Below are 72,089 nucleotides of genomic sequence, written 5' to 3'. Positions count from 1 at the left end.
ATCACATGCCATAATTACAGAAAACTGTGTGAAAAACATACATTTATTGTTGCTACTTACCTGGATTGGCAGTTTTATTTGGATTATAGTCAGTATGAGAGATAGACAAAAAACAAATTGATAAGCTATTTATGCATAACACTCACTTTAACTAGTCTGCATATCTTACTTTCACTGAAAATGTCCAATAATGAATTTATTACATTGCTATCAAATTCTTTCAAAATTTTTTAATGTGCTATTGACTTGGCCTTTTCCTGATGAAGCAAGTTTGACAGAATCATACTAACATCATTCAGTCTTATACATCCATGAGTCACATCAATAAAGCCCATTTCTCATAACATCTGGCACAGTTTATATTTTTACTTTAGACTGGCCTGCAATGTATGTTGAATAAAAAAAAATAACAAATCTGTCTGACACATGGTTTCACATTCAAGAAACCCGTCTGTTTTCTTGGAACTGTTTCATTACAGTTCCTATAAATAGAAAATAAGGACATTTGATGGGAGGTCTAACAGTGGATAAACGTGCAGCAGCCAATAGTCACATTACATGAGCCTTGATATGATATCCTTATTGTGTGTCTTGCTGGCTCCTTATGTCTTTGATCTGGACTTGGATATTTTTTAATTATCAATGAGCGAATACTCAGATACCCATTGACAGCTTTAATTGTCACACTTTCTTGTATCCTGTATGGTATACGATCTATCAGGACCGCTCCGGGGGCCTAGTGGTTAGAGCATCCATCTATGATGAGGGAGACTTATAAAAATGGTACTAACAGCTGCCTCGCTTGGCACTCAGCATTAAGAGGTTAGTGTTAGGACTGGTCGGTCTGGTGTCAGGATAATGTGACTGGGTGAGACGTCATGCTACATGTCTGCAGCATGATGCCCCAGTGCTAAACATCACTTCAAACTGCCACACTGCAGACATCATAGTGATATGTCTGAAAAATTGTTAAAGCTATGTTAAAATCCAAATCAAACACACAAATAAACACACATAAAGTCTATTAAGGTTACACTTTTTTGTATCAGTATGGTATAAAATCTATTATGGTCACAACTTTCTTCTTTCCAGTATGGAATGGATGCAGTTGAGGTTGCACTTTCTTATATTGTTTGGACACTAATGTCTTAAACTAATTAACAGAAAAGAGCAAAGACCAGAAAGTATTGTAAGATTCAACAAATAATTTGTTTCTCTAGAATACAAAGTGAAAATTTTAAAAAAACCTTACAGTATTTTGAATTAAATCCCAAATAGTCATGAAAGTTTTATCACAAGTCCAAAATGTATGAAGTTCCATTTGAATTCCAGTGTATTCCAAATAAGTTCCAATATTGGATGTGTTGATGTGCCTGTATTCTCAGATGTGGTAATGCAGATGGCCTGGAGTGTGATGATGTACTAACATTCTTTTGATGCATCACAATAATATAGTCCAAAAATGTACTTGTAAGAATTCACTATAATTCCAGCTTAATGTTTCTGTCCAAGAATATTACTGATGAGCACTTTGTATTTCCAGTGAATAATAATCTGAATAAATATTTCCACCCAAATAAAATAATGAAAACAGCAATAAGACTGAGTCTGCTTCATGGGTTTAAAGTAAGAATGGGTAATATTTCAAGTAAATAGCATTATATAAAAGCTGAGACGCAATAGTACAGGGTCAAAAGTTCATTTCTAGAACATTCTAAGTTGTCAACAATATAGGTCTATTACTAAACTTATAATTAAAAATAAACATGGCAAACATCAGGTATACCAGGATTTTCCATGCAAAAACTCCTAGACTCAGATTGTGATAAACATTTATACAATCCATTTATGTTGATGCTAATATTGAATCTATACTCACAGAGAAATGTTAGCTATGTATTATATTTTTCTAAAAATTTCTCTAGTCAGGGAGGTCAGTTACAAAATACAAATGTATATGAAATATAATCAACAATAAAAGCAACGAATAATAAAAAATTAAATATACATAACAATATATGATGTTGTATGGATTCTATGAAGGTCACAACTTTTCATATGTTATCCAATATGGTATGGATTCCATTAAAGTCACAACTTTTTCTTGTTATCATCACACTTTTGGCTTACCTCAATATAAAACCAAGTGAGCTTATGATATAGCCTAGCTGTTATATCCAGTATGGTACAGATTTTATTAAGGTCACAACTCTTTTATATCCAATATGGTATATAATCTATTAAGGTTACAATTCCTTATGTTCATTATGGTATGGATTTTATTAAGGACACGCTTTCTTATATCCAGTATAATATGAATTCTGTTCAGGTTACACTACCTGGTATCCAGTATGATATAGATTCTATTAAGGTCACGACTAGTTATTGTGACACTTTTGGCTCACCTGGGTTTAAGACCAAAAATGAGCTTATGGTATGGCCATGCAGTTATATCCAGTATGGTATGGATTTTAATAAAGTTTACACTTTTGACTCACCTGGCCATAAGACCATGTGAGGATATGGTATGACCCTGCATCTTGTATTGACCATCATCCATCATTAATCATCCATCTGTTAACCTTTCCATTTTCACACTTCGGAGGCCATATTTCTGATCAGATTGGAATATGGTCCTGTATGATCAAGATCTTGAGCAGTTAAGTTCTGTAATAAGTTCTGTCTTTGCATATTAATGAAGTGATCTTGCATTGGATTGGCTAAGCTTGTCACCCCACAAGAGACTGTATTTCTGATATGATTTTGATTGATTAAACTTGTCACCATTCTGGAGGCTGTATTTCTGATATGATTTTGATTGGCTATGCTTGTCACCACTCAGGAGACTGTATTTCTAATATAATTTTGATTGTCCAAGCTTGTCACCAATTTGGAGACAGTATTTCTGATATGATTTGGATTGGCTAAGCTTGTCACCACTCAGGAGACTGTATTTCTAATATAATTTTGATTGCCCAAGCTTGTCACCAATTTGGAGACAGTAATTCTGATATGATTTTGATTGGTTAAGCTTGTCACCAATCTGGAGACTGATTGGCTAAGCTTGCCAAACTTGGAGGTATATGATAGCAAGACTGCATAATTTAAATAATGAGCAGGTTCCATACATATGAATGACATGATCATTGGATTCGCTGAGCTTTTTACCACTCTAAAGACATATTGTTACTTGCTTTGAATCTGTCATTGTAGAGTCAGACTACATCATGGTTTTCTTTTGTTTCCTTGTCTGCATAAACAATCATGTCTGCCCTTCAGATCAGGATTAAGACAATGAATTGACTCAACAATGACTGATTCAAGGGATATTATGCTGGAAAAGTTCATATTTATTGTAAAAGTTTATAATCTCCTTATCAGCCTTTATGGCAATGCTGCATACTTACTCAATTAACCATTCCACACTAGAATTTATTTTAAACATTTGTTTATATGAGAACAAGAAACCCAAAATTTAGCTCACAATCCCCAAATAAGCTGTGATATTTACTAATATCATCAAAATATGGCTCAAGTTTAGATATCCAAGTCAAGAAAAATCAGAAGGTTCTGTGTTTGTTTTATTTTATGGACTCTTCAAAGGTTTGGGATATTGTGTGCTTGCTCTAAGGTTTGACTTTGCTTGCACTAGGGTTTCTTGCTTAATATGTTGTGGGACTTTGTGTGCTTGAGTTAGGGTTTCTTGCTTAATAGGTTTGAAGAATTCAGAACCAGTTGTGTTTTATTATAACAGGGAAGAGGACCCCGAAGACTCTGTGCCACATGGACACATCACATCACTCGTAAGTTACACCCCATAGCAAACCTAGAATAAATATATATATTTTATTCATAATACAGGAGGTTCAGATGTATTTGATGTGTGAAGTTTTGTTGCCAGTGCACACAAAAAGGCACCAATCAAGATAAATTAACTGACTTTTGCAATACACCCAGTAGATTAATTAATGACTTAATGATGTGCTTTGCTGTCATCATAAATGTATAATTTGCCTCCTTTTTTATTAAATGTCAGATATGGAAGAAATCTTTGAAAATGTAAATTTTTCATACTTTTATTGAAATATTTTAAAAACTAAACCTTATGTTTCACACTAAAATGTACTCCAGCTGAATTCCTAAAATTCGGTTAAAATTATAGAGTTAGATTATCTACAATTGCTGACTGTATTACCTCCCTTGACTAAACTGATGCACATTGTTATGTGTAGAACAAGCTGACCTGACATTAACATAGAAGCTTATAGATTGCTTCATAAGTTTAAATATTAATGATGAATTGTGTGCAGTATACAATTAAATTTTTTTGACCAAACAGAAACAAGTTGTTTTTCAGCAACCTTAATCTCTAAATGAAATATTTCAGAATGAGGATCTACATATTTGAATGTGTCAGTCTTGGAAGTATTTTGAAGAGTTTTCTGTGTAGGCCAAGCTGCTTGTTCAGTCTTTTGTATTTTAATTTTTTTACAATCATAATACAATGGATCAGATAATCAAAACGTTGAACAAGGATTTATATGTATCATTTGGTTAGTACGAGATAACAAGCATATCAACAAGACAGAGCTGGAAAGAGAAAAGAATATTTTAAAAAAGACTCCATTTAATAGAGTTCAGAAATTTAAACTGCATATGTGTATCTATATGAAACCTTTGCCCTTAGATTTATGACAGAGAAGTGTCAAGTAGAATACCTTGAAATACAATTTTAGGATAATTAATTGAAGTAACATGTAAATTGGGCAGGATTGCCTGTATACCCTTTCGGTTTATTTTTTAGAGAGTTTCGACTGCAAGTATAATTCTGATGTTTTTATTTTAAAACTTTTAAATATGAAAGAGTTTAAACAGAATTTTTTTATATTTCTTTCAAATAATTATTTTCTTCTTTTCTTGATCTGTCATTGAGCATATTGATTCTAAGTGTGTCAGTAGTTATTTCAGTTTCATAACTTAAAACAGATACCTCTATTTTTGACCTTGAAGATAAATGTAGTTTGAAAATGCAGGAAATAACTAGGCAGTGAAAAAGTAATCTTTATCTACTTAAATATGTTAATGCTTAAAAGCATATTTTATTATTACCACACATCAAATGTATGTTGGATATTGTTATAATGTCCGTCTGTCCATTGATCTAGCTTTTTATCCATAACTGTATATCCTTTTAAACCACTTGGTGGAAATTTACAGAACCTGTTCATGTATGCAACATTTTCAAGAAATGTTGGTTTGACTTTCTCCACTGGGAAGATGAGTGATCAGAAGATCAACAACATTGTAACCATGGTGACATTTTAGGAATGTCTTTTGGAAAAAAGCGAGGTTTTGACAAAAATGTGTTTAAATGTTTAAGACTAAACCACAAATTCACATTTTACCTGATTCTCCTTCATCCACAAATTCACAAATGTACCTGACCTCGCTCCATCTACAATGCAATTTGACATATTTACCTGAAATTCCTCCACAACACAAATTGACAGATTTGCCTGACACTTCTCCATTCACAAATTGATAGACTTACCTGACTTTTCTTCATCCAGATTGACAGATTTACTTGACTGTTCTCAATCTAACACACAACTTGACAGATTTACCAGACTTGACTCAATCAAACACAAAAATTGACATATTTACATGACTCGTCTCAGTGCACAACATAAATGACAGTTGTACCTAACTCTTTTCCATTTTCAAAACAAATTGACAGAATGACTGACTCTTGTCCATACCCAATGCAAACTGACAGAATGACTGACTCTTGTCCATACCCAATGCAAACTAACAGATTGACTGACTCTTGTCCATACCCAATGCAAACTGACAGATTGACTGACTCTTGTCCATACCCAATGCAAACTGACAGATTTAGCTGATTCTTTTCCATACACAACACAAATAGTTAATAGATTTACCTGACCCTTCTCCATACACAACATAAATAATTAATAGATTTACCTGACCCTTCTCCATACACAACACAAATAATTAATAGATTTACCTGACCCTTCTTCATACACAACACAAATAATAGATTTACCTGACCCCTGTCCATACAGAAGACAGATTAACAGATTTACCTGACCCTTCTCCATCCAAAAACACAAATTATTAGATTTACCTGATTCTTCTCAATCCACAAGCACGTTGACAGAATTATCTGACTTTTCTCCATTAGCAGCAAAATATCAAATTTACCTGACCTTTCTCTGTCCACAGTACAGATTAACATATTTAACTGAACTTTTTCCATACACAAAACAAATTGATAGATTTACCTTACTTTTCTAAATAAACAACGAAAACTGACAGACGTACACAATATAATATTGAAATTATGAATTAGTTCCTGAGATGATTCATAGTTTTTCAAAGTATGATTTTAAATTTTTGGTCTTTAGTAAAATAGCTAATTGAATTTCTGCCTCTTTAAGATTGCATACTTTCATATCCAAAACAAATGTGTATTTCTTGATTGGTTGTTTGGTGTATTTTAGAGCTGAAACAGTTACCACTTTTACTTATTCCAATATCCATTGAATTTGTTCCGATAGATTTAAAATATTCATTAATAAGGCTTTAAATCTGTCTTTTTCTTCGTTTGTATTGAAAACACAAGTCATTGGAGTCAACTGAAATCACATGTTAGTTTTGAATAACCTTTTTGATGCTTTTTTTATGATTCTGAGTAAAAGTTCAATGAGTGCAACTGTAATTTCGCCTAGTTGTTTTTAAAATTCATTATGACCAAAATTGTTCTTATACTGGAATCCTGCCGGTTCTCATTAGCAACCAGTTCTTTGCATGCTTGTCAAAACTCAAATTGTTAAAATTATGTAAATTATCTGTTGTGTTAACCATCTGTCAATTTCATCATAAGTTTGAAAAGCATTAATCACCTTTAACTTGCATATGCATTTATTTTTTTTAAAAACTTTTGTTTAGATTACTTTGTAGGGGATAGCACATTCTTTGTTGGCCAAACTCAGTGCATGTGCATTACGATACAGTAGGGGGAAAATTATACTGACCATTGTTGCATGGACATATATTGTGGTCTGCTAATAATCATACAGATGCATTTAAGAGTTCAATGAGTGATAAATTATGCACATCAGTTGTATTTATTCCAAGGGTAATGTTAATGTAGTTATTATTTGCAGGAAAATTTGTACAGCCAAATTAATGAAAGTTGTGATGTCATTTCTTGATCTTTGGCACATATTTGCGGTAAAACTACTTTTGCATTAGTTTCTTGTAAAGACAACAGTAAACTTAATGGTTGTTAAGGTATTGAGAATATAATGATGACTAATTTTGAAAAGGGAAATGTTTGTTTCATTGACAAGAACTGAGAGGATGCCAGTAGTGCTTGAGACAGAAATATATAAGGGCAATAACTCTTGCTTACTTGGTCTGTTAACTCTTGCACACTTGGTCTGTTAAATACGGGCACGTTATAAACTAAATACATATTGGAAGTGATTTGTTTTTCACAATAAAAATTGCCTTTGAGGAGTAGCCAATTGAATTCAATTCCATTTGGTTTCTGATTGATACTTAAAGCCTTGTCAACTTTTATGTGGCCAATATTCTATACCATGTTGTTGCTGTGTTTCTTATTATCTTTTCAAGAGTGCGTCAATGGCAGTGAATAGAAATCATGATGTTGCAAGCAATGTGAACATTTCTCAATTTTAACATTATGGTTAGGGTGAGTGAGAATTTCAATTGATTTATTACGTTTAAAGTTGTTCCCTTGCAAACTTGTTCAGCATTGCATGGTTTAATTTCACCTTGTTTGTTTCTTTTGCAAAATGCAGCAAATTTGCAAGGTAAAAACTGAATATTTGAATACTAATTATCTGTTTGAATATTCACCAAAGAGAATTTGAATGTTCAGTTAATCATTTCAGCTCTAATGTATTTATTATTTTGTTCAGGCTGTGAAACGGTCCTACAGACGTCTGGGGATGGCACAGAAGCTAATGGATCAAGCATCAAGAGCCATGTGTGAAAACTTTGATGCCAAATATGTCTCCCTCCATGTTCGAAAGAGCAACAGAGCTGCACTTCATCTCTACACAAATACACTAAAATTTCAGTATGTAGAAGGTTTTTTTTCCTACATTGGCAGTCTTAACTCTACTGATACAATTGTCACATTAATACCACACCATCGGGGATATGATTAAATGTTAGAAAATCTTGTCTAAATTTTGGCTTTTTTAATCTGTAGATTTTAATTAGAATGGTTCAGATCAGTTTTAAAAGACATATTTACAGCTCTTATAGTCGAGAGAAAAACTGTGACAAATCACATCCATGTTGGACAGCAAGGATGTTCCAGTTGTACTACATATTCTATGGCATGTTCTTGGTCTTGCCATCTACAGGGACAACCTCAGCAATTGAAAGTTAGTCTCAACGCAGGCTGCCACATTTGGACCTTGATGTGAGATGTTTTTATTCAAAATTTGGTAGGTCCAGAATCAAAGCATCTTGGTTCAGATAAAATACAATTTTTTTTTATTGATCTTTGTTTTTGATTTATTTACAACACATTAAATGTGGCTTATTAGTTTGCCTCTTTGAAATATGTATGCATACTGCTAGAATTGGGTTGTGACTTGTGATTTATGCATTCTGTATGCATACTGTTAGACTTGGATTATGATTTGTGATTTTTGCATACTGTATGTATACCATTAGAATTGGACTGTGATTTTTGCATACTGTTAGAATTGGATTGTGATTTTTGCATACTGTATGCATACCATTAGAATTGGACTGTGATTTCTGGGCTTTAATGCTATTCTGAGCCTGACAATATGCCATACATGGCAGCCAATATATTTGGTAAAGGAGGAGTCTGGGAAGAACCACTGACCATGGGGAAGCTGTTGGCAAGCTTTGTCACATACTGACCTTGGTCGAGTCAAGACTCGAATGCACTTGAACATGCAAGTGATCTGTAAAGATAAGCATTCATTAATTTCTCAGGCATTGTCTCTGCTAGAAAAGTGGAATTGATGATGGCATGCATCTGTGTTTGTAACAAAGGAAACTTACTGATCTGTGTATAGTATTTTACTGGCTTTTTTTTTTCTTCAATTAGCTCACAACTACACAAGTTTTTGGCATGCTATATGCATATCATGATACCCAGAATCATGAAACTTGGTGAGGTGATGTAGCTTAATATGTCCTGGCTTTTATGTCTCTATAATAATAACAATAATAGATTCTGATGCAGATTTTAAGAATAATGAAAAAAATTATCTTTGGTTTTTATCACTCATTATATTTCTTAGACTTTGAGATCATGTTCTTTCTCTTTACTGCTTTATGTCTTTTATATCCAGTCACAGAGACAGTCATCGGGATCACTTTAGTATGAATGTATTATTGTGCTTGATACATGGGTTGATCAGAAAGTTCAGGAACAAATGCAATATCTTCCAAAAAGAAGTAACTAAATGTCTAAATATAAATTCACCTCTGTTTAATTAAAAACTCACACTTTAGCATGTAATGTCATTTTTAAGTTGATGACATAACATGCTTAGTGACGTTTTTTTAATACATTATCTTTGTAGATCCAGTGGCAAATGGCAGATAAGTCCATTTTAGTGATTATACATTTTTATGCAAAATTAAGAGACTCTTTTACTTAGATAAGAGCTGACTTGGATAATGTTTACAGACCTAAAGTACCTGCTGTTATCAGTAGATGGATGAAATGTTTGGATGAAATGTTTTAGTAGAAAGACTGCTAATGATGGTATAAAATAATGTATGCCAGGGACATCTCATTCAAAAGAAATAGTCAATTCTTAATGCATAACAAGGACATCTCATTCAGAAGAAATAGTCAATTCTTAATGCATAACAAGGACATCTCATTCAGAAGAAATAGTCAATTCTTAATGCATAACAAGGACATCTCATTCAAAAGAAATAGTCAGTTCTTAATGCATAACAAGGACATCTCATTCAAAAGAAATAGTCAATTCTTAATGCATAACAAGGACATCTCATTCAGAAGAAATAGTCAGTTCTTAATGCATAACAAGGACATCTCATTCAGAAGAAATAGTCAGTTCTTAATGCATAACAAGGACATCTCATTCAGAAGAAATAGTCAGTTCTTAATGCATAACAAGGACATCTCATTCAAAAGAAATAGTCAATTCTTAATGCATAACAAGGACATCTCATTCAGAAGAAATAGTCAGTTCTTAATGCATAACAAGGACATCTCATTCAGAAGAAATAGTCAATTCTTAATGCATAACAAGGACATCTCATTCAAAAGAAATAGTCAGTTCTTAATGCATAACAAGGACATCTCATTCAAAAGAAATAGTTAATTCTGTGGAAGTTGTGTGAAGGAAGACATTTATGTAACTGTCAAGGAGATAGCAGACAATTTTGATATTTTATACAAAGCTCAAAGGAATTTCTGACCAATGAGTTAAAAATATACAGAGTTTGTGCCTAGTTTGGAGGATAAAGAACAAGTGGGTTTAAGGGTAAAGATCTTCATGTTACATGAGATCATTGTGTCTCATGAAATTTGGATGAACCTGAGAGTAAGAGACAGACCAGTGTATGGAAGCACACAAATTCACCACCTTCTATAAAAACGTGTCTTTCCAAATCTGAAGGTTATGCACAATATATTCTTCAACACTCAAGGAATAAGTTTGAACCACATTGTACCAAAGACTGTTGCAATTAATAGACAATACCATGCCATAGTACCAAAGAACATGGTGAATGGACAATAGTATGTCACAGTAATCAGATATAATATATGTGAGACTATCTGCAAAAAATGTCCAGACCTACTGAGGGGTAGCATTATTTTCACAAAAGGTGTCCAGACTTACTCAGGGGTGGGATTATTTTCACAAAAGGTGTCCAGACTTACTCGGGGGTGGGATTATTTTCATAAAAGGTTTCCAGACTTACTCAGGGGTGGCATTATTTTCACAAAAGGTGTCCAGACTTACTCAGGGGTGGCTTTATTTTCATAAAAGGTGTCCAGACTTACTCAGGGGTGGCATTATTTTCATAATAAGTGTCCAGACCTAACTCAGGGGTGGCATTATTTTCACAGAATGTGTCCAGACCTACTGAGGGGCGGCATTATTTTCACTAACATAATGCAGCCACACATTCATGCAGATTTGTGATGCAGACCTTGCAAAGACCTGGTGGGTGTTGAAACCCTAAGTCACTCACCATACAGCTTAGATTTAGCTCCTTGTTATTCATGACTTTATCCAGAATGGAAAGATTTGATATGGGGAAACCATTATGAAAGCAGAGAAGAACTAAAAGATGCAATCATCATGTTTCTACTAAGCTGTCACAAGATAACCTGCTGGAAACGGGTCACAAGATGGGAAAAGTTGAATGGATGTAACTTTTCCTTTACTGTGTTTATTGATCAACCCTTGTAAATTACCATTTAAAATGGTTGGTGGAGACTACCAGATGTGTCATAGAAGTGAGCTTTGCAGCCATTGATTATATTCTGGTTATAAGTATTTTTTTATTAGAGACATGGGACTTTCACTATTAATTTTTGGGATGCTGCACATGGTTCTTATGGAATAGCTTTTCAAAGGTATCACCCCACATGACCCTACCCCCTTTTTATATTTTTATTTAAATTTCCTGTTAATCAAAGATATCAGACCTCAGACGTGCTACTTTGGATATTTTCTTACATAGAAAAAATTGGAACAAAGAAATTCTTTGAATTTACATCTGTTCGTAGTGAAAAACAGGAATAAAATGTAAGAAAGAAATATTTTAAAATGAACTGAATATGCAACATTTTAATTTTCAGGATAAGCGAGATTGAGCCCAAATATTATGCAGATGGAGAAGATGCCTATGCAATGAGAAGGGATTTATCAGAATTTAAAGAAGTGGTAAATTTCTTCATGTTTAGAAAATGCCAAAATTATTTGAACACCAGACATATATGCTGCTTTTGAGCAGTCATTAAAAACAGTTGTCATTAGAGTATTAAAAAAAAGGTACAGGAAGTCACATAATAATTTGTAACACAGACTGTTCTAATAAGAGTTGATTTAAAGCTTGTCACAGATTGTTCAAACTAGATTGATTTAAATTGTAACACAGACTATTTTGATTGGATTGATTTAAATTTCAACATGGACTGTTCTGATTAGATTGATTTAAATTGTAACACAGACTGTTCTGCTTAGATTGATTTAAATTGTAACACAGACTGTTCTGATTGGATTGATTTAAATTGCAACATGGACTGTTCTGCTTAGATTGATTTAAATTGTAACAGACTATTCTAATTAGATTGATTTTAATTATAACACAGACTGTTCTGCTTAGATTGATTTAAATTGTAACACAGACTATTCTGATTGGATTGATTTAAATTGTAACACATGATTGATTTCAGTTGTAACACAGACTATTCTAGTTGCATTTATTTAAATTGTAACTCAAACTATTCTGATTGGATTCATTTAAATTGTAACATGGAGTATTCTAATTAGATTTATTATAATTATAACACATACTGTTCTAATTAGATTGATTTAAATTATTACACTGACTATTCTAATTAGATTGATTTAAATTGTAATGCAGACTGTTCTGATTAGTTTTATTTAAATTGTAACATGGACTATTCTAATTAGATTTAAATTGTAACATGAACTGTTCTGATTATATTTTTTAAAATTCTAACACAGAATATTCTAATTAGATTGATTTAGATTGTAACATGAACTGTTTTGATTAGATTGAATTAAATTGTAACAGACATTTCTAATTAGATTTAAATTGTAATATGAACTGTTCTGATTATATTTATTTCAATTCTAACACAGAATATTCTGATTAGATTGATTTAAATTGTAAGATGGACTGTACTAATTAGATTGATTTAAATTGTAACATGGACTATTCTAATTAGATTTATTTAAAATGTAACAGGACTATTCTAATTGGAGTGATTTAAACTGTAACATGGACTATTCTAATTAGATTGATTTAAATTGTAACATGGAATCTTCTGATTAGATTAATTTAAATTGTAACACAGACTATTCTAATTAGATTGATTTAAATTATAACATGGACTCTTCTGATTAGATTAATTTAAATTGTAAAATGAACTGTTCTGATTAGATTGATTTAAATTGTAACACAGATTATTCTAATTAGATTGATTTAAACTGTAATGCAGAGTATTCTAATTAAATTGATTTAAACATGGACTTTTCTAATTACATTGATTTAAGTTATAACACTGACTCTTCTAATTAGATTGATTTAAATTGTAATATGAACTGTTCTGATTAGATTTAAATTATAACATCAACTATTCTAATTTGATAGATTTTAATTGTAACATGGGCTATTCTGATTAGATTGATTTAAATTGTAACATGGATTGTTCTGCTTAGGTTGATTTAAATTGTAACGGACTATTCAAATAAGATCGATTTAAATTGTAACATGGACTGTTCTGCTTAGGATGATTTAAATTGTAACAGACTGTTTTAATTTGTAGACTGTTTTGATTTGATTGATTTAAATTGTAACATAGAACATTCTAACCAGATTGATTTCATTCGCAGCAAGTTACATTCTTTAGAACTCCCAGGGTAGCTGAAGCACATTGTTATAGTTTTATTTGAACAGTTTTGTCATACATCTGTTCAGGAACAAAGTGTCAGGGTGGGTGAAAAAGGAATTTTTGAGGACCCAACCATTCATCAAAGGTTAATTGAAAATCAAACAGTCCGAGTTTCCCAGAAACTTATTTTTAGATAATTTAAGCTTGTCTGAGATTTGTATAACATCTTCAATTGTTGGTTTCAACAGTGGGTCAGTTGCTGACCTTAAGATGTTGCAGTCAAGTGTAATCTGTGTTTCTTTACACAATTCTCATTTTAAACACTAAACCTGCTTTCTGTTTGCATCAGTCCTCATCTAAAAATTAAAACAAAAAAAGCATCGTACATGGAGATGGGTTTGCATTAGGCTTTGTCTACAAATTTAAACTAAACAACAGCATTATACATGGGATAACTGTATGGCTATTAAACGTCAGTCAAAGTGGGTCTACTTCACATATCTTTCTTATTTCAAAAAATGTTAATAATTTTTGGAAATAAAATTTGTTGCTTTTTTATCAGTTCAAACAAGAAACCAGCAAGGAAAATACTGTCCAAGACACTTCTAAAGAGACATTAAAAGATGTTGGAATTCAGGAATCATGCAAAGAATCACCAAAGGAGAAACCATCGCAGGAAAAGGCATCAGAGACATAGCAATAGCCTCTGTGTGTTACATGACTGTACTACAATAAAAGGAATAAAACATGGATATATTTATACCATTTGTCCAAAATCAATTACTGAATCATTTGCAAAAGAATATTCAAAATGAACAATGTCAGTAAACTGTCTTTACTGTGTAAATTTGTTTACTCAGTATATGGAATGAGTCTTGATAAAATATGTTAACATGAAACTGAGTAGTCCCATTACATTATGAGGTTGATAAATATACAATCCTAGTCAAACGGATATGAGCTTCAGCTTAAGTTTAGTAAATTTTGACACAGTTCTGAGAATGACTGAAGGATATAAATACTCTCAATTGTTGTTGGGACCCCGAGTGGCCGAGTGGTCTAAAGCGCTCTCCGTTACAGATCACTGTTGTCTCACCTCTGTCTGCACTGGTTCAAGTCTCAGATTCAGCCAATGTGGGTATGTGAGAAAGCTTGCCAGTAGCTTCTCATGGGTCGGTGGTTCTTCCTCCACCATTAATACTGGCCGCCATGTATAGCCTATCGTGTGCTGAAAACTGGCGTTAAACCCCACATCAACATCAACATCAATTGTTGTTACTACAAACCAGATTTAGACAAAGACAATTAATAAAACCGTACTAACAGTTGCCTCGCTTGGCACTCAGCATTAAGAGCTTAGTGTTAATACTGGTAGGCCTGGTGTCAGGATAATGTGACTAGGTGGTACAACAAGTTACATGTTGTGACACGATGCCTCAGTGCTAGACATCACCATAAACTGTTGCATAGTAGATATCATAGAGATATGACTGAAAAATTAGGAAAGCTATGTTAAAAGTCCAAATCACACATACACACACCAAATTAAGAGAATTATCCCACAAGGGAGGTAAATCAAGCTGCAGCTTATGACTATTATTCAAGTTATATAGGTGCTTTTATAGCTTTTCTCTAGCAAAATACAGCCTTGCATTTCTTGTGCATACTTTTGGGCTACCTTTTTGTATTTGACCTCACTATTTAGCATCAAATTTAATGTGAAAACTTTGTATAAAGGTGTGCTTTTTTCTAACATCACTTTTTCTTGGTTATTAATACCCCTTAATCAATGACCACAGCTTCCTTCTGTAAAAATTTAAGTCAATGTTGGACTCCTTGTGACTTTAAGCTGTTAATCAAGAGTAATAAGATCTATTCCTGAATTGGTCATTGTTTGTAACAAAGTTTGGAAGATGGTAGTGGATGACTGTGACCTTATATTTCATACTAAAATTATCAGTATATTAGGTTTGTCATTGTGACCTTATATTTCATACAAACTGTCAGCAGGTTATATTTATTTCAAAGGAATCCTACCCTTAAGTGACCAAAGCATGTCACTGTGACCTATTTTCATACTGCTGTGATCATCATAAATGGTATGATTAGATACCTCGATCAGTTGCTACTTTAACATGTATCCGTCAGATTTAAATATACACAATGCAACTGACATAAAATAATACACACTCGTAATACCAATATTACCTTGAATTGCCCTCTTGCACAAACATTTACTTAGATACCATCTAGTATGAAATCCCCCAAAATAATGCCACACAGAAGATTTAACATGGATATTTCTGCCATTCATCTGTGTCCGCCAGCAACCAAATTTCTTTCTTTCAGTATGACCTTAGTGCATAAGCCTATTTTTCTGCCAGTCATAATCCTTGATATCTTTTCACAGCAAAGTATACATGAGGATGTGATTTTGAAGATAAAGAGGTTGAAAGGGGTCAACATTCTATCATGTTGGTTGGGGGACCTAGTTTTTCAAATAAAGAGGTTGAAAGGGGTCAATGTTCAACAAAGAAAGTAAGGTGACATGGTTTTTAAAAAAAGTTAATGAGGTCCAAAGAGGCCAACATTTTATCATGATAGTGGTAGGACATGGTTTATAAGGTAATGAGGTTGATAGGGGCCAACATTCTATCATTATATTAGGGGGACATAGTTTTTCAGATGGAGGCTGCAAGGGCCAATAATCTGTCACAATAGTACAGAGACATGGTTTTTAAGGTAGAGGTTGAAAGGGACCAACATTTTATCATCATAATAGGGAGATGGGTTTTATGGTAGAGGTTGAAAGTGGCCAACATTCTATCATGATAGTGGGGGGATATGGTTCTTAAAGGTAGAGGTTGAATTGGACCAACATTTTATCATCATAATAGGGAGACATCATTTTTCAGGTAAGGTGCTGGAAAGGGGCCAACATCTAAGGTGAAGAGGTTGAAAGTGGCCAACATTCTCTCACAATAGGAGGAGGACATGGTTTTTAAGATTATATCTATAGGCAAATGACATCCCTCCTGTAGAACCATCCATAAGGAGGTAGCAATTAATGCACAAATTAGAATTCGTCATACCTGTATAACCCACTCCTATGTATTATAGGGCAAAGATCTATCCATGCGTGTTACTTAAACGTTTGATGGATTGTTTCAATCTCTAACCTACATGTGATAGTTTTTGTATTCAGCACATAAAGGAGCTTTTTGATACAGCAAACGAGTCTTGAATTTTAAATTTCTTGAAGTCAGGACATAAATCTGGATTAAACATTTCATTTCCTTTCAAGTCAGGACATAAATCTGGGTTAAGCATTTCTCTTCCTTTTAAGTCGGGACATAAATCTGGATTAAACATTTCTTTTCCTAGAAAGTCAGGGTATAAATCTGGATTAAACATTTCTTTTCCTAGAAAGTCATGATATAAATCTGGATTAAATATTTATATTAATTTCAAGTCAGGACATAAATCTGGATTAAACGTTTTTGCCTCTTTGATGTCAGGGTATAAGTCTTGATTAAACATTTCTTTTCCTTTAAAATCATGATATAAATCTGGATTAAACATTTCTTTTCCTAGAAAGTCTGGGTATAAATCTGGATTAAACATTTCTTTTCCTAGAAAGTCATGATATACATCTGGATTAAACATTTCTTTTCCTTTAAAATAATGATATAAATCTGGATTAAACATTTCTTTTCCTTTGAAGTCAGGACATAAATCTGGATTAAACATTTCTTTTCCTTTCAAGTCAGGACATAAATCTGGGTTAAGCATTTCTTTTCATAGAAAGTCATGATATAAATCTGGACATTTCTTTTCCTAGAAAGTTAGGTTATAAATCTGGATTAAACATTTCTTTTCCAAGAAAGTAGGGATATAAATCTTGATTAAACATTTCTTTTCCTAGAAAGTCAGGGCATACATCTGGATTAAATATTTCTTTTCCTTTGAAGTCTGGACATAAATCTTGATTAAACCTTTCTTTTCCTAGAAAGTCATGATATAAATCTGGATTCAACATTTCTGTTCAAGTCAGGACATAAATCTGGATTTAATTTTTTTTTCCCTTTGATGTCAGGGTATCAATCTGGATTAAACAGTTCTTTTCCTTTAAAATCATGATATAAATCTGGATTAAACATTTCTTTTCCAAGAAAGTAGGGATATAAATCTGGATTAAACATTTCTTTTCCTAGAAAGTCGTGATATACATCTGGATTAAACATTTAACTTTAAAATCATGATATAAATCTGGATTAAACATTTCTTTTCCTAGAAAGTCATGATATAAATCTGGATTAAACATTCATATTCCCTTTAAGTTAGGACATAAATCTGGATTAAACATTTTTTCCCCATTGATGCCAGGGTATAAATCTCGATTAAACCTTTCTTTTCCTTTAAAATCATGATATAAATCTGGATTAAACATTTATATTCCTTTCAAGTCGGGACATAAATCTGGATTAAACAGTTCTTTTCCTTTAAAATCATGATATGAATCTGGATTAAACATTTCTTTTCCTAGAAAGTCAGGGCATAAATCTCGGTTAAGCATTTCTTTTCCTTTGAAGTCCGGAGATAAATCTGGATTAAACGTTTCTTTTCCTTTGAAGTCAGGACATAAATCTGGATTAAACATTTCTTTTCCTTTCAAGTCGGGGCATAAATCTGGGTTAAGCATTTCTCTTCCTTTTAAGTCGGGACATAAATCTGGATTAAACGTTTCTTTTCCTTTGAAGTCAGGACATAAATCTGGATTAAACATTTATTTCCAAGAAAGTAGGGATATAAATCTGGATTAAACATTTCTTTTCCTAGAAAGTCAGGACATAAATATGGATTAAACATTTCTTTTCCTTTGAAGTCAGGACATAAATTTGGATTAAACATTTCTTTTCCTTTGAAGTCAGGACATAAATCTGGATTAAACATTTCTTTTCCTTTCAAGGCAGGGCATAAATCTGGGTTAAGCATTTCTCTTTCTTTTAAGTCGGGGCATAAATCTGGATTAAACATTTTTTTCAAGAAAGTAGGGATATAAATCTGGATTAAACATTTCTGTTCCTAGAAAGTCAGGACATAAATCTGGATTAAACATTTCTTTTCCTTTGAAGTCAGGACATAAATCTGGATTAAACATTTCTTTTCCTAGAAAGTCATGATATACATCTGAATTAAACATTTCTTTTCCTAGAAAGTCAGGACATTAATCTGTATTAAACATTTCTTTTCCAAGAAAGTAGGGATATAAATCTGGATTAATCATTTCTTTTCCTAGAAAGTCAGGGCATAAATCTGTATTAAACTTTTCTTTTCCCAGAAAGTCATGATATCAATCTGTTTTAAACATTTCTATTCCTTTCAAGTCAGGACCTAAATCTGGATTAAACATTTTTTCCCCTTTGATGTCGGGGTATAAATCTGGATTAAACATTTCTTTTCATTTAAAATCATGATATAAATCTGGATTAATCATTTCTTTTCCTAGAAAGTCAGGGTATAAATATGGATTAAACATTTCTTTTCCAAAAAAGTAGGAATACAAATCTGGATTAATCATTTCATTTCCTAGAAAGTCGGGACATAAATCTGGATTAAACATTTCTTTTCCTTTAAAATCATGATATATCTCTGGATTAAACATTTCTTTTCCTTTTAAGTTGGGACATAAATATGGATTGAACATTTCAGGACTCGACAAAAAAGACAACAGAGTCCCACTCTCAATTCCACACCCGCATTTGAGGGTTGTTTGAGAAGTGGATGAAGATGGTCGACGTGGAACGATCGTACGATGGGCTACGCGAGGTCATTACTCAAGGAGCATGTCCTGAGTACGTACCTTCGCGAGTTGAGTCTTTCTAGCAGAGACAGAAGACCGGACGCTCAAAGAAATCTCTAGCATGGCAGAGAGGTACGAGCAGGCACACTCGAAGAGTGGGGGTTCCGGGGGAGCGGACTGACCCCGGCCAACCTGTGTGGGGGAGGGACAGCCGGCTGCACGTAACCGTCAGAGCGACAGGAAGGTCGGAGGGGGATCCTCAGGTAAGGATGCCACCCATAGACCCGGACAGGCCTCACCCACGAGGGCCACCGACGTGTTTCAACTGCAAGTGCCCGGGGCATTTTGCCAGGAAGTGTCCCAAGGGTAGGCAGATCCAGGTGAATGCCGTTGCTAGAAAGGAGTGCGAGCCGGAGGAAAGCTGTAAACTAGCAAACCTTGCGTCCGCACCTGTCAATGGAGAAGATGCCACCATCTTGTACAACACTGGGTGTAGCATTCCAGCTCTTGTCAACAAGACATATGTGAAGCCCGAGGACTACACAGGGGAGGTAATTGAAGTCCAGTACGCGAACAGCACGCCTGACTTGTTGCCAGTAGCTGTCATTGACCTCGATTCACCATATGTGAAGGGGCAATATGAAGCTGCGTGCTTGGCTGGACTGTCACATTACGTCATACTGGGATGTCGTTATGTGCTGCCACAACTGAACCCCGAAACCTGCACACCAATGCCGGTGAGTGCTATGAAAACCAGGTCCAGGAGTTGACAGACGCAACTGACTGTGATGGAAGTTACATTGATACTGGTCAGTAACGTACTTCTGGACGAATTAAGGCAGCTTTAACAGGAGGACGCAACTCTGGCACAGTTGCACAAATACGCTGCAGAGGAAACGGAGAAGGAAACTCTGAATGGCGAGGTGACGTTTGCGTACAAGAAGGGCATCTTGCATCGCCACGCCAGAAAAGGCAGCAAACACTTTAAGCAAGTCGTCGTGCCGAAAGAGAAGCGCGGTGTTAAAACTCACGCACGAAAGTCTCGTGGGAGGACACATGGGAATTGCCAAGACGCATGACTGTCTTATCAATGAAATTTACTGGCCAGGGGTCCAGGGAGATGTCAAGCAGTTCTGTCCCTCCTGTAACAAGTGTCAGAGAATGGCACTGAAAACGGATCATCAACCAGTCCCCTTGGGGAGTACCCCCCTTATCGATGAACCATTTCGATGCATCGCGATGGACTTAATCTGACTGATAAAATCCGCGTTGTCGGACGGAAATCAGTATATGTCACATATGACAGTCATAAATTGTCTGCTGCCAAGAAAAACTACACTGTATCGGAGTGTGAATGCCTCGGAATCATGTTCGGAATATCACGGTTCGAGCGGTACTTGTACGGGCGAAAGTTCATATTGGAAACTGACCACCAACCCTTCGCCTATCTTGTGCAGGCGAAATTGTCAAATGGACACTTGATACAATGGTCGCTGTTCTTACACCAGTACCAGATGCAGATCAGATACGTGAAAGGAACAGAGAACATAGGCGCCGATTTCACGAGTTGGAGCGCTGAAATGGCATAGATCGCTCTGTAAATAACCGTATGTTGTGTGTAATATTCGTGTCCGTAGTCAGCATGTAGCATCGCTATGATGTTTACTTTTAATGTGTGTGTAACACACATTTGCATTTGGAGCAAATTTGGGGGAATAAAATCCCAATTTTATTCTCAAGCATGGGGGGTTGGTTGTCACGTTATAAGTAAGGAACAATAGCCAGATTGCAACATGTATATGCTAGACCCTGAGGCTAATTATTTGCTTCATAAATGTTGCAAGTGTAAGCTGACATCAAAAAGAAGTATGGGAAGTCAGTTGTATATAACATGGCTATAGGAACTTGTTACTGGCGCCTTATTTTGCTGTGTGCGATTCACAGGTAAGTGGCATGAATTGCCGGTTTGGGCTCAAAAGAACAAGTGAGGGTCATAAATCCACCCTTGACAGACTGCCAGGGAGGTGGCAAGGTCTGCTAATTATGTAGACCATGGGTGAATCGACATCCACTCGGAACTGAGCAAGGCATGGCGACCATTGTAATCAAAAGTTAAATCTAGTGTTTTGAAACTGAACGTCAGTAGTCGCTAAACCATCTTGCGGGAATTACATAAGGAAGTTATCAGCTACTCTGACGTCATTCGAAATTGGCGAGAAACATTGTTATTCTGGGAATTACAAAGGAGCTTCAGAAAGGTCAGCGACTTATTTACTTGATTGATGCAATCTATTATGGCAAGATAATTGTATTTTAATTATGTGCAGTATGTATACTGCATTACTAGAATCGTTAGTACATAGAATTACCATTTGTAGGGTTTAATTCATCTGTAGTGTTTGATCTACATGCATATTTTGATATGAGCAATGTTTATGTAAAGAATTAATATTGTAATTTGCTATTTGGTTAATTCGTAGTAACCTCGTGCATTTATTCATGTGATATTCTAGATTTGCATAATGGTTGCAGTGTGCAACATTAGTTAATAGGAGTATTTGACTATTGGTGTATAATTTGTAGGAGTATAATGTGTAAGGATATATCAGTGCATGTATATGTGGATATCTGTGTACACTTTGTAGAAGTGTAACGTACAGAAATGTGTCTGATTATGAGATATTGTTCTATATAATAAGATTGAGAATCTATATATACCGATGTGATGAAATCTATTGATATATGCATGATAAGCAGTTGATTTTTTTTTTTTGTTGTGGGGTTTAACGCCATTTTTCAGCACACGATAGGCTATACATGGTGGCCAGTATTAATGGTGGAGGAAGAACCCGGGAAAACACCGGAAAGAACCACTGACCCACGAGAAGCTACTGACAAGCTTTCTCACATACCCACATTGGCTGAATCCTAGACTCGAACCGCCTCAGACACAGGTGAGATGGCAGTGATCCGTAACGAAGAATGCTTTAGACCACTCGGGGCCCCTATAATAAGCAGTTGATACTGTGTATACCATGCCAGAAAGTATGGGTATTTCGATGTGCACGAATGTGTGACCAAAGAAGGTAATGGCTTATCTGATGATAGATGTCTTTGTGTGTGTGTTCAGACAGGAAGCTTTTAGGGACTGGAGGAGCTGTAGGAGACAGAAGGGAAATACCCTGGTACAGTTGGTCCCGAGTCTCTGGGAGACAAGAAAAGGAGAGAACGGAAGTGGAAGGATGAATGACGTGGTTGTTGGACTGAAGGGGTACTGGGTACCAGTCAAGAAATACTACAGATGAGTAGAAACACAGGACAGGGGGAAAATCTATCACACTAAGTCAGATGATGAAATAGGCCATCACTAGACGAGTGATAGGGTTTTGAACATTGATTTTCATTTGAGGAAGGACTATCTGTAATTGAATGGCATTACATTTATTGTTTATTTGAATTTCACCTTTTGTGTATTCAGTAATTTAACTGTTGGCATCACTGACTGGGGACTCAGAGCTTTGCATCTCTATCACTACTTCAACTTGTAACAAAAACGAGCCAGGGTGGGTCTTCTGTAATAATTAAAGATAATACAGGGAGCACCCCACCCCAACCTAATGTAGTCTACAAGACCCTTTACATACACCTTTGTGATCATGTCATAAGCCAGTTCACCTAAATTATAAAATGCACAGCATAAAGAACTCTGCCTTTAAAATCTCTGTCCAATTGCAGAGAATCAACTTGTTTATAAAAATACAACTAGATACAAAGTGTAGTCAAAATACATTTATGTACAGCTGTAATTGTCTTCATAAGCTCAATGAAATGCATTGCAGTTTTCAACTATGGTTGGGGGTGAGGATGAACCCATTCGCCTTTGAAGCCACCCCCTCTCAAAATAAAACTCCATAAATGACAACAGGTAACATTTTCAAACTTGTGTGAGAATGGAGAATCTGAATCAGTGAAAAGATTGGCACAACAAAGCCAATCCTTCTATTTATCCACTTGAGAGTCACAACAACCATTCCTTCCTGCAGCACATGAAAGTCTGTAACAATTTTCAATTTGCTAAGAACCTGTACTAAACAAAATATATGAGCTATTTGGTATATTAAGCAGTAGCAATTGTGTCCCACCTAATATTTTTATGAATAGGAAAGTGGAACCCATGGTTTGTACAGCCGCAGAACACATTTTTTCAAGGATTTTTCATCCAGTACTTTTTCTTTTGGAAACTGAACATTCTCCAAATGTTATTTAGTTTATCACTACAGAAACAGGGAGAAAAGTAGATTATAAAACAATACTTTGCTCATCATATGCAATACAGTCTACTATCAATCAACATGCACAATAGCCAAGGGATGCTACTGTATCAACAATGAGATAAGGGATCCTACTCTATTAAAAAAGACGAGAATGTCTTCAGAATCAAAACTGCTCCCCATGGCCAAATATAAGAAACTGTTAGTATTGACATGGTTGGCAAAGCTCAACTCACCACTTTATTTGATTATCAAAAAGAGATGGAAAATAAAAACCATGATGCCTTCCTAACTTGCAAATTAACACACACATTTCTTAGTACTGCATACTCTCTTTAACCACTGAATCATATTGAAAACTTCCAGATCTGGGCAATCTGGAATTCTAAACCAATTATGTAACATCAAGGAACAGAGTGCTAATGTCAGGTGCTGAAAAACCAAAGATCAATGTTTGAAGCTTAGCTTCATCTAGTCTGGAGATATAAGTAACATTTGTTATACTTCTCCATGTTTTATTAACAATTCTGACTCATTTTCATACTTTGTTCATCATATGTAATACAGTCTACCATCAATATATTCACAGAAATTAAATTGTTCCTGTTTTGGATCCAATAAAACAATGCAATGCATCAAAAATATTAACCAAGTTTCTTTTACAAGAATTTAAACTTTCACTTTTAAAAGAAAATGTATATTTTAGCATGAAATCAGAAGCCAATGTTTTATGTTAAATTTTAAAACTTTATAAAAATGTTCATTTAATTAATCATTGCAGAATTCAAATGTAATTTTTCATGCAATAATAAAATGTGAACTTGCAACAAATACTCAGTTTAAAATACTAAACCACTGTCCATGTTTATAGACTGAAAAAAGTGTAAAGAAGAGTACAATAACACAATTAGTCAGTCATTTTTTTTCTTTAAATTGCTTAAAGAATGTAAATATATAAGTAAACCACTGTCCATGATTATAGACTGAAAAAAGTGTAAAGAATACAGTAACAATTAGTGTCATTTTTTTCTTTAAACTGCTTAAAGAACGTAAATACTACAGTAAACCACTGTCTATGTTTATAGACTGCAACAACTGTAAAAAAGATAATAACTGTTAAGTGAAATTCTTCACAAGGAACAAATTTTAGCTGGAATATAATAACACAATTAGCCAGTGTCATTTTTTTAAAGGCTAACAGAAATTAACCTTTTCATTTTTTTTCTCTTCATTTTTTGGTGGGAAGCAAACTACCAACTATAACAGCTATTGTTAGAGTAGCTCTCCTTGTATTATAACATACAAAAGTAAAACTGCCACATAATTCAACCTTTCATTCACAAGTCATGTATTACACCAAGACAAAACAACATTAAACAAGCCTCATATATCCAAATAAATACATGATGTGACAAATACATTTATATTAGTAATGAAATATAAATTCAGAAGGAATACATGTTTGAGGTGGTTGAGTTAATGCCCAAGACTGGCACATGTTCTATAACAAGACAGCTTAATTTCTCATACATTATTTTTTTAATTTTTTTTATTTAAGTTCATCAGAGTAACCACTTTCAAACTTTAATATGTGACAAAAAATAAAAAATAATTTATTGCATACAAGTTGCTTTTGACTATATCACAGCTTTAAATACACATCAGCAGAAATAGTGACAAATAATACTATATTACTTTCAACTAATACAAATAATTAGTACGTACAACTGAATACAATTTTTTATACCAATAACCCAATTAGTGACAAATTGATGTTAATTATATCAAATTAATAATACAATTTCAATGAAGATATTGCAAATCATAATAATTCTAATGCTAGCATATTTGCCAGATCATATTTTTAATAATTGTATGAAGGTATATTTGAACACTGCATTTACCATAATAACATAATGAGTATTATATTTGGTAATATTTATCAATGATTATAATCATCCATACAAGTAGTTGTCCTTGATTGTGTATCATTACATTTACAGTAACACCTCTGTACATGTATGTTACATATTTACTAACTTGGATATATTGGAATGGAAATATAATTTCATCCAACAAAATCTTTACCATTACAACCTGTTTCAGCAGTTTATTTACAGTTCAGAATTGGTCAGTTGGCCACAAAAGTTTGCTTTTTGATAACAATTGGCAACTTGGTCATCAAGTCATAATGATGTGTCATCACTATTTGTGATACTAATTTTAGATTCAGGGACAATTTGATCACAAAGATGTATGATCTGTTTTCAATATCTCTGCACATAACACTGCTCCTAGTTTCACCAGATCTATAGAATTTTGAGTCATTATGTCAGATTGTCCATAGCTTTATGTGTGGGTGTGGAAACGTCACACTCTGCATATATAATCACTAAGAATGTCAATGCTAGAGCATGGACTAATGCCAGATGAAGCCTGTAGTATGATTTGAACTTGAAGTAACCATGAAAGATGATTAAGCACAGCCTAGCCTGGAGCTTGTATTTTGTACCCTTCCATCATCATCATTCTACACTAAATGGCTACTGCATGCTTCCTAAGACTATGACTGAACCTCTGGCAATGACATTCTTAGTGATTTGGTATGCTGGGTGTGAAAGGTGTAACTAAAATTCTGAGAGATGACTTTCCACCAATGATGATGAAGGAAATCAAAGTCAAGGGCAAATATCCAGGAAATATGCACCATCTGTGAAAGGTGTACCCAAAATTTTATGAGAAGATGACTCCGCTGATGATGGTGAGCAGGATCAATGTCAAGGTCATAATGCAGAAACAACATATATCCAGGAAATATTCATCAACTGTGCTGCAAGTCTTCTCCAGTGAAATCTTGTAACTTACTATGGCATCTATTGTCAGCACTGGAAAACAAAAACATCAGAAAATGAGTGAGAAATCCAGAAATATTTGGCTTAAATAAAAATGAGAACTTAAAAAGACATGCAACAGCTAGTAAGTAATGCATGTATATAAGGCACATGAGATAGGGATACTCATGTGAGACAAGCATCATTCACATTAACATTCAAGTCAGCATGCATCATTCACATAAACATTCAAGTCAGCATGCATCATTCACATAAACATTCAAGTCAGCATGCATCATTCACATAAACATTCAAGTCAGCATGAATCATTCATATAATCATTCAAGTCAGCATGCATCATTCAAGTCGACATAAATATCAGAAACCTACGTGTTCCATGACCAAACATACAGTATACAGTCAATTTAATGGTTCCCACATTAAAGAAACCCATAACTCTGACACATTATATTATAACAGAAAAAGTTATAATTTGGTCCCTTGTACATACATCATTAAAAAAAAATAATCAAAGACCATATCTAAGCTGGCCCTCAGCTTTGCTACATAATATCTGCCCACACCTTGTTTTATTTTTCCTTTTTTTGTTGATAACAAAGGTTGTAAACCAAATATAGATCAAGTTTAATTCTTTTAGGATACTTGTCACCAAGCTGAACTGATGACTTCATATATATATATATATATATATATATATATATATATATATATATATGCAATAAATGAATGACAACCATAATGGTGAGACAAATTATCTTCCAACTTGAACAGTGTAGACCACAGGTATGCAAGCCCATAACATCACATCATATATGGCTCAATTCTATTCAGTGCATTTTAAATCTGGAGTGGACTCTGAATGGCTGGCATATACTGGGCTGGAAAATAGGGTTTAAGCTTTTTGTTGTTCAGTGTACATTATATACCAAAATATAGAAGTCTGCAATGTATACCACACTTTCTAACCTGTAACAAAAACAAAACTCTAGTTTAATTGAACCAATTGAGACTTTAACATAATCTACTCAGTAAGTTTACAGCTGATGCTTATTTATTTAAGGCAATGTGCATTCCATATCTCACTTCATTTGCTGCATGTCTTTTGCCTCTCATGACACATGTCAGACCACATGTACTGCCTGCATATGTCCATATCAGACCACATGTACTGCCTAGACATGAACACAGACCAAATGTACTACCTGGATATGGACACATTAGACTGGAGGTACTGCCTGGACATGAATACATCTGACTACATGTACTGCCTGGATACAAACACATCAGACAAGATGTACTGCCTGGATACGCATACATCAGACCAGATGTACTGCCTGGATATGCATACATCAGACCAGATGTACTGCCTGGATATGCATACGACAAGATTTACTGCCTGGATATGCATACATCAGACCAGACGTACTGCCTGGATATGCATACATCAGACAAGATGTACTGCCTGGATATGCATAAATCAGACAAGATGTACTGCCTGAATATGCATACATCAGACCAGATGTACTGCCTGGATATGCATACATCAGACCACATGTACTGCCTGGACATGCATACATTGGACCAGATGTACTGCCAGGACATGCACACATCATGCCATGGCAATTAAGACATTGTGTAGCACCTTATCTGATGGAACTGGACTTGGAGTAATTAGATACAGTTTTTTATCTTCCACATGTAATTAAACTCTAATACTTCTAACTCTACATGCTGACGCCCTGCACTATGTTTGACCTTAGCTTTCAGAATATCCTAGGGGCTTCTGAGAAAGCATTCCCTAAGACCTTTTCTAGAACTGAAGTTATGGTCTGATTGTGTTAACTGCAGACATTTATTTAACCCTTGTCTACATATCAAAATACATAAAACCTAAATTCTGTAATCAAATTATAGCCATGTATCCCCTCTCCACACACACTCCTTTGCAAACTTTAACATGTATCAGAATTTCCAAAAAATGTTATATTAAGTGGGAAATTACTTGTAAAATTTATCCTTATGAGCTTATTAATTCCAAATTAAACTGTAACTACTTAACTCTAATTTAAGCATTTTAGACCTACAAAGAAGGCTTTAAATTTCACAATAAATGGTCATGAAACTGAATGTTTGACTATAAGGGAAACTTGCAGTCATTGATTTATTGTAAGTCTACAACACACAATCCACCAATATATTGGCTTCTTTTTTTCAGTGGCCTTTCAGCCTTAACTGTAACCAAACCCCACTTGGGACTGAGTGGATACAGATGGCACATATTTAACAGGAATCAAAGCCACTAAATTTAATTATGAATAAATATGTAATCCTTTATCACAGACATACAATTATTAAATTTATGAACAGATCTTAGAGAGTTACATACAAATTATGTATCTTCTCTTCTAAAACCTAGATAAATACCATACCACCTTATATAACTAAATAAGCCCTATAATACAGACATTATTTGATTAAAAAGTATGCCACAACAGTTAACAGTAAATGCTGTATTTCTCCACACTATCCTGTACAAAGATTTAAAAAAAATAATATGTCAACTAAAAGCTTACGATGAGAAAATCTTGGATTTTCAACAAGACTGCAGTTTATTGTAACAAATTCTGACCTACTATTTTACAGCTTTAACTTGTTTACCATTACTGTATATTTTATATCCCTTCAAAGAATTTTTAATTGTTTAAAATTTATTTATTTTGTACCTGTAAGGAGTACATGTATGGTTCTGTTTGGAAAGGTTTATTTACCTAAAATGATGTAATTTCTAAGCTTGACATTTTCCCAGCCTATCTCTTACTCAGGGCAGCATAGCAAGGATTGTCCTGATGTGCTGTAAGACCACATTCAAACATCCATGCCAGAGGTAATTTACTGTGTGAAGATATTTGAGAATGACCAATACTGTCAGACATAAACCTGCAGGCATCAGTCTGAAATGCACACCATTCAAGCTAGTCATTTATCCTTCCAGTTATAAGAAGCTCACTCAACAGTTATCTTGTCTTTGTCAGATAATTAATCCTACAAGATTACACCTATGAATGACCAGGATAAATAACTGCTAGAAAATGACCATCTCATTTCCATGAGTGAGAGAGACCATGCCCTGATAGGCTTTCTTGTGAGCAATAAAATGAAGCATCTGAGACCAGATTATTTCCAGGTCGTTAGATCATATACTGGGGGGCCCAAGTGGCAAAGTGGTCTAAAGCACTCACTGTTACGGATCACTGCCATCTCACCTCTGTCTGTATGGGTTCGAGTCTTGGGCTCGGGCAATGTGGGTACAGAGTAGCTTATCATGGGTTGGTGGTCCTTTCCAGGGTTTCCCTGGGTTCTTCATCCACCAGTTATACTGGCCACCATGTATAGCCTCTCTTGTGCTGACAAATGGCATTCAACCCAACAACAACAGATCATATACTCTAATTTACCCTCTTTCTCTGCCAACCTTTTCTCTGATGCAAAAACAAAAGCAATTATTAGTTACCAAGGAAACACTAGTAAACAAACATACAGACAATACAATTAAAGCAACTGAAATAATATAATTCAAGAAAATTTCTAACTTTGTCATAGCAGCATTAATGTTTTGTGGATAGTATCTCTTTACATGTACATGAAAAGGTTAAAGTAAGAAGATGTATAAGAAACTAAGGTGATATTTAATTTGGTATAGTATGTATGTTTTGTAGTACGGAGTCCCTACTTCAAGAATTACAGTTCCTGTTCTTAGATTCCCCGTTTGAAACATTTGGTTTGAGTTTTCTAAATGCTGAACTCCTAATTTTGTGAGTTTAGTTTGGTATTCTATGGTACAGGATATTTAGTACTGATGCAACTGGAGGATTTAAACCTGCATCATTCTGGTCATGAGTCTGGTATGATAACTGCTGAAATGCCATGAGCGTATTAGGCTATTCTCAAGGCCCAAGCATGCAAAGAATTAGTTTAACTTCCATTTGATATGTCCCAAAGTCAGCAAGGGATTAGTTTTACATCCATTTGACATGTCCCAAAGTCAGCAAGGGATCAGTTGTACTTGTATTTGACATGTCCCAAAGATAGCATGGGAATTGTTTTACTTCCATCTGACATGTCAAAAGGCAGCAAGGGATGTGTTTTACATCCATTTTACAAGTCGCTGAGACAGCAAGGGATTAGTTTTACTTCCATTTGACATGTCCTAAAGACAGCAAGGGATTTGTTTTATTTCCAATGCAGTCATCCTAAAGACAGCAATGAAGTAGTTTTACTTCCAATGGTCAAGTTTTAATGACAGCAAGGGATCAGTGTTACTTCCACTTACAAAGTCCTAAAGACAGAAAGGGATTAGTTATACTTCCATCTGACATGTCCCAATGAGAGCAAGGGATTAGTTGTACTTCTATTTTACATGTCCAAAATACAGCAAGGTATTAGTTTTGCTTCCATTTGGCACATCCTAAAGACAGCAAGAGATTGCTTTCATTTCCAATGCAGTCATCCTAAAGAAAACATGAGATTAGTTTTACTTCCAAAGGTCAAGTCTTAAAAAGAGCAAAGGATTTGTTTTACTTCCATTTGACATGTCCCAAAGACAGCAAGGGATTAGTTTTACTTCCATCTGACATGTCCCAAAGAGAGTAAGGGATTAGTTTTACTCCCATTTGAATTTGACATGTCTCAAAGACAGCAAGGGATCAGTTGTACTTCTATTTGACAAGTTCCAAAGACAGCAAGGGATCAGTTGTACTATACTTACATTTGACAAGTCCCAAAGACAGCAAGGGATTAGTTTTACTTTAAATTGACAAGTTCCAAAGACAGCAAGGGATTAGTTTTACTTCCATTTGACAATTCCTAAAGACAGCTGTGTATGTGCTTAAAACTGAAGTAAACCTTGCATAACAGGAAATAAATCAAACATATTTAAGTGAAGTGCTATGCTTGAAAATAATCCAATTCAGTGAATATATTATCATAATAATAAAATGTATACATCAAGAACTTACAGCAAAATAATATACAACAAAAAAATATCAGCATGCTCCCTTAAAGTAATGCCATATCAAATTTAAAAATGATTTCATTTTGCGGATATAATGGCCGCATGAATCCTCTTAAGGTTTCTAAATATAACACATGCATATAACTAAATTCTGCTTAAGAGGGAGGGGAAGAAATCAAAAGGCAACTTCCAATACAAGTGTACATGTGCCAAGAATTATCAATTATAAAAAAAAATTTAATGCCCAGTTGTTGAACAACATTTTGACTCAGCAGTTGTTCTACTTGTTGTTGTTGTTGTTGTTGTTAAACCCTACAACAACAACAACAAGTAAACAACTGCCGAGTCAAAATGGAAATATTTAGTGCTTGCCCAAATATGTGCAGTAAAAACCTGGTCTTGAATGCCCAAGTCAATAGAGAAGCAGCACTCATATAATGCACGTCTTCTCTTTTCCTAGGGCATATATCTACCTCATGACACTTATCATTATTTAGTTACAAATAATGCTCTGGAAAAAGAATACAGGCAAGGAACAGCCCATTCATGTTCATTATTTTCTTAACTACATAAAGTTCTTTATGGTAAATGAAAAACACTGCCAAAGACCAGTTAGGCATCACATACAGAGCCCACTACAAACATTCCTTTTGGCAAGGTGACATTTCTGGTCAGGGTTGATCAATACCAGTCAAAAACAGCTGCTGGTCCTTTGCTAACACTACTAAATCCAGTCTTAGCCAATGAATACCATACCATGGTCATATAGCATCAGCAACATTAATATGAACTTAATACATCCACACAAGTAAAAGCATATAAATGTTATGAACAAAGACAAAAGTTTAACATCAGAAGGCTCAAAGTTAAGAGTTTTTGATGTGACAGAATAGATGTGGTTTCATAAAACACGAATGTTTCATTTTTTCAACCATAGCCTACCACCTTCCATTAGTTGTACAAGTCCTAGTGCTTTTCATCAAAGTGCGTGTGTACATGCATACATGTGTGCATGTTACATGCAGAAGTGAAGGGTGATCCAAATGGTTAAGGGCCTGTAGGATTATGGTCAGACTTGGATAGTGACACTGACTTCAAAACTGAAGCATACAAAAACAGCTTTAAAGCTACAACCCCAGAGCAACTGTCCATCGGTTATTCAGAGGAGGCGAGGCAAATACTGGCTGTAAAAAACAGCTTAGCCCTTTTATGCAATGAAAATGTATGACAAATCCAAAACACAAAACCAATCTCTCGATACTGGACAATAACTGAATACAAATTAAAATCATATAACTGTCCAAAAATTAACAAATCCAAAACACTGATTCACACATACAATCAATACCTGGCAAGAACTGAAAGAAACAAATACAAAAATGATACAACTTTCCAAAAATTAATAAATCCAAAACATTGATTCACACAATCAATACCTGACAAGAACTGAAAGAAACAAATACTAAAATGATACAAATGTCCAAAAATTAACAAACCCAAAACACTGATTCACACATACAATCAATACCTGACAAGAACTGAAAGAAACAAATACTAAAATGATACAACTGTCCAAAAATTAATAAATCCAAAACAATGATCCACACATACAATCAATACCTGACGAGAACTGAAAGAAACAAATACTAAAATGATACAACTGTCCAAAAATTAACAAATCCAAAACATTAATTCACACTATTCATATGGGACAATAACTGATTGAAACGAATGCTAAAAAATACAACTGTCCAAAAATTACTTGTTGGGGGTTGCTTTTCTGTCCATTTAAATGAAGATAATAACAAGGTTGCTTACAACATATATAAAAATGTCTCCTTATACCTGCAATAACTACCTAATTAACTGCATCACACTTTTTCAATTTCAATAATTTCACTCTAACCCAAACTACTAATTATTCAAATAGTATATTAATGTGTGTTTTGTTTCATTCAGGAAGATCTTTGTCCACCCATGTATCATCCGAATGTAACCCACATTAAATACTGATTTATTAATCTACTTCACCTAAGAATGTATACCACATTTTAATTTAAAAAATGTATCTGGCCACACTTAGAACCTTTAATTTCAATATTTCCAATAATTAACATTTCAAGCAAGAACAATTTTTAACTGTCCAATTTTACACACAAGATATGCAAAGACTGATAATTCAAAACAAAACATGATCAACCTGGGCCTTTGCAATTCTGCATACTATGGTTAAGAAAATGGTACATGCCGCTTTTGGTTCCCAGACCCTGAATATGTCCATTTCTGTCTGGAGTGGACAACATCAACAAATGAGAACTGTAAAGCACATATCTCTAACCTGCTCCCTGACAGAGTGTAGATACTTTAGCTTTTGGGGTTTGTGACAGGTACTGTTAACACTATTGTGTGCTGAGTTCCTTTTATTCAGCAGAATACGATGAAAAAACGTATTTAAAATCATTTTAGTGTATCTGAATTCAGTGAAAAATTAAAAGAATGAAAAAAAAACAAAGAAAGGAAAATACTTTAAGTCTCTTCATTCTGAAACTGTTGTATATTCTACAGTGGATTTACATGATTATACTATGATAATTACCTAAACTGTGTCAGACATTACTTACAAACTGAATCCTCTCATTATAAATGAACATAAGAATTGTTTTACCTACATTGTCTGACCCGACTTACAAACTGAGTCCTGTCATTATAATGATAAAAAGACATGTAGCAAATGTATCCCAAGTTGAGTAAGGCATACCAAACATGTTATTGATGGCTTACACAAAAATAGCTGTAAGATGTAAGCCAAATGTAGAGGGAAGAGGAAAGGTTGAGTTCTCTATCTGTTCACTTAAATGGCATCATTTTGGTTACTGTATACTATCTGCAAGTTTATAAATCTTTGCAAACGTTGTTGCTTTAGGAAGCGACACTGTACAAATTAATACAATTTGTCATGTCATATGTGGGTATAACCTAAGATCCAGAACTGACAGTGATTGTACAAGTTAATACAATTTGTCATATCATGAATGTATAATTTAAGCAAGACCAGGAAATGACCATACAAGTTAATACAATTTGTCATATCATGTATGTATAACTTAAGCAAGACCAGGAAATGACCATACAAGTTAATACAATTTGTCATATCATGTATGTATAACTTAAGCAAGACCAGGAAATGACCATACAAGTTAATACAATTTGTCATATCATCTATGTATAACTTAAGCAAGACCAGGAAATGACCATACAAGTTAATACAATTTGTCATATCATGTATGTATAACTTAAGCAAGACCAGGAAATGACCATACAAGTTAATACAATTTGTCATATCATCTATGTGTAACTTAAGCAAGACCAGGAAATGACCATACAAGTTAATACAATTTGTCATATCATCTATGTGTAACTTAAGCAAGACCAGGAAATGACCATACAAGTTAATACAATTTGTCATATCATCTATGTATAACTTCAGCAAGACCAGGAAATGACCATACAAGTTAATACAATTTGTCATATCATCTATGTATAACTTCAGCAAGACCAGGAAATGACCATACAAGTTAATACAATTTGTCATATCATGAATGTATAATTTAAGCAAGACCAGGAAATGACCATACAAGTTAATACAATTTGTCATATCATCTATGTATAATTTAAGCAAGACCAGGAAATGACCATACAAGTTAATACAATTTGTTATATCACGTATGTATAACTTAAGCAAGACCAGGAAATGACCATACAAGTTAATACAATTTGTTATATCATGTATGTATAACTTAAGCAAGACCAGGAAATGACCATACAAGTTAATACAATTTGTCATATCATGTATGTATAACTTAAGCAAGACCAGGAAATGACCATACAAGTTAATACAATTTGTCATATCATCTATGTGTAACTTAAGCAAGACCAGGAAATGACCATACAAGTTAATACAATTTGTCATATCATCTATGTATAACTTAAGCAAGACCAGGAAATGACCATACAAGTTAATACAATTTGTCATATCATCTATGTAGAACTTAAGCAAGACCAGGAAATGACCATACAAGTTAATACAATTTGTCATATCATGTATGTATAACTTAAGTAAGACCAGGAAATGACCAAACAAGTTAATACAATTTGTCATGACATGCATGTTTACAGTATATATAGAGTATACAGTGAGCCTGTATTTTCCAAACTGTAACCCTGGAATCTGTCTTTGGAAAAGGTAGGACAGAGTATGAAGCTAACATAAATGTCTTGGCCTTTTCATACTGAGAAAGTGTGTAAACAAGTTATCCCCATACCCATGAAAAGACCAAGGGTTGTCTTATAAATCTGTCTAAAATTAAAGGCTGGCTAATTTTTCAAAATATACGGATTGGCTCACTATCCAACAAAGATACTGCATGCCAATATTTGCCCAAACTTTGTAAACATGGCAAGTACGCTTATCACTGAGCATGATTTATCACTGGATAAAAAATGCATAAACTATATGGTACATGTGTGTAGGGTATTTATCTCAGAAGTTGCAAACTTAAGACTCTGGGTTGGGCCTCCAAATAGGTCCAACAAATGGGCACGACCAAAGAGCATCGCTGGTTTAAAAGAAAGTAAAATGTTTATCGATACAATATTCCAAATACAAAAGTAAATTTCATAGTAGATCTACATGAATTCTTTCATGTATAAACAAATCTTGGGACTACTTGTAACTTTCTTTTGGATAAGAGGGGCATGTACACTGATGAAGAAAACCATTCCCCACTCTCTATCAAGTTCATTGTAAATGGCACAGTATATGCCCACGATGTCAAGTTATTTATGGAAACCATTTTTCTTTTCTTGACTTCTCCATGACTTTGACCTTTGACATCAATAAGTGCCTTTCTTGTCATAAATGTGTTTATGATTTGGATTTTTAACGTTACTTTAAAAATAAATCAGTCATATCACTTCGTAACGATGTCTGCAGTGTGGCAGTTTTTTGTGATGTCTAGCACTGGGGCAACATACCGCAGACATAGAGAAACAAATTATTTGTTGAAGCTTACAATACTTGCTGGTCTTTGCTCTTTTCTGTTAATTAGTTTAAGACATTAGTGTCCAAACAATATAAGAAAGTGCAACCTCAATTGCATCCATTCCATACGGGAGAGAAGAAAGTTGTGACCATAATAGATTTTATACCAATACTGATACAAGAAAGTGTAACCTTAATAGATTTTATGTTTGTGTATATGTGTGTGTTTGATTTGGATTTTAACATAGCTTTAACAATTTTTCAGTCATGTTGCTATGATGTCTGCAGTGTGGCAGTTTGAAGTGATGTCTATCACTGGGGCACCATGCTGCAGTCACATTATCCTGACACCAGGCCAACCAGTCCTAACACTAACCTCTTAATGCTGAGCACTGAGCAAGGCAGCTGTCAGTACCATTGTTATAAGTCTTTGGTATGACTTGGCCAGGGATCGAAACCCATGACCTCCTGCATCCGAGGCAGGCACTCTAACACTAGGCCACTGGAGCAGTGTGTCTTTAATGTAAGGCATGCACAAATTTTAAGTCACAGCATCTGATACAGACCTAAAGTAGTTTTATTGAAAATATTTGTATTGATCTCTGTCCCTGTGACCTTGACCTTCAACATCTTATCCCCAAATTAATAGGTGTCTTACTTGTTTTAAATGTACAGCATCCTCAAAATGTGGTCAAAAATTAATAGGTGATAATGAACTTTAGATGCTCTGCAGAAACCATTTTTCTTCTCTGGATCGCTGTGACCTTGATCTCTGACCCCAAAAGTCTTTCTTGTCTTGAAAGAAAGCCATTTACAAATTCTGGCCAAGGTATCTGGTATATGTCAATTTACTGCAAGGAAACCATTTTCCCTCTTTCAATCCCTGTGACCTTGACCTATTTTGATATTGCCACTATCACTAGCTTCATCAGCATTACAATATCTTAATTTTTATTCTTAAGCAAATTTCCAATTTAAACGAAAGATTCTAAACTTTATGGAACTTTTTACTGTATTTTTATTTTTAAAAACTTGACCAATGCAAATATTTAATTTATGATTTTCCCAGTGGATTGCACTAAAAATAATCTGTAACTCAAATTTCTAGTGTTCCATCTTTATGTTTGGATATCAGAAGAAAAAGAAAAATTTATTGATTAATTGAAAAAGTGTTTTTTCTACTGGTTTCCTTTTATTCAAACCAACTACTTAATAATGCCTAATAAAGTAATTTACACTTTTTTTTCAAGCATTTTATCAGCTGTTTACCAAACACTGTAAGCAACATAAATAACCAGTTAAGCCAACTGGCACTGTAATACTATTCTGTATACAAGACCTGCAGAAAATTCACAGATACTTTAGTTGAAAAAAGTTTTAAAACATATAATACGAATGCAACAACTGAAGAGAAAATTCAACAGAATTTGATAAAAATCAAATACAACAATAACAAATAACTGCAGCTGAAAGATTTTGATGGACTACACTGAGATACCTACTGCTTGTACCTTGTCGTCCTGAGCAACTCCCAGGAAAAGAGAAGCAATCCTAAAAGAACAAATTAACCATTAGCAAATCCACTCTAATTATATAATAGAGACACACAATAATATACAGGTATATAGTATCCTTAATTTGTTAACTTTAAATATTCTAATTAAACATAGATGTACTTTAATTGCCATTAATTTTACAGGTTGCAGATAAACAAGTACAATCTCATTTGCATACTCTTTCTTTGAACAGTGATATATTCTGCTAATGTCATTCAAACTCAGTATTTTCATTAACTTTGGGGGGGGGAAGGGTCACCATCTACTAAAAACTAAATGATCAAGGAACATCCTGAATGTTTCCTAGCCTATGTTTTCTTTACAATTTGATGTATGCCCTGGAAATGCTTAAAATGTTAGAACTCCTTGGGGCAAAGGATTAGGTTCCATCCCACTGACCTCCTGCCTACTTGTTTAGACCCCCCCCCCCCCAAGTACATTAATGCCAACTGCATAGGAATAGAGACACATCAGAAATTACTTAAACTGTGCAGATGTGAACTTTTTCCAAAATAGTGACTTTATTTTTTATAAAATGTACAAGGCTTTGGATGCATGGATGAAAGCTAACATCTGAGGGGATTCATGGGAAAAATAAGGATCCAGTTTAACCAGAAGTATAAAGGACTTTTGTGGATAAGGAACTATCATTAGAGGGGATTTCCAGTTCCACGTTTTTTTTCCAAAAAAAAAATAATTGAAAGATTACACCTAATGCAGTTAAATATTTCAGATAATATTGTCTGATTTTTTTGTTCTTTGTTGAGCACACATGTATTACATAATAAAATGAGGGGGCCCAGCCAGAGAAGTGGTCTAAGGTGCTAATATTTACAGATCACTGGCACCTCACCTTTGCCCAGGTGGTTTACAGTTCTGGCTTCACAAAAATGAGTACATGAGAAAGCTTGCCAATAGCCTCCCGTGGGCTGATGGTTCTTACCAGGGTTTTCCCTGGTTCTTCCATAAAATAAAATAATGGCCACCATGTATAGCCTATCAAGTGCTGAAAAATGAGGTTAAACTCACAAAATGCAAAACACAATTACAAAAAGGAATCTTTCTTATGTTTAGTTTGTTTCATGTGTTTTGACTAATGTACATGAATTTGCCCTTGAACATTGATGCTCTGATTGATGCAGATGTTTTTTCTTTTATCAGTTTCCAGTTTCTGTCTTTCTACTCTTCAGATGTGACTTAGGATGAAGAACTTTGTTCATCAGGAAAATATTTCTTCATAAAAAAAGTCAGTTTACTTCCAAGCTGCTGATTGGTTATAATTAAAAGAATCGGCTCACTAGTTGACCCTGCAGTGCTTTAACCATTTCACACTATATTAAGCGTACTTCACAAGGAATGACCTAAATATTGTAGCAATACTTCTGTCCTTTTCCATTTTCACTATCTAGCCCATGGCCATCCCAAGACATTCACAATGGCAAGTTAAGTTGACACAGAGCTGACCTAGGAGTTTGGGCTAGCCCTTGACAACATCCGTGAGGTGCCCACAATTAAGCTGGCCTTGTATTGCCCCCAGGTCCACCTTAACTTGAAATATAAAAAAATTCAAGACCTGCCCAGCACCAGAGATACCAGTTTTAAATGCATATTTTACAAGTAACCAACTGCAAATGGTTTCTATTTGTTTTACGCAGAACACTATTTAATTATTTTAATGCTTTGTGCATCATTTTCTTCATCAATAATCTTCTGAATATAGATCAAAACACTATTCTTTTCCCTTAGTAGGCCAAAAGCCCTTTGCATAAGTTTCTTTTCCCATAGTAGGCCAAAAGCCTGTCACATTGAAGTTTTTTAAATCATAGCAGACCAAAAGCCTGTTGCATTGAAGCTTCTTTAAGCACAGTGGGCCAAGAGCCTGTCACATTGACATTTCTTTTCCCATAGTAGGCCAAAAGCCTGTCACATTGACATTTCTTTTCCCATAGTAGGCCAAAAGCCTGTCGCATTGACATTTCTTTTCCCATAGTAGGCCAAAAGCCTGTTGCATTGACATTTCTTTTCCCATATTAAGTCAAAAGCCTGTTGCATTGAAGTTTTATATTGTTGAAAGCATGGCCTCTATGTTTTAGATAGAAAACAAAACCAGTTTTAACCATATGACATCGTGACTAATACTTATAAAAGCCAATGCAAATGTGCCTGGTGTCTTTGTTTTTGTTGAGAGCTTGTCATTTGTGAAGATACCTGCAAGTAAAAACAATTTTCAAGCACTGAAAAATTCTTAAGTATTTTGAGATCGTTTATAATATATCTAAATATCATCATTAATACTCATGAATAAGGTTGGCCATAAATAAAGTTCTGGTTCACTTTAGGTGAATGGTATTTAATCATCGTTTCCAATGAATGATGAATCATATTCTGGCATATCTTGGTCATGTTCCAAATTAAACTGTTTTCTGAGGCCATAACCAAGGACATCATTCCAGCTTCTTGAAAGGCTGGAAATGCCATTCCAGGAAATACAAGGAAGCAAGTTTTCTTCCAACTGCAGAAAACAGTATGGCAGGGAAAGCCTAAAAGGTAAAGACCCTTTCAAGAAATGGCAGGCTGCCTCAGGAAAAGTTCCCCACAAAAAAGTATGTATGATTGTTTAAATCTGTTGAAAGGTGACTTTGGTGTGGGATGTCAAGAAACCAAAGTGGAATAAATGAAGTCATAGAGTGAATGAGAATATTTGTTCAATCTGGTTCCTGCTGAGAATCATGGTAAAGATGGACTTTTGGGCAACATTTCCAAAATATTTTCCTTTGAGTTCATGGATGATAGATCCGTTCATGATTTTAGTAAGGGGACAGTGAGTGATGAAGTGGATTTGGGTGTTCCCAAGATTTTCAAGTCGGAGGATAGTTTGGCCAGGAGATACTCCAGAGGAATGCTGGGATTGTCAGTCAAGTTTATACCAAGAAAGCTAATGTTTCAAAGATTTTAAAAGATACCTGGAACCTGCCAATGTTAAATGCCTGAGTATGCCATGCATTAAAGAGGATACATGGCATTTTCTGCCAAGATTTGCAGGTTATAGAAATGAAATGTTACAAAATGCTTAGAAAATGTTAGGTCAGGGCATTGTGCATGAAAATGTGTGACTGAATTATTCTTTTGGGAACTGAAATTTTACTAGATTTCGGTGCAACACTGGTCCTTGTTGAAATTTCACATGCCAAAATGATACTGGCTTCTATGTGGGTTAAAACATCCAGTATCAAAAGAGAAAACATTTTGGGATGATGCCTTTATTAAATGCATTAAAGAGTTAGACGTGCTTAACAAACCCATAGTTCACAAAAATTCCTTCGCCAAGAAATTTAAATCAAATTAAGTATCATTAACAACCAGTCAAAAAACAGTCCACAGCAGTACCAGCCTCGCTGGAGATAAAAAACAACATGAGCTGAAAATACCAATAGGTCCAAAGTTATCATGTCTTGGTAAAAAGTCACTGTAGAGCTAAATTTATTGCTGAGTGTTAGTATCATAAGAAAAGGGGAGTAATTCAGCATGTGCTTTCACCTGAAAGGTATTTTAACAATTTACACATAGAAGCAAATTTTTAAAACTCTAATGAAAGTAAATTTATTTAAAAAGTATTTCTTCTCCAGCTTTAACACAGTTTATCTGTCATTTTCATGTCAGTTGAGAAAATGGAAATAAATCAATGACATCTAGATGGAAGACACACAATATAAGACATGTTTTAAAACCAAATACAGTCTAGCTGTCTACTTTGATCTGTAGAAGCAGGAAATCACTTGATGCCAAAACCTAAAATACAGTTCTTTATTTAATACTGTTTACAGAAAGCTTTATATTTTCTGGGGTTGTCTGGAACAACTAACCTTTTAATATAAAACAATCAAATTTTCAGAGTGCTTTAAAAAGAAACAAATGAAGTACATAACAAATAAGAAATAATTATTCTAGCTTTACTAGTGTTAAACAATATGTTTATTGTACATTAGGTTGCTTGCAGAGAAGATGTCAAAGTACTCTGCAATGTTACATTCTATAAATGAATCATCATTATTGTTATTAATATTATTATTAAAAGCTGAGCTCTTCCAAGCCTAAGGATAATGTCACTACATGACATGTTCTCTCGACATCACTTTGGCCACATTCTTGAAAATGTCATGGATTAGCTCTCTCTCTTTCTCTACACACACACACACATACATGTATGTCTATTCCTGGGGCATAGCCAATGAGTCAACATGACATGTTTCAATCTGAATATGCTATGAAAGGCGGAGAATTACTCAGACATGTGTATTACTTACACAAAATTGCTTCTATGCTCAACTGATTCATCCCTTAAAATAAAATGCAATGCTAATCACAGTTTAGGCATTTGTATATATACATGTCCCCATATTTTTCTACATTAGCAGTCAACCATCCTACTTGATATCCTAAACAGACTTTGTTAATACAAACACACCATAGTCTATTCTGACAGTACATGGATTCTGATCTGTCTGACAGACCCAACAGCCACTTGTACAGATATAATGGATGAATGTGGCATGTCAGATCCTCTCACATGCCTGTACACATGGTAGAGGAATCTTTTTGGCAACAGAACTGCATCATGTATGTGTAGAAGATAAGATCACCCTACTGTGCAGTTCCCCAAAGTGTGATAATCACAAGCATACAAATTTACTAGTTATTCCAGTTCATTATTGTTATAACAGCATGAAGACTGCCTAATGACTAACTACTGATAAATTATTCTACTAAACAAGTCATAATGAAACACTCCTACAGAAACAAATCAAAAGAAAAATGCTGATTAGCATGGCATAGTATACAACAGGCTTTCTAATGGCAAGAAAATAGATTTCATCTCGATTTCAGTGCTGATCCTGCCCATTGAGCAGTGCCCCTTAATTTATATGCATCATAATCCAGGAAATAATTAAATGTTCAGAAAACAATGCTTTCAGAATTTCCTGTCACCACACCATCACAGTAATACCTTATTCCTCTAGCTACTGAACAACTCAGTCAAATGACAATCTCTGAATAACTCAAATGATCATCTCTGTGAATAACTAAGACAAATGATAATCTTTGTGAATTATTCAGTCAAATATTATCTATGCGAATAACTAAGTCAAATGATTATCTATGTGAATAACTAAGTCAAATGATTATGTGAATAACTAAGTCAAATGATTATCTCTGTGAATAACTAAGTCAAATGATTATCTCTGTGAATAACTAAGACAAATGATAATCTTTGTGAATTATTCAGTCAAATGATTATCTCTGTGAAAAACTCAATCAAATGATTATCTCAGCTTTATCTGAATGATAAAAATTAATATCCATTTGTTTTTCATACAGGTGGTTACTATTCATTACTCCAAGGTGTTAACCTTTGGTGTACAAATCACCTCGCAAAAAGCATATTTACAAGTTGATCAATTTAAATAATAGCAAGGAGAACTGGTCCAAATTCATGCTACAACATCTGGTGATCACAGTCCCAAAAACAAATCACTTTCCTACCGGTATTCAGTATTGTTCAATACAAAATAATGAAAATGAACTTGCCATGTATTCTGGTTTTGTAAATTTAAAAATTAATTGAAGTATTATTCTCATTAACCTGGCTTAATTTGGCCACAACAGCCAGGTAGGATGATAACAAACTGAGCAGTGGTTACAATGCTTCTTCAAAATATAATGCCACTCATAGAATATTAAACATTATCCTTTACCAAATGTACATCATGCAGTTGTCAAATCTGATTTTTTAAAAGTATTACTGGTAAATCAACTTAATGTACTACATAATTGATGTATATTCATTTCTCACTAACTTTCTCTTTTTCCTAACGTAGCCACATTTTAATATGAAAACCATCTGTACTTCACAAAACTAATTAATTACCAGGACAAAATTCTAATAAAATAGTTGAGAGTTGTGAACAGAACACACTGTTACATTTGTATGCCCTCCTTTTTGATTTCCTTTTTTTTTTTATTCAGCTTGAAAATTTTCAAGTTCAAACAAAACAACTTGGGAGTGGTATCTAAATTAGAAAAAATACAGTATATCTATTAGAAACAATACAGTATATATATTAGAAAAAATTAAGTATATCTTGTTTGTTTTTTTAAAACAAGAAACAATGCAAAGAAGATGCTAAAAAAACATCACTTAAGAAATAGACCTCATGTGACCTGCATGGAGAAACTGGTGACCAAATTCATCTGGCTTTCAAGCTGTTTCATCTTTTGAGTTGAAATTTACCATGAACCCAATTTACTGCATGAAGTATCTTTGAAATTGTTCACTGTAATGTATCTCAAGTAATAAACAAGAAACCAAAGTGTATCTCAAATCACCCACATATATGATGTCTGCCTAAAAGCCAACTGCAGCAGCAGTTATTTATTAAATGATGTTGATTACAGATGTTATGAAAACAACTGTTTCAAGGGTTTTCCAAATCTTTCATCTTCATCTTCCTGTGATGGTCCATACAGCTTATTTGTCCAGTACTGAAAGGTCTTTATTCCAACTTGCTTTCTATAAATGTTGGTCAAAATCTTTGAGCTATTTTTATTTAAAGTTTAAATACTTTTCTGATTTTAGTAAGGAAAAAAATGTGTATTTCCTATTACATTTTTAAAGTAATGGAGGTAGGTAGTTTTTTGAAAAAAAAATTTTACCCCATGGGGGAAAAGTGCTATGGTCAGCAACAAAAAATCAGGAAAGTTGGCTAACCAGAAATATTTATTTGCCTTGCAGCAACAATTCGTGGCTGATGAGCATCATTTGCTGAAATATTAAAGGCCTGCATGCCTCGAGGCTTTTTTCTAATGTCTGATTAAAACTGGCCTAGTGGTATTTATAGCAATGACAAACATTAGACAACGAATGACAGACAGTGCATGATAGATGCCAGGCCACAAGTTATGGATTTATGGCCAACTAAGCCAGGCCATGTAATATGGCTTTCTGGTCAAATATGCCATGTCATACAATAAGACTTTATGGTCAAATAAGCCAAGGCATACAATATGGCTTTATGGTCAAATAAGCCAGGCCACACCACATGGACTTATGGCCAACTCAGCCTGGCCACACCATATGGACTTGCGTCCTACACCAGGTCACACCAAATAACATTATGGCCTACTATGCCAGGCCACACCATATGGCCAGGCCTTGTCTCCAACTAAGTCAGGCCATTCCATATGACCTTGTGGCCTACAATGTCAGACCACACCATATCACCTTATGACCAACTAAGCTAAAAAGTTTGAGTTCAGAAAACAAAACAATGAAGACCATATGACCTTGTGGCCTACAATGTCAGGCCACACCATATCACCTTATGACCAACTAAGCTAAAAAGTTTGAGTTCAGAAAACAAAACAATGAAGACCAAACTTTTTGAGTAGTTAAAAAGTCTCTACTTCTAGGGTTTAAAAAAAAAAAGAAATCTAGTGCTTTGACTCTTAATTTAAAACTTGCATCTTTTGTACTGAACATTGATTTCTGATTATATGTAGCATTTTCAAAATCCTAAAGAGAGCTCTAAGAATACAAGTCAATTTTAACTAAAAGAAGTCAGCATCATCTACAGTTACGCACTTTCAAAACTCTGTTTCACAGCAAATGTGCATGCAGTACATTTTTCAACTATAAATAGTGACGAATACTAGCCATGAACAATCTTCCCCATTGAAAAACACAAAAAGCAACACTGTTCTGTTAGTCTTATTTACTATGGGCAACATCTATCATTTTAATAAAGCTGCCTTAAATATGGACAGTGTTCAGCTCATATTATCAAAGCCCACACAAAAATATTAAATTCACACTCATGATAAGCCTAAAATAAGCCAGAAGCCCCTCAAATGGGTTGATGCTCTACCGGGCAAAAGATTTTCCAGAATTTAAAGATTAGACCTTTTCTCCCTTTTTACTGCTGAGCACTGAAGCCATCTCTTGATATTGTTCAGCAAGAAGATTTTCAAATTAGCTGATATGGTGGACATATTGGATTTTGATTTAGGACCAAGTAGATATAATCAGAAGTCTTTTGGTGTCAATACAACCATTCATTCAGGGGAAGCAGCAATACAGATGTCATGGCAGCCATATTGGATGTGTAAGATTGGAATCCTTTTTATTTAGGTACCACTAGGTACTGTCAAAAGTCTAATTGTGAAAACCGACATGTTGGTATGACCTTTCGATTGGAAGGAATAGATGCAACAGCTATACTGGACGTCAGAATGGCACCATTTTCTTCTAGGACCTGTTAACACACCATACAATTCTTTTAGTGAAAATCCCATGCTAAAAAGACCATTTATACATTAGCACCAGTAATAGCAATAACTAGATTTTCTAGCCGGCTACTACAGTGGCCATATTAGTTTCATAGCAATCCTCCAAGTAGTTTAGGGGGCACTCACCAGTTATTATTGTACTTTTGAGAGAGTGATGTTATGTATGGTGAAGTTGTTTGAATTTGAAACATGCACAGTTGAGGGAATGTTGGCATACCTCTATGCTACTTTGATGTAATGTGGCTGACATTTCTTTGGATACTGTACTTATGGAAATTGTACATGATCTAAGAACACTGTTAAGTAAAAGACTGCACCCTTCTGCTGAAAATAATCAGCCTGGATTAGTCTATAGTACACTATATTTAGCACCTATTAAAACTGGGAAAATGAATTGTTCCCAACTAGACAATACCAGCTTCTTAAAGTGCAATGGATGAATTACCAAATATATAAAATATTTTTAAAAAGTTATCGGCTCTTTTTTAAAATACAATTTACCATTTTAGTCCAGGAAGTGAAAATGACCAAGTGGAGCTAGCAGTTTTATTAAAGAAGCACATCAGGAGTAAGGCCAAGTTATATACTCTATAGTCCCATATTACACCCATCAATCATACACCAAAATGATGGGCATTAAAAGTTCTTTGAACAATACCTAAGATATACAAAGTCTTTTTTAAATAGCCAGTTTAACCAGTGAGGAAACCCAGGAAAATTCTTTTTCTTTTACCCAATGCAAAATACAAAACTGTAGAGTGCCACCTAAGGAGGAGCAGCAATAACAAAATTGAAATACCATATGGTCAGACGATGCATGAAAAACCATCCCAAAGTTCTTCAGGTCTATGACCTGCAGAGCAAAAAAATAAAACTTGAAAACTATTTTGACAATCTTACCAATCTTACCTGGTGTGATGTCAGAGTGGCTGCAATATTGGATTAATAGTTAAAAATATATGTATAGTTACTGTATAATAACATTCAAATTTATAATTCCAATCCTTACCCGTCTAAAGACTATTTCTACATGGTCAGGTCAAGTGCATGTATTCTCCCAGTTTCCTGAATAACTACTTCAACAAATTAAAACAATAACCAAATACCATGACAACACAAGTGTTGCATTATTTTTGGCCGACAAATGAATTTTCATTTCAGTTAGAAGTAAAACTTTTAACAGACAGTGGACTATGGCAAGGAAATTCAATTGCAATAAGAGTCATGTTATTGTGACTTACTGCAACTTATTACAGGTACGAATGGTATTATGTTGTCATCATGACAAATTTGCGTTGATAAAAAAAGGGATTAAGTATATAACACTATACCAGTTTTACCCACAATGCCTTATAGAAAATGACCTATGAAAACTTGCGAAACAACCAATATGTACAGGAATTTCTGCATAAATCTTCTTCTAAAGGTCTAAACGAAATTAAAATAAATTTATTTTCAAAGACTAATTGAACCATTGTGACATAAGGGTTTGTATTATTTTTAATTTGGTGATATTTTTATTTCAGAAATCTGTATAAGTGTATACATACTCAACCATGTAGAAATAAACTCAAGGCAAATCAAACAGAAATCTATTTTGCACTAAAATGTCTTTGAAGAAACTGCCAAACAGTTCATCTCAAAATGCAAGATTACTTCTCATGGACTAGCAGGTGTCCCCTAGACTTAAGATTCATTCTGAATAAATTTGTTGGTAATACATCAATTATCACTGTAGGTCTCCCAGTGACAATGAAAATTTAACTTTGTCTATCTGAACAAACAGATGATATAACCCACTTACCCAAGAAAGAAAAGCTATACATTTTTCTTCTAATTATATTTAATAATACCTTCAACTTAAATAAGCATGAAGGTACAATTTATTCCACATGTGTATTGTACGAGTACTGCAGGACTGGAAATGCACTTTTGAGGATTGACATCTCACTTCCCTAATATCTACAGATTTTGACATCCTATGATTGAACACATACTAGATTACAAGTAGACTATTTTAATACATGTCCATGCTCAATGAACCCTTGTCTATGAAAACATCTATGTGCACTCTGTCAACATTAGCATAATTTGTTATCCCGCTCCAGACAATATAAACAAGAAAATTCAATCAGTCAGTCAAATCTTCCGAACCTACCACTTTGTAATGCATGCCCTCCACCAACTTTTGTCAAGGCTGTCTAGAATTAATATTATGCACAAACCATCTTGTTTCAATCAGTGACCTGGACACTGACCTTGGTTCTTTTGAACCTAAAATCAAACAGCTTTTTCTTTTAACCTAACATCTAAGTCATCCACAAACTTTCTTGAAGGTACATGTACATCGTTGATATCTGAAATTTCTGCATGTGCTGAAACAATTTATCTTTTTTCAGTTACAGCGATCTCAAAATGACCATATCAGCCCAAAAAAAAAACAGGCTCACAATCTGCATTACAGCCCTGGGGAAATTCTTTTGAAGAACTTTTTAAGGAGTTTTAAAAGTTTCAAGGAGTTTCTTTTCCGACAGAAACGAAACTTTTTCAACACTGAACTTGGGTTGCATAAAAAGATACAAAAGCAAAAGAAAACACAAATAAGCTGATACAGTTCAAGGATGCTACACCATTTGTTAACTGCCAGTTATGTTTCTTCTGATCCATCACCATTATCTAATTTTATTTATCTATTCATTATCTCTGGAAAATATATAAATTACAATGATTTCATCTTGAAATGTAAATGTCAAGTTTCAATGGTCCATATTCCCTCAGGTAAATTCAAGGAGAAAAAATGCAGAAACAATTTATATTCTTTCCCTCACAATCACCTTGCCATCTGTTCCTTTACACTGAAAACAAAATCAATATTTTTCTTGCTTACCCAAGCCATACACAGAGTTTTAATTCAAATATGTCACACAAAAGTGAAGTTATTGTGTGGAAACCAAGTTATAGTCGCGGTGTCCCTGGTGTTCAATTTGTAGACTCTGAAATCGATAGGGCTCTTCCTTACCCCAGGTGCAAGGTATTATATCGTAACTATAGATACTGGACAGCTCAAGTTTTTGTGCAGAAACAAAATTAATAACATCGAAAACACATTTGGTAGCATATAGATGGATGGCATTAATTTCATGAATGGAAACTTAATATTGTAAAGGAAGATTAAATTAGAGCAATCTCTGGAGTGGGAAATTACATAGCGCAGCTCCATTCAGGTGAAAAGGTATACCAACATATATTTATGCATTAATTATGAGTCAGGTACAAAAAAATATTACCATAAATGTAAATGTCCATGAAAATGATGACAGGGAGTATATAAAGTAGCGAAACTTTCAAACCAATTTATCTTGCTTTAGTTTTACTACTACTTGTGCAGGAAGTACAATCTGGTAATTTTCTTTATCTTTTGAAATTTTCCATTTCCCCCAGATTTGGGAGACGGGAAAACTCTGTCCTTGGCCTTAGGATGACTTGGCCTTCTGTACCTGGATTTAAATTTTTTCATGCTTGAGCAATGAGTTATTTTGAAAATTTCATTATGTACATCATCTTATCCTTCATCACTGACCAGGTGATCTCAACCTGTGCCCAAGCTAATCAGTGTCAGGAAGACATTTTTGTCAGGCAATGAGCCTGAAACTGATCTTCCTTCCCATGCTTCTGCCTGCTATCCAGTAAGCCATCTGGTGCTCTTCAGTCAATCAACCACAATCATCTTATTATCTTTTTTTTTTCTGAGGTCTTTTTTAAGTGCACAACAGTCAATATTGAAGCAACTTTCTTGCATCCAAGATATAAAAAAAGGTCATGATGCAATGTTGTATCAAAAATGAACTCTAGGATAGACGTCATATCACGACATTGTATATGTGCTGCCTTTGGGCAGACAAAGAAATACATATTCCATTCAAGTCAGATCTCTTGTATTACTGTGAGACCTTCCATATCATGTGGCAATAAATCCAACAATAGTTTTCTTCTTTTACCAAATCTGATCAAAGCAATCAAAAATTTTACTGCTCAAATGTCATAGAAGATTGTAGCTGTAAAAGTGATGTTTGATTTGAGCCAAGGTTTAACTGTTCAAATGCAGATCAAGAGACCATCAAAGTTACAAATAATGTTCCCTATAGCTGTTCTGGATCAAATGTGCCCCTTCCAACAGCACATACCATCATTATATTAAGTAACTATAGTCAAGAAATCTTTCATGGTAATTTCATACCCACACCCAGGAAAGAGTGATTCAGAGAGAGAGGTATGGTTAATTTGAGGAAAGCAGTGGAGACATGGCCAAATGTTGTTGTAATTGGTGACTTACCCAATCAGTCTCCAATGGGAGGGACTCAGTAAGTCTAATAGTCTCTCCTCTCGCGGTTTGTATAGGAACTATGTCTTCCGCCCCCATAGCGACCATAAGATTCTTCGTATGGATTGTGGTTGTGACTTACTTTGGAAGACCCCATTTTACTGCGTCCACCTCCACCAGGTCCTCGCCTCATGTTACGTCGCTCTCTGTCAAACTCTAAATCTTCCAAACGTTGTGTCAAGACAAGTTTCTGCTGAATTGCCATCCGCAGAAGAGAGTTAAGTGTTTTCTTTTCCTCATCTGCTGCAACTAATTGTCTTTGCATTTCATCGAGCTGAGTGACATATTCATCGCACCGCTGGGCAAACATGGCTCTCAAAGATGCAAATGTTGCAGCATCTTCTTTCAATGCTTTCAGTTCATTACGTAATTTCATCATGGTCTCTGTGACAATAACTTTTTCATTTTCATATTTCTGCTTCAGATTTGCCAAGGCTACTTCTGCAGTGGATTTGTTGGCTTTTAGAACACTACGCAAGGTAGCAATTTGTTCGCGTTTTGTTGATAGCATTGCTTTTAATTTGACTATTTGTTCCTGAAGTTCCTGGACATCTGTCTGCTCGGTGTCATCATTTCTCTGTCTGGATATCTCTAATAAATGTTCAACTGCTCTCTTGAGGTATTTTGTTTGATCTGAAACTGTTTCAGCCAATTTGGTACATGAGGTGGGATCTGCTTTACTATCACCATCGACAAAGTCAGTCTCATCTTTCTCTGACTTCTGTTTTTTCCCCTTCTTTGGTTTCCTGTCCTCCTTTTCTCCACCTTCATTTTCTTGTCTCTCTTCACTACTTTCACAAGCACTGTCTGATCGAGAAAACTGGGTAACTGCCTTGGCATGTTGCAGCATAACTCTATTTGGAGCTTCACCTGTCACTTCACAAACTAAGTGATAGAGCTGTGCAAGCTCCTCTGTGACCCTGATGAGTTCATCCTGGGTCACATTTAAACTGCCCTGAGATTCTCCAGCAATGCGAGACATTGCTTTCAAGTCTTTTTCCAAGTCTTTGATCACCTCCTCATATTTTTGACATTGGCTTTTCAACTGATTAAGAGTTTCCACCACATCTGGGTCACCAGACTTCATATTGCCCTGCTGATTCTTCTCTTGCAATTTACTGATCTCAGACTGCAACTGAGTGATTTGCTCCAGTGCTGTGGTATACTTTTTCTCATTTAACATCAAATTCTTCTTAAATTCTAACAACGCCTTTTTCTCCTCATCTGATTCTGTCTCTATCTGCCTACTTAGTATGTCATGATCAACACCAGAGGCAAGGCTTTCCAACTGCAGAACAGAACTTATATGTACCTTTAGCTGCTCTGCACGTTGTTTCTGCTCGATTAGATCCCTCTGTGTGTCCTGGATCAGACGTTGGGCATCATCCAGTGCCTTCTGAAGTTCAAGTTTTTCATTATCACTCTGTTCCAACAGCTGCTCCAACTTTTTGACTTCATTCTCCTGAATCTCACTCAAAATGTCACCAACAACTCCAGGCCCTGGTTTTGCTGGGGAACGAACTTCCAAATTTTTGAAATCCGCCTCAACACGCTTTAGCGTTGGGTGATTCTGACTCTCACCTTCTCCATCTGATTCATGAACTGCATCATGATTATTAAATTTGAGGCCATCACTTAATCCCCCCAACTGTGCCAGATTGCTAAGGTTGAACATGGATTCTTGATTAAGCCTATGGTCAAGTTCTTTTTTAAGGGCATGTTTTTGTTCACGTTCAACTTGCAGTGAATTTAAAGCTTCCTCCAGGTTTTTCTCAACAATCCTTTTGAGATTCACAGATTCATCTAGCTGCATATTTATATCATCCACTTCTTCTCGCAATCTTTTGATTTCATGCTTCATTCCCTCAAATTCTATTTGATTTTGTTTTAGTTGGGACACTTGCTTTTGAAGAGAACAATTTTCATCTTCAAGTTCAGCATAGTCTACCAGATTACGATTCTCTCTATTTTTATAATCTTTTATTTCATTTCTCATCTGCCGTCTTTGTTCTTCAAGAGCATCCACTTGTTGTTGAAGCTCTGTAAAGCCCCCTTGTAAGCGCTCATTTTCAGCAGTGAATCGGTCCAGTGCTTGCTTTGAATATTTAAGTTCCGATTCCAAATCCTGGATTGCAGACCTGTAGACCTCCTCTCGTGAAACAGTTTCTTGTAGGAAGGACTCCTCATGATGGATCCCACTTTCATTCTGCTTGCGAGACGTCAACTGTTCCTTGCTAAGTGCCTGGAAAAAGAAAATTCATACCATTGGCATACATAGATTGATTTTGGAATTTAATGTCCTGGCTCAAAACCCTAAGCTTCTGTGCATGCACAAACTCGAATAAAGCAAGCAAAATCCCAGGACTGTTGGCATTTTGTCGGAATGATATACTACACTCCCAAGGTCATGCAGTATTCCATCCCAAATCTTGTTCATATTTTCCCATACAAATGCAGTAACCTATAAATACTGTACATCAATTATATACCTGTATCTTTGTACCACCATTTGCTGTATGAAAATACTGTACAAAAATTATATAGCAGTATCTTTGCATCACCTTGTAAACCTGAGCAGTTAAATGTTCCTATGCATAGAACAGAAAAGTGAGACAAACCCGTTCTAAAGCATTTCAAGACCATTAACTTTTAAGTAAAATCCCCCCTCCTCATAAAATATGGTATCAAAATCATTAATATGCATGTTATCAGTTGCAAAATTAGAAACATTTTTTGTACATGTTCAGTAACAGTTTTATTATTCTCAGATTGCCAAGCTTTGTTCTGTTAATGGCCTCTTCATAGGTACAAAGTCAAAAAGATGTTCCTGCAAGAGAAGCTTTTGCTTATGTTTTGAATTTTTCACCAAGTTATAAATTAAACACCAAAATGCTTATTAATATTACCAAATTTTACTTTTTCAATGCTTGACATCTTGTTTATTAGGCAATCTTCAGAATTAAAATAAATTTACATTTTAATTATGATGATTGCAAAAAACTGTTGACATGTCAAGCATCAAAAAAGTAAAATTTGCTAACATTTTGACCAACAATAAATCAACATGTAGAGAAAATGATTAAGTTTGTAAGTGGTAAGAAAAGCAATACTATCATAGATATTATACATGTAGCATCATGGAGGAAAAAGAAAGGAAACTTCCCACAAGTGGGCATGTAAAAAAGACCTCATGTGCCAAGCAAGGTCAAATGTGTGTGCGTGAGTGGTGTGTTTACATCACACACTTGATTCACCCAGCCAGAGTAACTGCACAACACTAAATGAAGTCAAATGTCTGTGTGTGTGTTTAGATCCCACACTTGACCCACTAAGCCAGAGTGACCACCCAACACTAAACAAAGTCAAATGTGTGTGTAGTGTTTAGATCACACACTTGATCCACCCAGCCAGAGTAAATGCCCAACACTAATCAAAGAAATTAGTTAAGATTTTTGGTTTCGCTCAACAACCAAATGCCCAAACAGCCATAAATGGGAAACTGCATACATGTACTTTGATATCTGCATCTAAATAATTATAAGAAATAAGATCAAAATTACAATTAAGTTATTTACACATCATATCAATATGATTTACTATTTATTCTATAATGATTAAAAAAATTGTTTTTAAATATTCCCCTTACAAAAATGATCAAATAATAGGATACGTATGTAGTCAATACATACATACAAAATTCCTAAATTTGTTGGAAACCGAAATTTCAGAACATCCAAGATTTGACAATTTCCAACATTATTATTCATTTCAGCAACCAGACGAGTTCAGATTAATTATAAACAATTATACAAATTCCTTTGCTAATGGTGGGACCATAATTGGAGCTGTTACATGAAGCCAAGTGAGATGACTTGTACAATAAAACACACCTTTCCAAGCTGAAATTGACATCTTTCAATGCTAATTCTTGTCAAAATTAATAACAGTGTCGAGTGTTCACTGCTTAATTTCTGTAAACATTTGCTGAAGTCTTTATTAGGGAAAGATCATTTAATACTCTAGAGGGGAGGGGAGGATGAGATAAATTCTTGAAAACAATTGCCTAATGTTCTGATTTGTACTAATTGTTATTGACATCTCAGTCCTTCAATGGGTGGTATCCATTCGATGAATGTTCAAATGTCGATTTGAAATGTCAACCACTATTTATATATATATATCACGCGGCATCCCTAGGCTACTGAGTAATATGCAGTGTATGTCCATGTCAAACAAGACACCTCTAGGCCACTGAGTAATATTAAGTGTCCCTCTAGAATAAACAAGACACCTCTAGGCCACTGAGTCTTATGGTATCCATCAATACAGTATAAGACACCTCTAGGCCACTGAGTAATATGAAGTGTCCCTCACATTACACAAGACACCTCTAGGCCACTGAGTAATATGAAGTGTCTCTCTAGATTATACAAGACACTTCTAGGCCACTGAGTCTTATGAAGTGCCCATCTATATAGCATAAGACACCTCTAGGCCACTGAGTAATATGAAATGTCCCTCTAGGTTACACAAGACACTTCTAGGCCACCAAGTCTAATGAGGTGTCCATCTATATAGCATAAGACACCTCTAGGCCACTGAGTAATGTGAAGTGTTCCTCTAGATTACACAAGACACTTCTAGGCCACTGAGCCTCTTGAAGTAGCCATCTATAAAGCATAAGACATCTCTAGACCACTGAGTAATAAGAAGTGTTTCTCTATATTACACAATACACATCCAGGCCACTGAGTCTCTTGAAGTGTCCCTGTATATAAATGGTTCCCATGCTTTTCTAAAGATAAGTTTCCAGGGTTTTTCCCCAAATGAAAAGTATGAGTTTACTTTGAGGCATGAAGTATGAGTTTACTGAGGAATCAAGCATGGGTATACTGTGAGGCATCAAGTATGGGTATACTGTGAGGCATCAAGTATGGATATACTGAGGCATCAAGCATAGGTATACTGTGAGGCATCAAGTATGCATTTACTGGGAGGAATCAAGCATGGGTATACTGTGAGGCATCTAGCATGGGCATGCTGATAGGCATCAAGCATGGGTATACTGTGAGGCATCTAGCATGGGCATGCTAATAGGCATCAAGCTAGGGTATAATGCGAGGCATCAAGCTTGGGTATACTGTGAGGCAGTTTGAGGGGTTAAGCAATATGGAATTAAAAAATTTAAACATCATGCATAATTGGCCAATGTAAACCACCAAAAGCTGCTCTAGTTTGTATCTGAAATTGTAAGTGAAAGCTAAGTCCTGAGTTACATGCAATTTATTACAAAATCATAATGAAATAAAGTAGGACACATGGTCTATTGACAGCCAAGTATATCAAGATGCCTATGATTTAACACGTCACAACACCAGATATTCTTTTCGTAAAACTAATCACACCTGAAAAAAGATTATTCTGTCTTTCTGAATAAAAAATGTTTTTAATTTTCTGTAATGGAGTACTGATCTATGTTGATTTAATTCAAGAAGGCTGTCATTTGATGGGTCACTTAACACCTTGTGTGTGTTTGTTTATCTGTTTAAAAAATGATAGTGTTATCTACAATAATTAATTTCAACCACAATTCCTCGTACTCGTGCCCAAAAATTTGTCATTTTTCTTGGACCACAACATAAAATTATGGAATGTGCCTCGAATTACATACTGGATGGGAAGTGGAGGCAGTGGGAAGAATATTATAGCTTGGAAAACTGCTGGCTGTAACTGTTTCCGAGTCAAAATATCAACTTCTGGAGTTACTTACCTTGCCACTGAATCCCTTAAATAGCAAACAGAACAATGAATCTTCAAAAATGTAATTTATCCCTGCTTTTTCACTAAAAAATTTTCATAAACTACAGTTTATATGTATTACATGCATAAGGTTTTAAAAACATGATTCCATTTTGATGCAGTAAGTCAAGAGGCTAAAGTGGACCCCACATAATTCAACATCTGCCTATCTGACAGGCAGGCAAAATTCTAACAACACAGAAAGGTCAACAATGAATAGAAAAACATATAAGGAGGAAAATGAACCATCAATGATGGCAGAGTGCCTTCTAGGACAGAAACAGCAGCCTGATGTTGAGGGTCAGGTGTGGAAGGGAGTTTGTGGTAGTTACTTATCTTTTATGGATTACAACAGAGTCTGGTATCAGAACATAACTTTTGTCCCTTGCTACGATTTTGTTTCTTCTTCATCGAAAATCTAGCAAGAGTTTATTGATATGTACAGAATAGACTTTATGAGATGATCCACCAATGCAAAAGGTTTGATTTTTATGAAAATAATTTTTAATACTTCAACTTTTCTTTAAGTTTACATCTAAGAGAAATTGTATTTTGGTATACACATTGTTCTGGTTATTTAAAAACAAAAAGTATAGTTGTATAGTTAAAAATTAAATTATAACATACAAGGTAATATTGAAAACCATTACTTACAGTGATACTTAAAGAGAACTTCCCATCCATTTGTTTTCACAACTACTGCATCAAATTTAAATTTAAAATATCAAACAAATTTAAAATGCAACCCAAGATTAAACCATTATTTTTTAATAAGGCCAAACAAAAAAAAGTGTTCTGGTCAGATGATCAGCTCTATTTCTCATTGTCGAACCTTGCACTTTCCTCCCTCATCTTAAAACAAAAAAAATCACCCACCCCAACTCACATTAAATACATGCATATATAATGTTTAACAAAATAAAACAATATGCCTACCTTAATTTTAAAATGAGTAACAGGAAATTCACTTTTTTTTCTTTGCCTAATATGCAATAAGAAAGAAACTTATTTTTAAATTTTTGTTTTAATTATTGAAATCATGAAAATTTGTTAGTTTGTGAATGAATATTTATTTAGAATAAAAGGAACAAAATGACATAACAGCCTCAGTAAATCTACACATGCAATGATCAAGTCAATAAAATGCAGTTTAAAGACTTGTTTTGTATGCTGCACTGATTAACTATTATAAGTTATTAGTTTCTGTTTGATCCAATAATATCCATTTACATACAACTTAACTGCAATGAATTTTAAACTGAAGTAGCAAATTACTGTTAACACACTATAGTTCAATTCACACAGCATTAGAAATGATATCAACAAGTTTCCCACTGAATTTTCATATCACCATCTTGAAATTTAGCTGAACTTAATGAATTTGTTTTGTGCATGAATGATTTTAATGCCAATCCTTCAATAAATAAAACTTGTCCATGTACAAGGGGCCCCCAGTGTCTGAGTAGTCTAAAGCGCTCTCCGTTACAGATCACTGCCATCTCACCTCTGTCTGCGTGTGTTTCAGTCTCAGATTCAGCCAATGTGGCTACATGAGAAAGCTTGCCAGTAGCTTCTCGTGGGTCGGTGGTTCTTTCTGGGGGTTTTCCCAGGTTCTTCCTCCACCATTAATACTGGCTGCCATGTACAGCCTATCGTGTGCTGAAAAATGGCGTTAAACCCTACAACAACAACAACAACAACAACATGTCCATGTACATGTAATCCACCATGTTCTGGAAGAGTCTATTTTTGATACTGCAAAGAAATGAAAGGGAGGCAACATCTAGATATGTCAAAATTGTGGGAATTTCTACTGGGTACCCGTCATCCTAACAATTGGTTACCCGGGTACCCAATCAAACGTTTATTGTATTAAATGTGAACCTGAACTGCTTTGTTGTAGGTTCACACATGCCAACACCCCGGAGAGGTACAAGTGTAATTTATTACTAATGTAAGTGGCTAAAAGCATAATCTGAGCATAAAAAGACCAATCGACAAATTAAATGCCATAATTACAGAAAACTGTATGAAAAACGTACATATTTTGTTTATTTAACATACATTTATTTTTGCTCCTTACCTGGATCTGCAGTTAAAACTTTTGTCACAAATGGCTAATTCCATGGGGATTAGTAGTTAATACAAGAGTACGGACACACACACAAAATTGATAAATTATTTATGCATAACACTCACTTTAACATTGTCTACAGGAAATGATGACTGTTGTAATATTGTCTACCTGCAATGGTTCATCCCTTAACTACAGTTCAGTGCTACTTGTTTCTAAGTTTAACAAAATCTCTCTCCTCTAACATTTTTCAGTCATATAGAATCCAACAGTCACATTGATTTTTGTATGATATCTGGTGCCATTTATTTTCAATTTACACTGGTCCTCTACATATTTGGTATAAAAATAGAATGAATCTATGACAAGTGGTATCACATTCAAGAATCCCATTTGTTTTCTTGGAATCATATTTTCATACATAGTGAATTTTTATTACATTTTTTCAGTATTATTAAGTAACAAAAATTTCCCATGTATTTAAATATTTCAGTGAAAAATTTCATTCTGTATAGTTGTCCATTTCGTTAGTTTTTTTTCCTAACATGGTATAACAAGTGCATAGTTGTGATTCTAATCATGAAAAATTCGTAAGTACTGAATGAAATCCGCGACCGCCATTTTGGAAAGTGTAGATTATGACCCAGTTACTTTAAATAGCAGATATCGACCAATGCATAAACAGTGACTACGTGATCTGACGTAATTGTCATTAGCAGAAATGAATGCAATATCTAATAGGTGGTTTTCCCCGAAGGTGGCGCTATAAAAACCGGCTTAAAATGGCTGATGTTTACAGCCGCCATCAAAAGGCGCTTCCATGCGAATTGAGTAGAGGCGTCAAAAGGCATTTCCATACGAATGGTGTAGAGGCATCCAAAGATGCTTGCATGAGGTAAAGGGTTAATACCTGAATAATACATAACCTTCATAGTTGTATGGATATATGTTTGAATATAAATGATTTGAGCAGATCACAACAAAATATGTTGAGAAGTTGAAAAATAATAAAGTATAAAATAATCCTGTTTCATGTACAAAATATACACACAGTAACCCATAGTTAGTAAGAGAAACACTTCCACAAAAATCAGATTGTACGTTTCTTACAAAATACTGTACACGTATTTCTTATTAATCAGCATGGGATATGAAATCTTAAACACCATTTGTTTCCAGCAATAACGAGGAATCACAGCTATGGGCTCATGACTTCAAAAGAATTGACTCCCAAGATTTCAGTTTTGGCTCTTGAAATTTTGGAATCAAGGGTCAACAGAGTACCTACCTGTTGGCATCTTTAACAGCATCATTATGGCTCAATAGGGAGGCTGATTACTCCTTAAACACACTGAATCTTCCACAGGTTATGGTCGCATAAAAAAGTCTGATGTAAACATTGATGTTAATCGGATTACACTGAAGTATATTTCTTTAACAAAATGAATAAAAATATACTAATACTGAAGAGAGTGTTATGAGGGCTTCATTTCATTCGCTCATATACTTGTCATTCTTTTAACTGATTTCAGAATACCCCCGCTTCCATCCCATTCTAGCCAACTAAAATGTAGGTCAACAGAACTTGAAAACATGTCCATTTGCCAGTGTTAAATCTAAATTTATTAGAAAATTATTAATTTGAATTTATTAGGAAAAAGACAGAGTAAATAATGTCCAACTAAAGCAATATGACTGCCAAATGTTTGATATATTCCTGAAACTTTTACTTTTCATTCCCCTGCTATTCAACCTTGAAACAGGCTACACAGCACAACTATTTAGGCAGCACGATGAATAACCCAAAAACACAAATATCAGGGGAGGCATCTTACAATGTAACACTGTCTTGAAAATGACTTTCAGCAAGTCTTCATGTACACATAGCAGTTAATAATCACGTCTAAGATATACTTTTAGGACTATTCTGTAAAAGTGTGGCATGCAGTAAAGTTTACATCAGTATTTTACTTTCTCATAAAATGACATAAATGTCAGTCAGGGTATTATCGGACAAATATTAAACGGAATGCAGTAATAAGACTTATCTGTTTAAGTTTGTCCTGCCAAATGGAATTAATGTTAGCAAATAACTTTAACTGCTATTTTGCAGCATCCATTTTGAACATACATGCATCACGTGATCACGCTGGTTCATGCAAAATAGAGGCTCAACATGGGGTAAAACTGGACACCTCTGGGTATTCTTGGACATTTGTATTAATTTTTGAATGTTTAAATTCTAACATATGTAATTTAATCAAGCACAAGAAAGAAAAAAAATAAGACAATGTAAATATTCAAAATTTTGGTTATATTTATCATGATTGTTACCGCCTGTATAAAACTGCATAATGGGGTTTCAAAAATGTTTAAATGAACTATGCAACCAAAACATTCACAGGTATTGCTTATCTCAATAGTGCCTGAAAGGTGAGTCCTATTTTGTTTTCCAATAACCCAAGTGCAAAAAAAGAAATTACATCATTTAGGCTTCCAGATTTTTAAAAAAAATTACATTACTAGTCCATGAATTATCACGCATGGGATTGTTATAAACATTTCATTATGTCTTAACAATGTGTATTACACTGTTAAGTAAACAGTCTTGATGACATGTCATGAGAGAGCTAAAACATTTTAAAATGAAATTTTTATATAATAATAATAATAATAATAACAAACAAGTTGGTGAAAAGATTTTATTTTATTGTCAGCAGTGAGAGTTAATGTAGAGTAATGACATATTTGATTCTTAATTAATTAATCACAAATGTTATCAATGCAGTTTTGCTGGGAATACGAACTAAATCATCTATAGTTTAAGTGGTTTTATCTTCTTTACAAGCTTAATTTATTTGAAATATTAACCAACAGGTTGTACTTCATAACCTGCTACATGTATTTCAAACATTCAATAATACCCCCTTCTGGTGTACCCCTATATATTCATCAACCAATCAAAAGGAGTTCAAAGCAGGCATCAGTGTAACATTCATTCAAACAGAACAAGAACTGGACTATACCATGTCGGATTCATAAGTGTTGGGAATGCAATAATACAGTTTTGAATTAAATATCTGAATACTGGAAGTGCTGCAAATGTCGCTTGTTTTAATACAAAATACATTTCTCACCTTCTTTAACCAGACAGGCATGGTATTTCAAAATAATGAACATGATGAGGTCAGATGTTACATATAATAATATATTTATAGGTTACTACTTTACGTTTAAATAGATTTTCTAATTTTTATTAGTTTGTCCGATAATACACTTTGATAATACATTTGAATTTGATGCAATGCAATGGTAGTTGATGTATGAAGTATGTAGGTTCATGTGGTGGATACATTTTTTGAACTAAACAAAATGTTGCTTACAGTTCCAACAGGCATAATATATTTTTTTAAAATTCATTTTGTTAAAGAATAATATTTCAACTTAACCCGATTTTGGCATTATTGGCTTTCATCACTTTGCAGCCAAATGAAATGCAGGCCAATGAAACCTGAAAACATGTCCATTTCTTTTGTGAGAATCTGTATTAGAGAAAAGACATCAGGGTAAGTAAAGTCTGGCAAGAACATTATAACTTTACTTTGTAGAAAAGTGTCATTAATAGTTGCCAGTTTTGTGTGACATTCCTGAAAATTTGCCTTTCGTTACACTATTAGTCAACATCAAAACACGCTACACAGCACCGTTAGCTAGGATGTAAGGACCCATCACCCCCCCAACAAAAATATTGTGTGATGTGTCTTACGTATATAGTACAATAGTAGTCCTACATGTAAGACCTCTATGCTGATATTTATGTTGTGGACGTCAAGGTCTTACAGCCTAACTAAAGGTGCTGTTTTTATATGTCGACTAACATCGTTACAAAAGTCAAATTTTCAGGAATATTTAACACAATTGACAACTAAAATAACAATGCTTTTCTACACAGTAAAGTCATAATGTTTTAGTCAGACTTTACTTACTCTCATGTCTTTCTCTAATAAATCCAAATTCTCACAAAAGAAATGGACCTGTTTTCAAGTTTCGTTGGCCTAAATTTCAGTTGGCTGGAAAGCGATGAAACCAGGGAATGCCAAAATCTGGTTAAGTTGAAATATTATTCTTTAATGAAATGAATAAAATAAAATATATTATGCCTAATGGAGCTGTAAGCAATGGTTCATTTCGTTCAAAAAACATATCCCCAACATAACCTACTTTGGCATACCTCGACCACCATCGCATTGGAACAAATTCAAATGTATGTCAATGGAACGTGAAAATGCGTCCATTTGCTAGAATCTTATTTTCATTCCGCCAGGATAAAGGCAGTGAGCATATAAACTACACATAAATTAGTGGAAGAGTGTCGATATAGTCTGCCAAGTGTGTGAGATGTTCCTGAAACTTTGATTACTCATTCTGAGGTCAACAACATCGGAACACGCTATACACAGCCGTTATTTGGATAGTAAGACATAGCACTAAATCAAAAACATGTGCTATGTCATACATCGTTGTACAACAGCAGATAGTCCTACATGTAAGACCTGACGCTGATATTTATGTTTTGGGCATCAGGGTCTTACAGCCTAACTAACAGCGCTGTGTAGTGTGTTTTGATTCGAACAGCATCGTTACGAAAGTATCTTTTTCACGAATATTTCACACAACTAAAACAACAACGCTTTTCTACAAAGTAAAGTTATAATGTGTTAGGCAGACTTTACTTACTCTGATACCTGTTCTCTAATAAATTCAAATTCTCACAAAAGAAATGGACCCGTTTTCAAGCTTTATTGGCCTACATTTCAGTTTGCTGGAAAGCGATGAAAGCCGAGAATGCCGAAACCAGGTTAAGTTGAAATATTATTTTTTTAAACAAAACGAATAAAATTATATTTCGCCTATTGGAACTGTAAGCAACAGTTCGTTTCATTCAAGAAACAGATCCCCAACATGAACCTACTGGAACCTACTTCAGCATACCTAGACTACCGTTGCATTGCAACAAATTCAGATGTATGTCAACGAAACGTGAAAATGCATCCATTTGATAGTGTCATATTTTCATTCCACCAGGATAAAGACAGCACAGTAAGTATATCAATTACACGTAAATTAGTGGAAGAATGTCTATATAGGCTGCCAAGTGTGTGAGATGTTCCTAAAACTTTGATTACTCATTCCGCCGATATCAACGACATCGGAACACACTATACAAGGCCGTTATTTGCTTAGTAAGACATAGCACCTAAACAAAATCAACCTGTGCTATGTCTTACATGTAGGACTAAATAGCAGAGAGACGTAAACACAAATAATTTTATTAACAAGACCTTTTTTTTTTTACATACTTAACGAATTTTTGAAAAACTTCGTTTGCGATATTAAATCCATCTTTTTAGCTACGTTTAATGACGCTATAATTCATGATGCTGTGCGGAACGAACAAATTCTTCGTAGCTCTAACACATTTCCCAGTCTGTCATTAACTTCCATACCAAACTCTCGCGGAAACGTGATCCTGTTACAGCGTGATTTCCTAAAGATGAATTCGAGAATAGGATAGCATGACCACTGAAATTGTTCCGTCTCGTATTTTTGGGTTTTGAAGCATGAAATAAAGCACAACACGAAACGTCAAAAAACACACCCACCCCTTCGGCATGTCAAGTGCTCCGCAACATATAGCAAACGGAGACAGATCTGTCATTCGGACACTTTTGAGAAGACCCCCCCCCCCCATCCGCAAGAATTCATTCAAATATTTACCCTAGATGAACCACAGTTATGTAATAATAAATTACCTCTTTGGCACATTCCAACTCTGCCTTTAACGCATCGTATTGCACTTCCAGGTCCTCGTAATGCTGCTGAAGCTGATGTTTTTCTTCAAGGACGGCTAACCCATATTCCGCCGCGCGGACCTTCTCTTGGTTGGTTTCCGAAAGTTCCAGTTGTAGTCGTTCGATCTCAAGTCTGAGGCCTTCCACCGATACCTCGCCACTTCGTGGGTCCGACATTGTGACTGGAAATCCCGGAGACAGGGATACGAAAAGCAAGAAAGTCCTAAGACGGTTAAGAGAGCTCGTCAATGTGTAGCTGTCTAATGGTAGTCCTCCATTTTTAATTTATGCAGTTATGTGTGCGTCACGTGACTAGGCTCTACCACATTTTCTGCATTCATTAACTGTGTGATGACCCCTTGTCACAATACACTGCTCGCTGGAAGGTAAAATTTGATCGATATATATATATATATATATATATATATATATATATATATATATATATATATATATATCCACACAGGTACATACAAATAAAATACAACGAATAATGAGCTTAAAAGAACGATAGCTTATAAGCAAAATAAAGAGAGAAAAAAGCTCTGCATGCTATCCAAAAACCAGAAAAACACATAAACTCTGATTAAAACAATGAGAAAAATTTGAAGATCCTTTTAAATTTTGGAGTCACTCATTTAACTATTGTCCCCAAGAACACATGTATGTTTGTTTTAATTTTAAATGAATATATTATTATTTATTTTTTATATCAATGAAATGGAAACAGTACATTGAAAATTTTCTCTTTTACGTGAATTTCCATGTTAGACAATTTTTTTTCTTCAGTAAATCTGTGGATCTATATTGAAGTCTGTCCAAGAAAAGAATATATATGTATATGTATAAGCATGTATATATATATATATATATATATATATATATATATATATATATATATATATATATATATATATATATATGAAATAGAAGGTGAATAGAGAAGTCCATGTAGAAACAAATGATGCAAGATATGGACATGCCAACACATGAAGGAAACGAACAACCTCTAACAACACAAAGCACAGGTCAAAAATTAAGTATTCACAACAATACTATAACTTAGAACACAGAAAATGTGATCTCATTATACTCATTATTCCCACTATGAAAACAAAGTCATATGGACAGCATTCTTTTGCATACCAGGGCCCAGCAACATCGAATGAATTGCCCACTGAACTTGGATACAAAGACACAGTGATCACATTCAAGAGGGCTCTCAAAACTCACTTATTTCGACTGCAAGAACAAACTTAAAGACCTAATAATGTTTCCTACCTGAAATATTCTCAGCATGTTTTTTATTTTTTAATGTTTTTCTAATTTCATGGTGTTTGTTTTTGTAATCATATCATTATATGTTTTTTATCTTCTAGGTGTTGTCTAATGTTGTAAAGCGCTTAGAGCTTCTAAAGATTAGGTGCTATACAAAGTCCTCATTATTATTATTATTATTATTATCTACCTCATCACATTCAGCATCCAATATCTTGCAGAAAGGCAGAAATTAAATATTGGAATGTATCTCCAAAAATTAGACTGGCAAATCAATAAAGTGGCCAGGAGCCCAGTGAAGGAATATTTCTCTTCTCTGTCATACTTAGAATGATGGAAATGGAATTACCCTTAAATCAAACCAGAACACAGAAAATAGGAAATCATAACAAACAATGGATTCACTCAGCTGATAAATCATCCCCTCACTGGTGATGATATTGATTTTTGGGTCAGGGGCTGATATCACTTATTCATTAAAGGCTGCAATTAATTGCACACATTGGTGTACATTTTATACACTTACCAGTATTTCTTGTGGCTGTGGTGCTACCGTCAGCTGAAGGGTTCTTTTGATGACATGTACATTATATTTCCAGAGCAAATCCTATGTTCAGTGACTTGTAAATCCACATGGAATAGTACAACCATCTGTCCTGTGGAAATTTTGAATTTCGTGCTAGATATGGCAGTTACTAGATACCAGTATGTGTCTAAAGTGTATGCAGGTTTGTTCTGGAATGATTTGCACATTTTAATGAACATGTCGTCCACCAGTTTCAACACAGATTTGGGGGGTGATTTATTGGACTATGGATTCACCTGCTGCGAACATTCAAACCCAGCAGCTTAAGCTGGGCATTTGTTCTTGCATAGGTAACAAAGAATTTACAAGTAGCCCAAATTCCATTTTCCTGCATCCAACTCGCTTTATCAACCCCATATTCATAACTATACTTTTTTTATGTATAAAATTAATGTGAAATAAGCAAATCACATAAATGTATTGAAAAAGCAATTTTAAAAAAATTAATCTATTAATTTGTACCAACTCAATTATGTGATGCTACTTCAAAACATAACTTCTGCAAGTTTTAAGAAAGTGCAAGTTCAGTTGCTATGTACATTTAATTTCCATTGTTTGTTTGTTATTTTTGTTCTTATTTCATTATATGCCATTGATAATAATTTCAATATAACATTGTATTTCAGACTTCACCTTGTCCAGTTCATTTTCTACCAGACCAGAATTACTGATTTTGGTTTTGTATACAGCATGTTTATCTTGGTCTATGCCTAGAACTTTGTAAATAAGTTTGCCATGAATTGCCAGGTCTTCCTGTTGTTTACTACACATTTTATATATTATTTTAGTAACAGACTTCTAATTATAATAGAGATTTAATTTTGTAGACATCATAAAACTTCTAGAAGGAAACTTTTCATTACATAATAGTTTTTGGTTTTTCTTAGAAAATGCTAATTGTGACAGGAGGTTAGATAGAAGACTATATAATCTTGTTTTTCTATAAATTAACTATTCATGCTATAAGCTCTTGAGGCAGAATCAGTTGTATGTATTATTGTTGTGTTCAGAATTTCATTTGGGCTGGAATTTATCTATTCAAATTATTTTATTCAAGTGATTATGATGTGGAAATACAAAGTACTCTCAAAAAAATCCTTGGAAAAATAAAGACTTGAAATTTATAATGAAACTTCAGATAAAGATATATTCTTGGATTTTATTATTGTGATCTAACAAAAGACTGTTGGCACATAGCCACTACACAGGCCACCACAGACACATCAACATTTCCAGCATTGGATTTAATCTGGATTTCTACTAAAATTTATTTAGAACTTTAATCATTAGGAATTGTGTCTGTAATTCTATGATTGTTTGGGATTTAATTTGAAATACTGTAAGTTATTTTGTTATTACATTACCACTTTATATTCTAGGAAAAAATTATTTGTTGAATTTTACAAAGCTTGTTGCTTCTCACATGACATGTTGTATGGACAGAAACTTTAACCATAGCAAGAAAGATGACACGAAAATATACATTAGTGATTATCCCAAGGAAACATCTTTGACATATCTCAAGTGAACCAAAAACATTGTTGGTTTATACAAGGATGAAGTAGCCAAAGAGATTATTTTGGGTTAATGATGAAAATGTATTTGATCAGGACAGATAACAATGAAAAGTAAGTTTGCAAAGAATAAAACTATGACTAATAAGAATCTGAAATTTAAGATACACATAGATTGCTTATTCAACTATAAGGAAAAATTACCAAGAAATGACATTATTCTGATCATTTAAGTATGAGATGTATACCATCAAAATGAACAATGTAGTATTGTATGTAACAATGTAGTATTGTTTGTAACAATGTAGTATTGTTTGTAACAATGTAGTATTGTCTGTAACAATGTAGTATTATCTGTAACAATGTATTATTGTCTGTAACAATGTAGTATTGTCTGTAACAATGTAGTAGTATCTGTAACAATGTAGTATGGTTTGTAACAATGTAGTATTATCTGTAATAATGTATTATTGTCTGTAACAATGTAGTATTATATGTAACAATGTAGTATTGTATGTAACAATGTATTATTGTCTGTAACAATGTAGTATTGTCTGTAACAATGTAGTAGTATCTGTAACAATGTAGTATTGTTTGTAACAATGTAGTATTATCTGTAACAATGTATTATTATCTGTAACAATGTAGTATTATCTGTAACAATGTAGTATTGTTTGTAACAATGTAGTATTATCTGTAACAATGTAGTATTGTTTGTAACAATGTAGTATTATCTGTAACAATGTATTATTGTTTTGTAACAATGTAGTATTATCTGTAACAATGTAGTATTGTCAGTAACAATGTATTATTGTTTGTAACAATGTAGTATTATCTGTAACGATGTATTATTGTCTGTAACAATGTAGTATTATCTGTAACAATGTAGTATTATCTGTAACAATGTAGTATTATCTGTATTATCTGTAACAATGTAGTATTATCTGTAACAATGTTGTATTGTTTGTAACAATGTAGTAGTATCTGTAACAATGTAGTATTGTCTGTAACAATGTAGTATTATTTGTAACAATGTAGTATTGTCTGTAACAATGTAGTATTATATGTAACAATGTAATATTGTCTGTAACAATATAGTATTGCCTGTGCATTTTCTGTGTATACCATTGAAATGAACAATGTAGTATTGTCTGTTATTTTCAGTGTATACCATCAAAATGAACAATGTAATATTGTCTATTTATTTTCAGTGTATGCCATCAGTGTATCAAATGATCAAAGTAGTATTGTCGATTTAATTCCGTGTATATCATCAAAATGAACAATATAGTATTTTCTATTCAATTTCAGTGTATACCATCAAAATGGATAATGTAGTATTGTCTATTTATTTTCAGTGTATACCATCAATGTATCAAATGAACAATTTAGTATTGTCTATTTAATTTCATTGTATACAATGAACAATGTAGTATTGTCTATTTTTAGTGTACACCTTAAAAATGAACAACGTAATATTGTCTATTTATTTTCTGTGTGTGTTATCAAAATGAACAATGCAGCATTATTTATTTTCAGTGTATGCTACATGTATCAAATGAACAATGTAGTATTGTCTATTTATTTACAGTGTGTGCTAATAAAATGAACAATGCAGTATTGTCTCATATGAACAATGTAGTATTGCCTATTTACTTTCAGTGTATGCTAACAAAAAGAACAATTTAGTATTGTCTATTTATTTTCAGTGTATGCTAACAAAATGAACAATGTAGTATTGTCTATGTAGCTTCAATGAAGTTTCCATTGTATTTTTGTAATCCCCCCGCCAAGTACATTATGTATTATTACAGAAATCTGTAGATTGGTACTTTCACATGGTTACTTCCACTATATTTCAAACTGTCAACTGTCATGATTACTTCTACTGATATTTCAATTGTCATGATTACTTCTACTGATATCTAAATTCACACGATTACCTCTAGTGAGATTTCAGTTTACATATTACTTATACTGATGTTTCAGTTTGCATAATTACTTCTTCTGATATTTAAATTTGCATGATTACTTCTACTGATATTTAAATTCACATGAATGCCTCTGGTGATATTTCAGTTTGCATAATTACTTCTACTGATATTTCAATTTCCATGATTACTTCTACTGATATTTCAGTTTGCATGATTACTTCTACTGATATTTCAGTTTGCATTATTACTTGTATTGATATTTAAATTTGCATGATTACTTCTACTGATATTTAAATTCACAGGAATACCTCTAGTGATATTTCAGTTTGCATAATTACTTCTACTGATATTTCAATTTGCATGATTACTTCTACTGATATTTCAGTTTGCATGATTACTTCTACTGATATTTAAATTCACATGAATGCCTCTAGTCATATTTCAGTTTGCCTAATTACTTCTACTGATATTTCAGTTTGCATGATTACTTCAACTGATATTTCATTTTGCATAATTACTTATACTGATATTTTAATTTGCATAATTACTTCAACTGATATTTCAATTTGCATGATTACTTCTACTGATATTTCAGTTTGCATGATTACTTCTACTGATATTTCAGTTTGCATGATTACTTCTACTGATATTTAAATTCACATGAATACCTCTAGTGATATTTCAGTTTGCATAATTACTTCTACTGATATTTCAATTTGCATGATTACTTCAACTGATATTTCATTTTGCATAATTACTTCTACTGATATTTTAATTTGCATGATTACTTCAACTGATATTTCAATTTACTTGATTACTTCTACTGATATTTCAATTTGCATGATTGCTTCAACTGATATTTCAGTTTGCATAATTACTTCTACTGATATTTCAATTTGCATAATTACTTCAACTGATATTTCAATTTGCATGATTACTTCTACTGATATTTCAACTTGCATGATTACTTCTACTGATATTTCAGTTTGCATGATTACTTCTACTGATATTTCAGTCTGCATGATTACTTCTACTGATATTTCAATTTGCATAGGGATTTTTACAAGATTTTCTTCCTCTGGTTTATAGAAAATAAGGAACTTATTGTATGCATAAGTTGATATATATAAATTCTTGTGAGTTACAAGATTCTGTTTCGAAAAAACTTCATGGCCTCACTGTAATCCAATGAAATGGTTAGTTCCTGTTTTTGCTTTCTACAGTACATCATCAAGATTTCCAGTGATCAATTACAACGAAAGTATTGCTTCCTTGGTCAACCATTAACTCTAAACACTTGGTATGTACCGACTCGTAACTCTAACTGTTTGGTATGTATCAACAATAACTCAAAGCACTTGGTATGTATCAATCAATAACAAACCCACTTGGTCTGTCAATACCAATAATCCTCAACACTTGGTATGTATCATATTTTATGTATATTTAATTTGCTTTGTTTGTTAGGTTTGTTTTAATTGTTTTTAAAAAATTCATCACATGCTATTGAAATTTAACATTGTTTGTTGGACTTGACCTTTTCCAAAATTGAGTTCATTTCTGCTTGACCTGAACTGACTTTTTTCTAAAAACAAGTAATACATAGCTAAATTATTCTCTATATGTATGGGTTTAAAATCAGTATGATTATTAATAGAAGTAAATAAGTTTATTTGGGTCTATGTCTAGGTTTTGGAATTTCCTTAGTGTATTTTATATAATCCGGGTTCTGGTTTTTATTTTGTAAACATCAGGATCATTCTAGAAGGTTATTTTCCATTAGGTAATTTTTGTTCTTAGAAAATGCTGTTTGTGACCTGAGGTCAAATAGAGAACTAGATAATATTGCAACTGAGAGGATTTTTCAGTCATGCTTTAAGATCTACCACTTTCAAGTTGAATTATTTGTTGTGTCTAGTATTTCCATTTTGGGCTGGATTTTCATTGCTTCAAATTATTGATTTCAAATGATTTTGTTTTGTTGGAAATACAAAAGTACTCTGATAAACATCTTGAATAGAGACATTCACTGGAATTTACAGTTAATTCAAACCTGGAATTATATTACTGCAATTGAACAAAGAACTTTTGATGCATCAAAACTCTATAAACTGCCACAGAC

General features: G+C 34.1%; 2 protein-coding genes across 8 annotated transcripts in view; one reads left to right on the top strand and one right to left on the bottom strand.

Annotated features, from left to right (window-relative positions):
- The window catches only part of LOC149788543 (N-alpha-acetyltransferase 11-like), a 22,204-nt gene extending 7,772 nt beyond the window's left edge, over positions 1-14,432 (top strand). Inside the window, exons 4-7 of the mRNA XM_089974567.1 lie at positions 3,755-3,803; positions 7,971-8,131; positions 11,891-11,975; positions 14,235-14,432. Of these exons, the coding sequence (XP_089830693.1) occupies positions 3,755-3,803; positions 7,971-8,131; positions 11,891-11,975; positions 14,235-14,369 (430 nt within the window). The 3' untranslated portion in view covers positions 14,370-14,432. The remainder of the gene's footprint in view (positions 1-3,754; positions 3,804-7,970; positions 8,132-11,890; positions 11,976-14,234) is intronic.
- Positions 14,433-38,148: 23,716 nt separating this feature from the next.
- LOC149788542 (protein bicaudal D homolog 2-like) lies at positions 38,149-64,939 on the bottom strand. 7 transcript variants are annotated; one of them, XM_089974559.1, is made up of 4 exons: positions 64,617-64,939; positions 51,013-53,172; positions 47,349-47,402; positions 40,346-40,414 (listed from the first exon to the last, which is right to left on the bottom strand). In XM_089974559.1, the coding sequence occupies exons 1-4, from the start codon at positions 64,830-64,832 to the stop codon at positions 40,346-40,348; spliced, it is 2,499 nt and encodes an 832-aa protein (XP_089830685.1). In that variant the 5' UTR covers positions 64,833-64,939. The 7 variants fall into 7 exon arrangements, with proteins under 7 accessions (XP_089830687.1, XP_089830685.1, XP_089830690.1 ...); XM_089974561.1 differs by lacking the exons at positions 40,346-40,414; positions 47,349-47,402 and adding an exon at positions 38,149-38,201 and having other exon boundaries at positions 50,883-53,172; XM_089974564.1 differs by lacking the exon at positions 47,349-47,402.
- Positions 64,940-72,089: the final 7,150 nt, after the last annotated feature.

This window comes from Sinohyriopsis cumingii, chromosome 11, assembly GCF_028554795.1.
Source record: "Sinohyriopsis cumingii isolate HCF-2022 chromosome 11, ASM2855479v2, whole genome shotgun sequence".
NCBI classification, from domain to species: domain Eukaryota; kingdom Metazoa; phylum Mollusca; class Bivalvia; order Unionida; family Unionidae; genus Sinohyriopsis; species Sinohyriopsis cumingii.
This window is presented reverse-complemented; position numbering and strand designations above follow the sequence as displayed.

Coding starts and splice junctions, on each gene's coding strand:
- LOC149788542 (XM_089974559.1), bottom strand. CDS start 64,832: ATGTCGGACCCACGAAGTGGCGAGGTATCGGTGGAAGGCCTCAGACTT. Junction 53,173..64,616: donor AGTTGGAATGTGCCAAAGAG/GTAATTTATTAT, acceptor TTCTTTTTCCAG/GCACTTAGCAAGGAACAGTT. Junction 40,415..47,348: donor ATGCATCGTCTGACCATATG/GTATTTCAATTT, acceptor TTTTACTTGCAG/GTATCTTCACAAATGACAAG.